Genomic DNA, 72,089 nt, shown 5'->3' with positions numbered 1-72,089 from the left:
TCTCTTGTTTTCCTGGATGGAGGCGACAGAGGGGCATGTATAGAAACTAGTACAAAAGCAAAATTTACATTAATTGCTCCTTACACTTTTGCCCCTGGCTCCATCCACTACTGGCATGTGTGGCCCCCAAAGGCTGTGTAGATGGGATTGCAGCACTCAGGCTGAAATAGGTTCTCCAGCCCTAGAGTAGAAACACCTGACTTTTGCATAGCTGGAGCTACACCCATTCCCCCACCCACCCACTTTTTCCTCTGCCCCCACCCACCACTTGCATGTGGCTCCTAGAAGGTTGCAGAAAAGGGAATACAGCCCTCAGCCAAGCCATGCCATGCCATGCATTCAGCATCCGTTACTCTGCCTATTGTTGCATCTGGCCCTGCCTAGCCCTGGCATGTGGTCCCTGCAAAGTTCCCTATGGGGGAATGTGTCCCTTGAGATGAAAACATTTTCCTCAGTCAGAGACCTCAATCCTTGCTCATGGGCCTGAACACTGCAGTCTTTCCTCATAGGGTAGTTGATCCATCTCCATCTGATCATTTCAAATACAGCTATTGAAATTCTCCTGGCTCCTGCTTCTTTGGATGTTTTCAAGTTCGAGTGCTAGGAGAGAAGGAGAAAACTTTTCTCCATACAGTGGTACCTCAGGTTACAGACGCTTCAGGTTACAGACGCTTCAGGTTACAGACTCCGCTAACCTAGAAGTAGTACCTCGGGTTAAGAACTTTGCTTCAGGATGAGAACAGAAATTAGGCAGCGGTGGCGTGGCGGCAGTGGGAGGCCCCATTAGCTAAAGTGGTACCTCAGGTTAAGAACAGTTTCAGGTTAAGAACGGACCTCCAGAACGAATTAAGTTCTTAATCCAAGGTACCACTGTACCATCATTTTATTCCACCACTTTCCCTCAACTTTTCTGAACTAAACAAGAGCTTTCAGGGGCAGGAAGGAGACTTGGAAAAGAGCCCTCCCCTTGCCCCAGACCATCATTTCATCCTCCCTTTCTTGACATGTCAGGACATCTGTTCGTGGCTTCCCTCCACACACCCTGCTTTCGCCTCTGGCTGCCTCCTTCCCTTGTTGTGAGAGTGAGTCAGATTTTCCGAGATATGGAGGCTGCTGCAGCTGCAAACTTTGCTCTCTATGCAAGTCATGAAAAAGTGTGACCAGGGCAGGGGTTGGCTGCGGGATGCTTCTGGGCTGACTCACACACGCAAACACAGGCTGCAAAAAACCTTGACTGGGCCGGGGAAAGCAGACATAAGAACATTTTACCTGGTCACTCAGGAGCCCAGGAAATGTAAAAATAACCTGGCTGATAGATCAAGCCACCAAAGGCTCACCAAGTACAGTCTCCAGTCTTCACAATGTCCAACCAGTTGCCCAAAAGGGATGCCCCAAAGCAGGATCAGAGTGCACCCTCCCCACTTGCAATTCCCAGCAACTGGTATTCAGAAGGATACTGCCTCCAACAGTGGAGGTAGAACATAAATTGAGCCCTGCTGGATTAGGCCAAAGGGGACCCATCTAGTCCAGTATCCAGTTCCCATGGTGGCCAGCCAGACTCCCTCCACTGTGGGAGGCAGGATGTCTCTGAATACCAGTGGCTGGGAATCACAGGTAGAGAGACTTGCTGCTGCACTCAGGTCTTCCTATAACAGGCATCTGCTTGGCCCCTGTGGGACCAGAGTGCTGGACTACATGGGCCCCCTTTGGCCTGATCCAGAAGCAAGGCCTGTTTGTCTGGAGGTCTATGGCAACAGTAGAATCTCCATGCTCAGGAGCAGTCTACCTCTGAATACCAGTTGTTGGGAAACCCAAGAATGGAGAGTTGCTGTTGCACTCAGGTCCTGCTTGTGGGCTTCGCATAATGAACATCTTGTTGGACACTATGAAAGCAGGATACTGGACTTGATGGATCCTTTGGCCTCATCCAAGAGCCATGCTTTTCTTATGTTCTAATGTTTACTTAGGACTAGATGTGGGTTAGATTACAGCTACAGTGTGATTTCAAGCGGACTGCGGCAGAAACTCAGGACTAACAGAGCCTTACCAAGAACAGTGACATATTTGCAGCGGAACAGCCAGAGACACTGTGCATGATGCACCCACTACTAGCATCTGCAGTGTGCATTCAGAAACACTCCCACCTGTCAACATGCTTTCATGAGAGGCTCTGCAACACACTGAAAGAAATAAGCTCCCACTGTAGATTAGGCCTCCTGGGGGGCACACACGGGACCCCTGGAACTTGCTGGAAATGCGGGTCCCTGCAGGGTTTCCTAAAGAGCCTTGTTCATGGGAGTCTGGGGGTAATTATATGCCAGGGGAGTGTGAGATCCAAACCCTTCCTGACCTGAGGCTGCAGAGTTCCATGGATCGATGGCAAAGAGGCTCTTTTATTTTCCTTCGGTGTTTCGCTGACGGATGGAAAAATCAATGCCCCACAGAAGAGAGAGGAGGGGGAAGGGGAGAAGGGGAGGGGAGAAGGAGGAAAAGTCAGGTGGGGGTGAAGAAAAAGAAAGAAGGCAAGGAAGACTGGGTTGAGAGAAGACGCTGCCACTGGGTTGGGCTGTCTTCAACTGGCCAGTTCAAACTTGTATAGCCATTTAGTTGGCTAAATGGTGATAATTTTAGGGTTTCTTATTGGTGTTGCTGATTATTAATTTTTCCTCCTGTCCTTCCTCCCACACAGGCAAGAAAGCCATGAATGTTTAAAGTGGTATTGTAGTGCTTTAAATGTATGGTGTGCGTGAAATAAGATGATAGATAGATAGATAGATAGATAGATAGATAGATAGATAGATAGATGAAAGATGATAGATAGATAGATAGATGATAGATAGATAGATAGATAGATAGATAGATAGATAGATAGATAGATAGATGATAGATAGATGATAGATAGATAGATAGATAGATAGAGAGAGAGAGAGAGAGATAGATGCAGGGCATGGTGAAAGTGGATAGAAAAAGGGTTTTCTCCCTCTCTTATCATAACACTGGAACTCACGGATGTCCAAAGAAGCTGAATGTTGGAAAAGTCAGGACAGATAATAGAAAGTACTTCTTCACACAGTACATAATTAAACTATGGAACTCACTCCCACAGGAGGCAGTGACAGTCACCAATTTGGATGGCTTTAAAAGAGAATTGGACATATTTGTAGAGAAGAAAAGGGTTTTCAATGGCTACTAGCCATGATGGCTATGCTCTGCCTTCATAGTCAGAGGCAGTAATGCTTCTGAATACAGGTTGCTGGAAACTACAGGAGGGCTGATCACTGCTGTTGTGCTCAGGTCCTGTTTGTGGGCTTCCCATAATAGACATTCCGGTCAGCCATTGTAAGAGGAACAGGATGCTGGACTAGAGGGTCATTGGCCTGATCCAGCAGCCGGACTCTTCTTATGTTCTTATGTTAGGTGATTGACAAGTGAGCAGTCCCATCCACCTGTCAAGATTGACCCAAGGGGTGGGGTGGGGGTGGGGAGAAAGGGATCTGGCAAAGGCAAAGAAGAGGAGAATTTGGGTGCCCTCCATAATGAAGGTCTGCTGGGAACATCTAGCCCAAGCACCATCACTATCCCCAAACCAGTATATTAGGAATCAGATGAATATAGAAAGCTGCCTAATACCAAGTCAGACCATTGGTCCATCTAGCTCAGTATTGTCTGCACTGATTGGCAGGCGCTCTCCAGGGTTATAAGCAGGGAGTCTTCCCTCAGCCCTGCTTGGAGATGCCATTGGATATTGAATCTGGGACCTTCTGCATGCAAAACAGATGCTTACCATGGAGCTATGTCCTCCAAAATAAAAATAAAGTAAGATTCTAGACCTTATGGTACACAGCTGGAGATAGTCATGCTTCTGAAACCTCAGGAGGGGAGAGTGCTCTTTCACTCGTACCTGCTTGTGGGTTTCCTATGATGCACACCTGGCTCGTCACCATGAGAACAGAATGCTGGACTAGATGGGCCTCCTTTCCCCCAATCCATCAGGGCTCTTTTATGTTCTTCACATTGGTCCATCTGGTTCAGTACTGTCTACACTGACTGGCAGCAGCAACTCTCCAGGATTTCAGGTAGGGGAATTCCCAGCCCTACCTGGAGATACCATTGGAGATTGAAGCTGGCGCCTTCTGCATGCAAACCAGAGGCTCTGCCACCAAGCTGCACCCCTCAGGAAGAGCTGGGTGCACTCACCCCAATGGGGGTCCAGTAGCACTATCAATGCCATCAGCTCTCAAAAATACCTGGAACTGGCTTTGATTCCACCTGCTGACAGAGAGGCAGATTTAATCTTCCTTTGGACACACAATGTCCTGAGATAGAGCGGAAATGTGCTGCTAATGTTGGCGCCTGGCACCAGCTCTCCAGAGTAATATCTACAGGCCCCAGTCTGACCCTGGCAAGTTGGCCAGGGTGTCAGCTGTCACACTCTGACTTTTTATAGCTCAGGCTGTGCAGACAACAGCTAAAAATAAATCTCAATTTCCATGGACCCCCGGACCCAGGCTTCGCAAGCAGAGCTCACGACACAAACACAGCCCGCACTTTCTGAGCATTTGAAAGAGAAACATTGTGCATAAGAACATAAGAGACTGCTGGGTGAGGTCCATCTAGCCCAGCATCCAGTTGTGGCCAAACAGATGCTCCAATCAGAAATCAGCAAGCAGGATTCAAGTACATAAGCCGTCTCTCCTCTTATGGTTTTCAGCAATTAGCATTCAGAAGCATTGCTGCCTCCAACTGCAGAGGCAGAGCATAGCCCTTAACAGCTTGAAGCCAGCTTACTCGCAAGACTGCCTTACCCCTTATACACCGACTAAACCACACTGATCTGTGGAACTGACCCTGTTATACAGGTGCCACATAACACCCACATTTGTAAGAAATATATATTTTAGTGTGGCAGCACCTACACCCTGAAACTCCCTACCTATTGACATCAAGCAAGCACCTTCACTGTAGTCTTTTCGGCACCTGCTAAAAATATTTTTGTTTAGATAAGCCTATCCAGATGTTTAGAATGTTATTGTTTTATTCTCTTTGTTAATTGTTTTGAGGTTTTGTTTCGTTTTTACAATCTAGGAGCATATAAATTTTATGAAATAAACAAACATATTCCTCTCCTCCATGAATTTGTCTAAAGCCGTCCAGGTTTGTGGCCTTCACAGCCTCCTGAGGGAGCAAGTTCCATCGCTTAACTGCACTGCATGAAGAAGGTCGTTCTATTGTCTGTCCTGAACCTTCTAAAATTCAGCTTCATTGGATTTCCATGAATTTTAATGTTAACACCAGGACATGCCCAATACATTTTGGCACCTGAGACAAACCACAATGTGCCGTGTGCATCCTAAGAGTGAAGATCTCCATGAGGAATGGGGGAGGGAATCAAATCAACTTTACCCAATGATTAAAGTGGGGATCAAAGGCTGTCATGGGTGGGAAACAGGCCTGCTCTGAATCATTCCCAGTAGGTGCAGAGCCCAGGAAACCCCAGAGGGCAGTCTCTGCCATTTCCTCCCTAGCGGTAGGAGGAGACCAGCAGTGCCTCCTGTTCACAGAGCGTCTGCTGTAGAAGCAGCAGAAAGAGTTGAAACTCCTGGTTTGACACAGAAGGTGTTTTATTCATTCATTCATTCATGAAATTTCTACCCTGCCTTCTTTCCAAAGGAACTGATGGCAGCAAACCTCCAAATATCCAAACAATACAATTAAAAATCAAAATATGAGTGAGGCACAATCTGGTCACAGATGGTTCAATGTGCCCCAAGCCTGAAAGAAGATGGTAAAAGAAAAATACACCCTGACTTACTGTAGTAGTAGTAATGCCGGTCAGTGCAGACAGTGCTGAACTGGATGGACCAATAGTATTACTCAGTATATTGCAGCTTCCTGTGGTCCTGTTTAACTGATCCATTTAGTCAACAACATCAACCCTACCACGTGGATATCCCTTGCAGACGATCACAGTGCATCCACAGCAGTGATCAGAGAATGAATGACAACTGAGAAGAGTGCAAAGAGAAGACACGCCATAGTGCATGTGCAGCAGCACAACTGGACATCTCCATCTGCCCCAGATGCAAGAAAACATTACTGTACTCTCCTGTATTGGTCTCTACAGCCACATCAGGCACTGAAACCTTCCAAAGGCACACTCCTCCATTGTCTCCCAAGACAGACAGATGCCAACCATTCAAAACTATTAGGACTAGAGCCTTATTTTCTTTTTAGAAGAAAGGCCATGTCTTAGGGTTACTGAGATGCTTTGCATGTTGATTGTCACTCCTTCAGTCTCCAGATAGGACTGAGAGAGACCACTGCCAGTCAGTGTCGACAGTACTGACCTAGGTGGACCAACAATCTGACTTCATTCAAAGGAACTTTATTTGGAGCTATGAGAATGAAGGTGCATACCTCAGTGGTTGAGAACATGCTGTTCATGCAGAAGATCTAATTCTCAATACCTGGCACCTCCAAATAGGGCTGGGGAAAAGGCCTTAAACTTTGGAGTTCTATTGACCATCAGTGTAGACAATACTGAGATAGAGGGACCAAATGACTCAGCAGAAGACCATTTTCTGTCCTTCCTGTGCTGCAGAAGATGCTGGTGATCAGCTCTCATCTTGCTTGCTGCTTTTTACTGGCCACCTCCCCTTCACGCATCCCCCCCACCAGCCTACAAAATACGACATCCCCAAGCAACCACTTAGATTGATGGTGCAGTTGAGCCAGGCTGTGTCAGTGGGGAGCAGCCCCTTCCACCCCTGCTGAAATAGCAGAGAACCAGGTACCCTTTTGATAACTCTGCAAGGATCCCACCTGACCCTTCATAAGCACCAGGATCTCACAGCCTCAGGCTACAGACTGGAAAGGAGGCTGTCAGAGCACTGATCATCTGTTAGGGGCAGGTGAAAATGAGCCCCCTGGCCATCTTTGCAGTGCCCTCTTGCCCCTACCTCCATTACATGCCAGGGCCATGCCAGGGCTAATTGTTAAAGAACTGTGATTAGAGGAGGTGCTGTCACCCGATTAAAGAAATCCGGAGTTGGCTTGTTGTTTGAGTCAGGCTGCAAGCCTGTGCATGCTTACGCAGGAGGGGGGATGGAGGAGAAACCCAATTCAGTTCACATTTAAAGGAGAACCTACCAACACATGGATCCTTTGCAATTCACAGATCTCCTGATTTTGCAAGCAATGTGCACAAAAATGCTTATATTATGGTAAAATGTGCATTAAAATGCATTTGTTTGTTTATTACAAAATAATTTTTATTGATATGCAAGTAAGCCAAAACTTAAGAAAAGTGATTGATTAATAGGTATAGATAGATAGATAGATAGATAGATAGATAGATAGATATAGATAGATAGATAGATAGATGATAGATAGATGATAGATGATAGATAAATATCCTCAAAGTAAAATAAATAAACACAAACACACACACGTGTGTGTGTGTGTGTGTGTGTGTGTGTGTGTGTGTGTGTTATTTACTGCATTTCTATCCCACCTATTTTTCTATGGAGCTCACATTTGGCTTATGTGATTCTCATCCATTTAATCCCCACAACCACCCTTTGAGGTAGGCTAGGCTAAGAGAGAGGAACTGGCGCAAAGTCACCCAGTTTCATGGCTGAGTGAGGATTATAACCCTGTTCTCCTAGATCCTAGTCTGACACTCTAACCACTATACCATTACTGACTCTAGGAATATAACAAAAAGAGTGGAGGTCATGGAAACATAGGATTGTAGAGTTGGAAGGGATCTGAAGGGTCATCTAATCCAACCCCCTGCAGGGCAGGAATCCAGCCCACAACTGTCTGTGGGTGGGCTTGAAGCACAACCTTCTATTTAAGTGATTTTTATTAAAGCTTGAATATAAACAAACAAATATATACAGAAAACAACATCAAATATCAAGCATCTTTTTTAACATAAATATTGAAACGAAATAAAGAAGAGAAAAGAAAAAGAAAAAACTTCTGATTCTCCATCTCTATCAGCTTTAAAAACTTAAAACAAAATTCTTACCTCATAATAATACCCAGCTCTTCTAATGTCCATAAACCAGCCGTTTTTCCGGTCTTTGAACCCAGATATCACAAGCTTATTTTCCTTATTGCTCAAAAAGTCCATAAGGGGTTTCTAATCATTAATAAATGTCAACAATGATTTTTCTATTATTAACCACATCAGCTTTGCCATCTCAGCCAAATCCATTAATTTCAATAACCATTCTTCCATATTAGGTAATAATAAGTCCTTCCATCTTTGTGCATATAACACTCTCGCCACCATGATCGTATATTGCAGTAATATTCCATATTCTTTTTCTAGTTGTATATCCATAAGTCCCAGCAGGAGAAGATCTGAACCACCAACCTTCTGGTTAACAGCCAGGTACACTGACACAGGTCATAACCCTATTGCACAGCATTCGTATTTGTCACAGGTGCCAACCCACCCCAGATAAATAATTGTGTCCCCAAAATATTTGCAAAATAAGAAACACATATCCAAAACATCCAATGAAGCAGGTGGCAAAGACGATTGTGATTGCTATGCAGTGTTGCAAATCTCTTACACGCCATGCTAATTTTTCTAGAAGAGCAATATTCCAAACAATATACACCAAAGAAGAAACATTGAGGTTTTACATTTTTGCACAACTGATTGTCATGCAGCCGTTTAAAAAAAATATCAGTACATTTGTGGATTTTTAAGAAAAGGTTGTTGGATCACAGCATGGTTCTAGTCCAGCATCCTGTTCTCACAGTGGCCAACCAGTCACCCCAATAGGAAACCAACAAACAGGAAACAGGTGCAAGAGTCCTCTCTCCTTCTGTGGTTTCCAGCAACAGCATTACAACCTCTGACCATGGAGGCAGAGCACAGCCATATTGGCAAGTAGCCATTGATTGCCTTCTTCTCTATGAATTTGTCCAGTCCTCTTTAAAGCCTTCTAGACTGGTGGCCATCACTGTCTCTTGTAGGAGTGAGTTCCATTGATTAACTATGTGTTGCATGAAGAAGGAAGAGAGATATTTTAGCGCGGCAGCGCTAACACTCTGGAACTCCCTGACAGTTGACATCAGGCAGGTACCTTCGATTGAGTCCTTTTGGCACCTGCTGAAAACATTTTTTGCTTGTATGAACCTTCCAAAAGTTGACAAATCTGTAATTTTAGCTTTATCTTCTGATTTGAATTTGATTTTTAAATAAAATAAAACTTGTATTTTACTATAGTTTTGGGGGGATAGATGTTTAATGTATATTTTATTTTTTAAAAAAACAGGAACTTATACTTAAAAGTTTTACTTACAGATAAGCAGTATACAAATTTGTTAAATAGATGACTAACTACATCATCCTAGTCATTTAGCTATCTGACAGTGGAACGAGCTTCCTTGGACCGGGGTAGACACTGCTTCATTGGAGACCATCTGTCAAGCATTCCTGCATTTCAGGGGGTTGAACTAGATGACCCTTTGTGTCCCTTCCAACTCTACAGCTCCATGAGTATGATTAAAATGCTGGTCAGTATAAACAATGCCAACCATACCAATCTTATTATGCCATCACAGATCCAATAAAGGTCATTAAAGTCAGGGTGTTGTTGTTTTGTTGCTGTTGTTGTTGTTTTGGCGCCCTGACCTATCCTGGTTTTTTATTACTGATTTCCCTGTTATTATTGTTTGTATGTTTTTATACTTCTGTTTAACTGATTCTATGTCATATTTTGGATGTCATGCTATTGTTTATCATTTTGATGCTGTATTATCACTTAGAGATCTTTAAATGTTCAGTGGTTTATAAATGCTTTTAAATAAAATAAACTGTTTTCTGAGGGGGGAAAAGACTGTTAGTTTTATTTCAAAGCATTTATAAACCACTGAACATTTAGTGCTATATGGCACCAGAATTTCGGCTCACTTAGTGTTGAAGGAAGCACAGTTCTTACCTCATAATGTTGCATGAAGGGGGCATTGGTCTGACAGAAAAGACAAAACCATCGCTTCCTTCAACAGTATAAACTGGATCCAGAGTTGGGCCTGATTTTATAAAACGGGCTTTATAAGGCATGGTGTTTCCTGATTGGCTTGGAGAGTCAGATGACCTCAATATGAACACTCAAAAGTCAGCTGACTCTCTTCAGGCTAGAACCTGCAGCCTTGAGGGCACCCTTTTCACAAAGGCAGGGTTATTTTAGTCCAAGAGCTACATGTCCTCATTGTAAACCTTCTAGGGGCCACATACCAAAGTGAGTAGGGGCAAAGTGTGGGGGGGGGGAGAGCCAACCCCCTCACACACAAACCTTTTCCTATTTTTAAATAAAAACAATCCTTATGAATCTGAGTTGAATTTAAACTGAAGTTCTAATTAATACCTATAATTAATTCCATTACATAAATGTCCATAATTAATTCAACTAAACTAAGGCCTCTAATGAATCAAACTGCATTTGTCAGAGGGCTGTTGTGTGGTGGCATTAAAAATTGGCTGGGAGGCCAGATCCTCCTATACCTACTATACTAAGGTCTAGTATCCCTGGTGTCCTGAGAGCCCAAAAAGCTTGTAATACAGAAAGTGAAGCACAGGTGATCAATGGAGCCCCTCGTTCAAGATGCTCCCCGCAAGAGAGGAGAACATGGAATGGGCATGAGCGGATGGCTGGTCCATTGTGGATCCTGGTCCAGAAAGGCAAGCTAGATAGGAGGATGTGCAGAATTATATTCAGTAGGGTACTGGCAAGTGGAGGGTCCCTTGAGTGTCATAGCCATGTCTGCTCACAGCTACAGCCACTCACAACCATGCCCCCTTCCACAATTCTGCAGCCTTCTAAGATGGAAGATGGAGCAGGCTTGTTTTCTGCTGCTCCATAGGGTAGGAAACATACCAATAGATTCAAATGATAAGAGAGGAGATTCCAACTAAACCTTAGAAAGAACTTTCTGACAATAAGAACTGTTTGACAGTGAAAAGGACTCCAGAAGGTGGTGGACTCTCCTTCACTGGAGGTTTTTAAGCAGAGGTTGGGTGGCCTTATGGTAGGGATTCTTTAGCTGTGATTCCTGCATTACAGGGAGTTGGAATAGATGACTCTTTGGTTCCCTTCCAGCTCTACAATTCTGATTCCAGGATTCTAAGATTATACAATAATCTTATAATTATACAATAATAACAACAATAATAAATAGTGATGCATTGCAATGATCAGTACAGATCTCCCTGAAAGGCTTCAGCTAGATCTATTATTTTTTTGTGCAATGATCTGGAGTGCTCCAATATCTTCATTCTGAGTGACTTGGGTTGGGTTTTCTTTGATGTTCCAATGGACATAACAGAATTTGCACCCCATTCTCTTGAAACTGAATCCCATTGTGCTGCCGGTGTTTCTAAGGGTTTAACTTTGGAGCAGACAGAACAACAAAATCTTGATGCCTTCCTGTGCCCCTTCTCCAGAAGGACCCTGGGAGACCATCCTCAGTGGCTGAGACATTATCCTTCAGTCTTATTGGCTCCAATCAGCGCAAAGAGTGAGAAGACCTCAGTGCCTACAAAGCTCCCCTTTCAGGCTGATTGGGTGGGCTCTTTTGACAGTGGAGACAGGGGCCCTGCTGCTGAAATAATAATGGGGCATGCACACACACTCCATAACTCTGGAGTACTGCATCTCTGAGTACACCTAGTTCAAGGTGGGTTACAGATAAACATAAGAAGAGACCTGCTGAATGGGACCCAAAAGGGCCCATCAAGTTCCAATAATGATTTGAAAGAGCCAGTCAAGTCCTTGGCTGTTGGCTTCTAGCATCAAAGGATGGTCTCCATGGCTGACTACGAATCTTACTGCTCTCCCTACATCCCTAGAGAAACGCTATGTGGAGATGAAGCCTCCACCAGGCGTTCTGTCTCTGTGACATCTGAGCCTTTCCAAGAGGGGGAATTCTAGCCAGGCAGGGAGAGAGCGAGACGGTTCCCCCAGATTACAGCTCCAAACTTCAAAGGAGCCAAAGAGCTGCAGCTCAGCATTTGCCACGGCTTAAAAGAGAACACCGTATATTATAAATTATTGCCTTTCCTCATCGGCACATCTGCTTCAGGGGCAGGCCTATGCCTTCACCGCCTTGGATGTTCCAAGGGGGAGAGAGGGAATCAGCAGAGGGGATGAAATTTTTCTTTTTAAGTACATTTGTTGGGAGAAAAGATGACATGGAGAGTAGAGAGAGAGAGAGAGAGAAATACTTATTCACACAGTGCATTGTTAAACTGTGGGACTCACTTACACAGGAGGCAGTCAACGCCAGCAACCTACAAGCCTTCGGAAGAGGACTGGATGAATCCATGGAGGAGGATAAGATTCTCAGTGGTTATTAGCCACAACAACTGCTTCAAATACCAGTTGCTGGAAGCCACACTCTCCTTCACTGGTGGTTTTTAAGCAAAAACCAGAGGTTGAATAGTCACCTGTCAGGGATGTTTTAGCTTTGATTCCTGCATTGTAGCGGGTTGGACTAGATGACCCTTGGGACACAGGTAAAGAGCAATGGCGGCCCTTTCTGAAATTCTCATCCAGATTTCCTTCTGGATTTGGGGGTTCCTTTTTTTTATAAAATATTTATTAGATTTTACAAAAAGCAGAAAATTACAGAATAAAAAGAAAACAAAAAAGAGAAAAATACAAAAAATACAAAAATACATAGAAAAAAGAAAATACAAAATACAGAAAAAATACATAAGAAAAATTAAAAACAAATCCATTTTTTTTCATATCTTGAAATTCGTTTGCTTATTTCCCTGACCTCCTCACACCTCCCTTTTTTGTATTCCCGTTCACATAATCAGTTCAGCAAATCCTTACCCACTTTCATTTATCTTAACTCTATATCTCGACATATTATAACTATATATTTTCATCCGTTATCAATCCATTTTTACATATTCTTATTAACCTTGTTGCTAATGCCGCTTAATTTCAATCCAGCATCATTTTAACATTCATTAATTTTACAATGTATCTACAGATAGTCTTTAAATTTCTTCCAATCTTCTTCCACCAACTCTTCTCCCTGGTCTCGGATTCTGCCAGTCATTTCCGCCAGTTCCATATAGTCCATAACCTTCATCTGCCACTCTTCCAGTGTGGGTAAATCTTGTGTCTTCCAATACTTTGCAATGAGTATTCTTGCTGCTGTTGTAGCATACATAAAGAAAGTTCTATCCTTCTTTGGCACCAATTGGCCGACTATGCCCAGAAGAAAGGCCTCTGGTTTCTTCAGGAAGGTATATTTAAATACCTTTTTCATTTTATTATAGATCATCTCCCAGAAAGCCTTAATCTTTGGGCACGTCCACCAAAGGTGAAAGAATGTACCTTCGCTTTTTTTACATTTCCAACATTTATTATCGGGCAAATGATAGATTTTTTGCAAGCTTGACTGGTGTCATGTACCACCTGTATATCATTTTCATAATATTCTCTCTTAGGGCATTACATGCCATAAATTTCATACCTGTGGTCCACAACTGTTCCCAGTCAGCAAACAAAATGTTATGTCCAACATCTTGTGCCCATTTAATCATAGCAGATTTAACCGTTTCATCCTGAGTGTTCCATTTTAACAGCAAGTTATACATTCTTGAAAGTATCTTTGTTTTGGGATCTAACAGTTCTGTTTCCAATTTTGATTTTTCCACCTGGAAACCATTTTTTTTGTCCAAATTGTAGGCCTCCCTTATTTGATAATAGGGAAGCCAGTCTTGCACTTTATCTTTTAATTTCTCAAAACTCTGCAATTTCAATTTGTCTTCTTGTTCCAAAATTTCCCAATATTTCGGCCATTTGGCCTCCATATTGAGCTTTTTCTGAGCCTTTGCTTCCATTGGTGACAACCACCTTGGGGTTTTATTTTCAAGTAGGTCTTTATATCTTATCCAGACATTAAACAATGCTTTCCTGACAATATGGTTTTTAAATGCTTTGTGTGCTTTGACCTTGTCATACCATAAATATGCATGCCACCCAAAAACATTATTAAAACCTTCCAAATCCAAAATGTCTGTGTTCTCAAGAAGCAGCCATTCTTTCAACCAGCAGAATGCTGCTGATTCATAATGAAGTTTAAAGTCTGGCAGAGCAAATCCACCTCTTTCCTTTGCATCAGTTAGTATTTTGAATTTTATTCTGGGCTTCTTGCCCTGCCAGACAAATCTAGAAATGTCTCTCTGCCACTTCTTGAAACAATCCATTTTGTCCAGAATTTGCAATGATTGAAACAAAAATAACATTCTTGGCAATACATTCATCTTTATAACAGCAATTCGACCCAACAAGGAAAGCTTCAAATTTGACCATATTTCTAGGTCCTTTTTCACTTCTGACCAACATTTCTCATAATTGTCTTTAAATAGGTTTAAGTTCTTAGCAGTCATATTAACCCCCAGGTATTTTACTTTCTTAACCAATGTTAAACCTGTCTCCTTCTGAAACCTCTCTTTCTCAAACGGTGTTAAGTTTTTCTCAAGAACTTTAGTTTTTAACTTGTTCAACTTAAATCCTGCCACATGACCAAATTCTTGAATCAGTTCTAATACTCTTTTAGTACTAGATTCTGGCTCCTGTAACGTCAGTACTAAGTCATCTGCAAAAGCTTTCAATTTATATTGTTTGGCTCCTTTAATCAGACGGTCCCTTCTAATCATATTTAGCAAAACCTCCAGGACCGAAATAAAAAGCAATGGGGAAATTGGACAGCCTTCTCGTGTACCTTTCTCTATCTTGAATTCCTCTGTCACCACATTGTTAACTATTAGTTTAGCCTTTTGTTCTGAGTAAATTGCACTTATACCATTTTCAAACCCTTGACCAACCCCCATCCCCTGAAGATTTTTCTTCATAAAACTCCAAGAAATATTATCAAAGGCTTTCTCCGCATCTACAAAAATTAAAACTGCTTTAGTATTAATGTTCACTTGCAACTTCTCCAAAATGTTAATTATATTCCTCGTGTTATCAGACAAGTGTCTACCTGGGAGAAAGCCAGCTTGGTCTTTATGTATCTCTTCCACTAATACTTTTTTTAATCTTTTAGCCAAAATATCAGCAAATATTTTGTAATCCACATTGAGCAGGGATATGGGGCGGTAGTTCTTAAGTTGTGTCTTTTCAGACTCAGTTTTCGGTATAAGCGTAATATAAGCTTCCTTCCATGACTCTGGCGCTTTTTTCCCCTCCAAAATTTTGTTACAGACCTCCTTTAGTGGTTGCATTATCCAATCCTTCAAGGATCTATAATATTTTGAGGTTAAGCCATCTGGCCCTGGAGATTTGCCCAACTGCATATTCTGGATGGCACCTTCCACCTCCTGATCTGTTATTTTATAGTTCAGCATTAACTTATTTTCTTGAGAGATTTTTTGTAGTCCATTTGTTTTTAAAAATTGGTCTATATCAAACTCTTTCTGTGGCCCTTGTGTATATAACTGTTTAAAGTACCTCTGGAAGCATTTTCTAATTTCCACTGGATTCTGAATGTTCTTTCCTTCCACTTCCAAATTGGTAATAGTATTGAGCTTTTGTCTTTTTTTCATTTGCCAGGCTAACAATTTTCCACATTTATTAGCCGATTCAAATGTCCTTTGTCTCATTTGTTTAATTTTCCATTCAATTTCCTGATTCATCATCTTCATATATTGCACTTGATATAACTTTATATCTCTCAAAATCTCTTGTGACTTTGGTTTTGCTCTCAGTTTCTTCTCACCCTCTTTTATTTTTTCCAAAATTTTATCTTTTTTCTCATTTTGGGCTCTCTTCTTTATTGCATTCTGTTGAATCAGAAACCCCCTCATAACTGCTTTGCTTGCGTCCCAGATTACTCTTTTTTCAATAGTGGTGTTCAGATTTATCTCAAAATAGTCTCTCAAGGTTTGGGGGGCCTTCTTAATAACCTCTTGATCTCTAAACAAGGTGTCATTAATCCTCCATCTGAAGGAACCGGTTAGTGTTAATTTCATCTCCATTTTCACAGCGTTATGGTCGGAGCAAGTTTTAGAGCAAATTTCCACTTTTCGAATCTTAGGTGCCAGTCCTCTAGTAATCCAGATTTGGTCAATTCTTGTCATGTCATTTTGGTTTCAGAGAGGGAACCTTCTTCTTCTTCTCTTCTCTGGATTTGGGGGTTCCTAAGTAACTTGCCCTTGTTTCTGAAGCTGAACCAAATAACTGGACCTCCCACATTGATTTGTTTTGTATTTCGCAATATTGTACATGAGAAATCAAACCTGGAGACAAAGTCAATCTAGCTGGATATCATCTCCACTGACTGGCAGCAGTGGCTCTCCAGGATTTGAGGCAGGGGTCTCTCCCAGTCCTAACTGACAATGCTAAGGACTGAACCTGGGGCATTTTGCATGCAAAGGAGGTGCTCTACCACTGAGATAGGGCTCCTTAAAATGCTATGCACGCCCAGTTTGCTGCAGCTCTCTACACCCTCCATCTCCTCCATACCTTCCCTGCACTCAACAATACCAATCCACACAGGCCTAGTGATGACAAAATGATTACAGCATTAGGGGCTTTTTCATTCATTCAGCGACGTCTACGCTGGCTTGGTCATTTCCACAGAAGGGAAGATGGCAGGATCCCCAAGGACACCCTCTGTGGGGAGCTGGCTTCAGGCACCAGGCCCATTGGCAGGCCAACTCTGTGTTACAAAGATGTCTGCAAATGTGACATGAAGGCTGACAACATCAACCCTACCATGTGGATTATCCCTTACAGACAACCACAGTGCCTGGAGACAGACAGTCAGGTCATGCATCAGTAGCAGTGACCAGACGAGGAATGACCACTGGGGGAAGTGTAGAAGAAACGCCATGGTGCATCTGCAGCAGCACAACCAGACGCATTAATCTGCCCCAGCTGCAACAAAACATGTCTCTTCCCTATCAGTCTCTACAGCCACAGCAGGCGCTGTAACTCTCCAACGATTTGACTTCATTCTTTCATTGTCTCCTGAGACAGATGGATGCCAACCAACCAGCAAACCGATAAAAGGCAACTAAGAGACAACATGATAGCAGTGAATAAAATGCTACATGCTGTGAAGATAGTGGACAGAGGCAATTTTTTCTCCCTGTCTCCTAACTCATGGGCATCCAATGAAACTGGATGTTTAAGGATTCAGGACAGATGAATCGAAGCATTTCTACAAGCAGCATATGGTTAAACTGTGGAATATGTTAGCATAGTATGTTGAGATGGCCATCAATTTGGATTGTTTTAAAGGAGGAGAGGGACGCGGGTGGCGCTGTGGGTTAAACCACAGAGCCTAGGACTTGCCGGTCAGAAGGTCGGCGGTTCAAATCCCCGCAACGGGGTGAGCTCCCATTGCTCGGTCCCTGCTCCTGCCAACCTAGCAGTTTGAAAGCACGTCAAAGTGCAAGTAGATAAATAGGTATCGCTCCAGCGGGAAGGTAAAAGGTGTTTCTGTGCACTGCTCTGGTTCGCCAGAAGCAGCTTAGTTATGCTGGCCACATGACCCGGAAGCTGTACACCGGCTCCCTCGGCCAATAAAGCGAGATGAGCGCCGCAACCCCAGAGTCGTTCGCAACTGGATCTAATGGTCAGAGGTCCCTTTACCTTTACCTAAAGGAGGAGAAGGCAAATTCATGTAGCGGCAGGCTATCAATGGTTGCTGGCTACTGGCACTCACAGTTGGAGGCAACAGTGTTTCTGAATATCAGTTGTTGGAAACAGCAGGAGGGGAAAGGGCTCTCATGCACAGATCCTGCTTGTGGGTTTCCCATAATGGTCATCTAGCTGCCCAAACAGAAAGCCTTGTGCTGCTGGAATGCTGTAAACTGGACGCAACCCAATGAACCAGTTACCCATGTCCACCCATTTCAACAGGTCAACTCTCAATGGAGCTAACACTGAATGCGGCCCATCATTTTTAATAATTATTTTGTTTGTTTGTTTGTTTGTTTGTTTGTTTGTTTATTGAGATGATTGCTAACACGTTCAGTTTAGAAAAATATGCCTGGCACAGGGTACAATGCAATAAACATTATGCATAAATGAAACCTAAGTTCTATGGAGGAAATAAAATTTTAAAACATAAGCAACAGCAAGGCGCATGGATCCAGTGGGGCAGGTATGCCCATATAAACCAATAACAACTAAAGGCCTAGGTTGCATTGTAGGTGGGGGGTCCTTTTAGCTATCTGCAATCAAAAATCCACCAGAGCCTTTATTTTCTCTTCAAATACACAGCTTTAAAAATGTATTCCACTAAAGTGGAAACTCAGGTTACATACCGTCCTCCTTACGAATGCTTCGGGTAACGAGCTCCATTAACCCGGAAGCAGATACCCCTAGTTGCAAACTTTGCCCTGGGATGCAAGTGGAAGTCGTGCGCCGGTGGCGCAGCAGCAGTGGGAGGCCCCATTAGTGAAAGCATGCTTCATGTTAAGAATGGTTTCGGCTTAAGAACGGACCTCCAGAATGAATTACGTTCGTAACCAGAAGTACCACTGTATGTCTTTTGACCCGCAAACTATGTCAGAACACTCAGGGGGGAGGAAATCCAGAAAGATAGCTAAGTTCCAGCCTGCAAATTTGTCCAGAGATTTTGGATCAGGTCCATTCATACTGGAATCTGCCGAACCCCCTAGACTTAATCTCCTTTATTGGGCTGGCAAGCAAGACAGAACACTGAGATTGGCTTTGCTAGTTAAAGGATTTAGGGCAACAAAGCTCAGTCTGTTATGTAACAGTTATGCAGGTGAATTTTCCCCAGGGCAGGTGAGCAGTGAGCTAAGAAGGAATGTTAGCAATAAGACAAAGGTAACATTGTAAGGGGTGAAGACAGAAGTAACATTGGGTTAAATGCAACTAAAGTACTGTATACTCAGAGTATACTGAAATTAATGGAGCTAAATTAGTCATGTTTATTATTTTGGTGGGTCTACTCTGAGTAGCACTAGCATCGGATACAACCCATTGTAAGGGTGAAGACAGACATTCTGAAATGCAGTGCTTTAGGTCATGGATATGTGTTCGAGTCAACTTCCATGACACTAAAGATAACATGTCTAAACCAGTGCATGCAGACAACATACCAAATTATATATTTTTTTCCTTCAGCAGATTTACTTGGTCATCTGGAATAACTAATTCTCCCTGCCACTGCCGCCTTGAATTCCAATTTGTTGTAAAGCAGGAATGGGGGACCTGTAGCTCTCCTAAAATTGCTGGACTAAAACTCCTATCAACCCTGACCACTGGCCATGTAGGCTGAGGTTGGTGGGAGATGGAGCTCCACAACATTTGGAGGGCCACAGGTTCTCCAGACCTTGTTGTAAAGGTTGGAGGGCCTATTAAGTATAAATGTGATGTGGAAATATATGTATATTCCTGCTGCTTAATTATCTCCCTCAACTCTGTTTCTTGCCCATATCTTATTTGTCATTGTAGTTTGCATTCTAAAATGTAGCTGTAATTAATCTTAATTGTAATTATAAATTATAATTGTAATTAATTATAATCAGATCATTTTTTGTAAAAACAAAACAAAGAAAGAAATCTGGTTGTTCAATGCTTAAATATGCTGGACAGCAAATGAAAAGAACTAGGAAGTAAAGTCTGATGGTGAAATCTGGCTCAAGCTCATAAAAATATGTAGGCTGTCAATTGCTCTGGCTATGATGACATGGCTTTACCTCCACAACTGGAGGCAGTAATGTTTCTGAATACCAGTTTCTGCAAACCAGTTGCTGGAGAGTGCTTCTGTTGTGCTCAGGTCCTGCTTCAAGACTTCCTGTTGAGGCACCTGGGTTCCTGCTCTTAGAACAGGATGCCATTGACCTGAGTACATGAGCCATTGACCTGATCCAGCAGAGCTCTTTTCCCATTTGTAAGACTAGATGGTCCCTTGGCCTGATCCAGCCAAGCTCTTCTTGTGTTTTTAGGGCTAGATGAGGCATTCGCCTGATCCAGCACCAGTTCTTCTTCTTATGTTCTTACATTTAAATTGGGTTGCATATTCTACTCATGTTTTGCATATACAATCGTTGGACTTGAAGAATTTTTTTTTATATGGGTTGAGGAAACAGTTCACAATTTTTCCAAAAGAAATTTAAATACATAAAAAAGGCAGAGCAACACTTCAGTGTTGTTAGAGGCACTGCAGGAGCTGAGAGCCCCCTCCACCAATGACTGAATGTGTGCAAAGACAATGCAATGCAGAGATAATAGTGTCTATCCAACACAGAATTGTAGAATTGCAGAATGGTAGAGTTAGGAGGAATCCTGGGGGACTTCTCTTGAACTAATTAATTAATGTGCTTTAAATGTTTAGTAAATAGCCTTATTTGGAATAATAATAATAATAATAATAATAATAATAATAATAATAATAATTATACTTTAAATGTATAGACCCTGAGGGTAATCTAGTCCAACCCCCTGAAATACAGAAATCTCAACTAAAACATTCATGACAGATTGTCATCCAATCTCTGCTTAAAAACCTCCAGTGAAAGAGAGTCGGCCACCTTTCCTGGGAGTCTGTTCCACCATCAAACAGCTCTTAGCAACAGAAAGTTCTTCCTGGTGTTTAGTCAATATCTCCTTTCTTGTAACTTGAAGCCATTGGTTTGGGTCCTATGCTCCAGAGTAGGAGAGCTTGTTCCCTCTTCCATGTGACAGCCCTTGAGATATTTTAAGATGGCTATCATATCTCCTCTCAGTCTCCTCTTTTCCAGGCTAAACATACCCAACTCCTTCAACCGTTCCTCATAAGGCTTTCTGGACCCTTGATTACCTGAGTTGCCCTCCTCTGCACACATTTCAGCTTCCATGTCTACACATGCTCCACACATGCTCACTGCATTCCAGGTTATTCATTTTCAGGGCAGCAAGCTCATGGTCATTACACTTAAAACATTACTTTTATCTTCTTTCAAACACTGGCTGTCCATGGAACTGCTGCAACAGTTCCAGATGGCAAAGTGGTTAAGAGTACTGGACTAGGGATCTGGAAAAGACCAGGTTTCTAATGCTCCAAGTCAGACACATGAAGCTCCCTGGATATTGCCACTGCCTCTTTCAGCTTAACCTACCTCACAGGGCTGATATGGGGGTTAAATGAAGATGGGAGAGCAAAGAACACTGTGTAGCACCTTGAGCTCCTTTGAAGACAAGGTGCGATGGAAATACAATAAATAAATAAATAAATAAATAAATAAATAAATAAATAAACAAACAAACAAACAAACACACACACACACACACACATCCAAAAAATCAGCTCAGACAATGGAAGGAGCCAACACTTCAGCTCCACCCCCCCTTTTAAAATGCCTTTCTTTTGGTGCCTGCGGTGAAAGCCAAGCATGCTGGAAAGGGGTGTATGGTGTTTGTGTGTGTGTGTGTGTGCCCCCCACCACCCAAAAAACCCCTGGCTGAGTGGCTTTTCTCTCCCCCATCTTTCTGATTTTCTTTTTTCTCGTTTTCCCAAGCAACTGTCCCCCAGAGTCCAGCCCCCTCCGGGAAAGCATTTCAGCAATCCAAGTTGGGGATTTAAGAGACAGAGAAGGAGAGCGCGCAGAGTTTGAGAAGAGGAATGGGAGGGAAAATGTAATAGTGTTGGGAGCCACGGAAAACAGCAGGGTGTGAAGAAGGAGGGGGGGAGAACTTTCGACTGCAGGGATGATGGTGGTGGGAGGGGTGAAATAACAGCAAAAAATGTGGAGGGGGGAGAGAGAGAGAACGGAAAAAAGAGAAAGTAGGTCTGTAAAGAAACAGCCCCTGCAGTGGAGGAACCAGCTCCCCAGCCTGAGCTTTTGCTGCTTCTCACACAACTCAACGCTGGCTCATTAATCACTCAGTACACAGCCAGGAGGACCAAAGGCCCAGGATGCTTGCGCCAATCAGGATGCTGTTGCCACAGCAACGGCCTTTACCCTTTGGAGGCTTCAAAGGCTCCCTCCTTCCCTCCCTCTCTCCTTCACTTGCTGTGTGGCAAGGCTCTGTGCGTGCCTGTGTGTGTGTGCGTGTGTGTGTTTTCCCTGGGAACGGTTGGCACTGTGCACTCATATCATGTGAAAAGAGAGTGGGGAGGAGGAAAGAGGGTAGGGGGGGAGAGAGAACAAGAAGTGAGAGAATAAGCAGAATCGTTAACAAAATGCCAAGGCGGCATGGGCTTTGGGGAGGGGGGAGGAAGGATACGGGATGTGCTTTGTGGTGTGGGGTGAGAGGGAGGAAGGAAGGAAGGAAGGAAGGAAGGAAGGAAGGAAGGAAGGAGAAGAAGATGATGATGATGATAGATAGACAGATAGATAGATAGATAGATAGATAGATAGATAGATAGATGATAGATAGATGATAGATAGATAGATGATAGATAGATAGATAGATAGATAGATAGATAGATAGATGATAGATAGATAGATAGATAGATAGATAGATAGATGATAGATAGATAGAGAGATAGATAGATAGATAGATGAGAGAGAGAGAGAATATGAGAGAGCAAGAGAGAAATAAAAGAGTAGGTAGGTAGGTAGGTAGGTAGGTAGGTAGGTAGGTAGGTAGGTACTATGAGAAACTATTATGATGGATGGATGGATGGATAATATGGGAGAGAAACAAATGATAGATGATAGATAGATGATAGATAGATAGATGATAGATGATAGATAGATAGATAGATAGATAGATAGATGATAGATAGATAGATAGATGATAGATAGATAGATAGATAGATAGATGATAGATATAGATAGATAGATAGATGATAGATAGATATAGATGATACAAATGAATGTGTGTGTGTGTGTGTGTGTGTGTGTGTGTGAGAGAGAGAGAGAGAGAGAGAGAGAGAGAGACTGCATAGGGAGGATGATACACACATACATAGCTACATAGATACAAAGGAATATGAACAAGAGAGAGAAACTAAGGATTATAATAGGCAGGCAGGCAGGCAGGCAGGCATATACCCACACGAAGGTCTTTTCAAGCCTCCTTTCCCATCTCGGTCATCATATATTATTCATTGTTGCCCTCCCCACCTCTCTCTCTCTCTCTCTCTCTCTCTCTCTCTCTCTCTCTCCTTCCAAAGGAGCTGTCTCACTCCTTTCTAGAAAAGGAGGTTTGACAGCTGGCGTTCAGTTATCCTGTTATTTATTTATCTATAATGGCACCTCCACAAGCCATCTCCATTCCTTGCCGCCGGAATCACGTGCCCAGCATTCACTTCCCGCCAAAGGTTGAATACGAAGAGGAAGGTTTTTGCATTAGGTATTTTGGGGTGGGGGTGGGGGGAAACAAACTGTTTCACATGGAGCACTCTGTGATGTCATTCACATCTGGGCACACATGTGCAAACCCTTGCTAATCTTAGCTTTCGTTATCTTGGGTTGTTGTTTTCAAAGGAACATTTCTAAAACATCATTGCCCAATCTGGCGCAACTTTGGACTACAGCTCCTATCACTTCCAGTCAATTTAACAATTAATCTGGGAATTGTAGCTCTGGGAGGGGAATAAGGGTCAGGCTGTTGATCCATCTGCTTCAGTATTGCCTGTACTGACTGGCAGCAGCTCTGCAGGGTCTCACTCAGGCAGGGGGCTTTCCCAGCTTTAACTAGGAATTGGACCTGAGACCTTCTGCATGCAAAGCAGATGCTCTCCCACAGAGCTACAGCCCACTCTGTAGAATCACGGAACTGTATAGTTGGAAGCAGGGCCTCCGAGAGGAATTTTATCATGGGGTACGAAGTTTCTTTGGAGCCCCTTCCCTTCTCCATTAGTCACGTCTGTTTTTATCTGCTAGTACAGTTTTTGTGCCATGAATGGTATGGAAGGTGAGAGAGGGCTGGATTGGAATGCTCTGTTAATTTTCTGCATTTAAGACCTTGTGCTCTTGCACTTCCTTCATGGAATATATAAATAAATATAAATACAATAAAAGAGGATCAGAGATAAGAAAGGACATTTGGAGCCAGTGCGGTATAGTGGTTAAGAGCAGTAGTCTCGTAATCTGGGGAACCAGGTTCACGTCTCCGCTCCTCCACATGCAGCTGCTGGGTGACCTTGGGCTAGTCACACTTTTCTGAAGTCTCTCAGCCCCACTCACCTCACAGAGTGTTTGTTGTGGGGGAGGAGGGGAAAGGAGATTGTTAGCCGCTTTGAGACTCCTTAAAGGGAGTGAAAGGCGGGATATCAAATCCAAACTCTTCTTCTTCATCATCATCCTATCTTTGTTTATGCTACAATACAGATTAGGAGAAATAATTCACTTTGAAATATCCTTTTGTATTAGAATGTAGATTTCAAAAAATAAAATAAAATAAAATAAAAGGAATGTAGATCAGCTCATCAGAAGTCATTAGTAATAATAATTTTTAAAAAGGTAGAGAATCATAGAGTTGGAGGGAACCTGAGGATCATCTAGTCCAACCCCCTGCAATGCAGGAACATGTAGTTGTCCCATACAGGGATTGAACGTGCAACCTTGGCATGATCAGCACCATGCTCTAACCAATTGAGCTATCCTGGCTGACAAAAAAAAACCTCTATTTACTTTTTAAAAGAGCTGGCCTTTTTTGTGGAAAAAAATTTGAATCACAATGTGAAAATTAATTGTTCCGGCAATGTTTGATTCAATACTTAGCCTGGCCAAATCCACAAGACATTCCTGAGATATTGTAGACCTTAAATAATTCTTAATTATTTTGCTAAATGACCTCGCTTCAGAAGCAATTGTTGCTAGAATTGTTAATAGTATTCTTAAACTAACACAAACTTTTGGGAAAAGGTCACTAAGTGAACTCTCTTAACAAGTTCAACAGATCTAAAAGCTTTAACTGTATTTAGAAAATTTGCTTTACATAGTGAGGATAAACTTTGCACTTGTTTTCTAAAATCATCATCATTAAGGTCAAGCAGGATATTGCTCTGATAAAGGTAAAGCTTTTCTCTTCACATCACTCTCGGACATGGTGGATATTTCCACAAGAAATCAATTTTTTCTGCCAACTGTTTCACAGTGTTGAACAGACAGTTAATCCTGCTGGAACATTGTCTACCAAAACATAAAAGATACACCTTCTGAAGTAGGCCTCTTCTGGAGTATAACCTGTGTAACTTTTCTTCCATGTTAGCATCAGGTGTGCTTTAATCATGTGGCCTTGCTCTCTTGCACCTAACTCCATCACATCTACAGGAGATCCCCCCCTCTTTGTTTAGGTTTGACACAACCAATCTGGCTTCATTCCACATGCATTTCCAGTTGTTTCAAAGTTTTGTCAGCTCTGTGAAGAGAGTTTCTATGATTGCTACTTCAACAACCAGTGTGGCAATTCTAGCTTAGATGACCTTGTTGCAAATATCTATGCCAGCTAATATTTTGTCTCACACAGCTGATATTGATACACAGGCAAAAGATATCTCATATAATAAAACTCCATGGAGTTCATTTCTTGTTTTGGCTGTCAAATTTAGTTCTAGGTCTTCCAGCGCTAATTTAATACCAAGCAAGTGAGATGCAAAAGCAACACATTCAACACAATCTGACCATCTTCTTTCAGACATACCTTAAAGAGAACAGGCAATATGGTTTTGTAGGATTTCCCACCTTTTAGGACAGGAACTGAACAGGTGGTGTGCAGTTTGAATTGTTCTGAAAAGGGTTATTGCTTCAGGTATGCCTTCAGCAGCAACATTTCCACATAAGTTGGGTGTGTGACAACCACAAGGTGGGGAAAAAATGCCGTTAAGTAGTGTTCATGTATTTTTGCATGTGTGCTGTTGTCTTTTCTGTCCATATTTGCCCCATTACCATAGGCTTCAGCTCTACAATCACCTGTCAGAATAGCATGTTCTTTCAATGTATCAGTTATCAATTTCTTCCCCACTTTTGTTGCAAACTTGAGAAATCTTTCTTGACTCTCATTTTGTGTTTCTTTTAAAAGTACATATCTCAAAAGAAATGTTGTTTGTTCAATATGGGAAGAATCCGGTGTGGAATCTGCTATTACTGCAAAGTACTTTGCAGATTGCCTCTCAAGTGAAATGTGCTGTTTCACAAGATTTGAGCATTCTGCAATAAATTCATTTTGTGAGTCAGGGGACAGATAATGAACTTGATGCCATTCATTCCTTTTCTGTGACTCTTAGCACATGTTCCTGAAGGATGGGGTCCCACCTGGAGAGCAATTCAGCGAGTCGAGTCCTTGAAAGTTTCAATTGTTTGAATCATCAAGTCAGTGGGATGATCCAGTAAATGCTAGACCACATTCTCCCAAGAAGAGTACAACATTGGTGATGCACTTTAAAAAGTTGTGCCATTTCACAGCTTCAGTTTTGATTGATGCTTCTAAGATGATGTCAACTCCTGTCCCAGATGGCAGGCACCTTTCTAGTTCTTGCCAAGCTGGGTAACATTCTCTATGACTATTACCATTTTTATGATTTGGGATCCTGTAGGAATGTTTCCGCTACTTCCCATTAGAATCCCAGCCTTCAGCAGATACCAGTGCAGGATTAGATCCAGAAGTGCTAGTCCAAAGCAATCTTGTGGTCTTGTGCTAAAACTTTGGTCTTGTGCCAAAACAATTGACATGGAAAGCCATATGAAGCTGGTTTCTGTAGAGTTTCAGTGTTATTTTTAAGCAATATTATAAATATAAGTAAAAATTGCAGCACATGCCAGTGCTTGCTTGATCAAAACAACAATGCAACAAGAGCTCCCATGCAAACTTTGCAGCCTGTTGCAAGTTAGCCAAAATAACCTGAGTTGTGCTCAATTGCAAAAAAGAATTTACAATTCCTTGTTCCTTATATCTGAGCAGCACTGTTTCTCAAGTTAACCTGCAATTCCAAATTAACAACACCTTTTGTCAGAAAACCTCCAGATTAAAATACACAGATGAAGATTTATCCAGTCTTCTATTCATAGTACAGTACTAATAAAGTAGAGCACCGTGAAATACGTTGGAGAGGGAATTGGTTGAGTGGGGGGGTTTTTGTTTTTGTTTTTATTATCCCTTTACAAATATAATTTGATTCAATGCAAATATTAACCATCTCCTGATTCTTAGGAGAGTTGTTTGGTAAAGATAATTTTACCAGATGTAGTCAGTTCTTCATCTGTTCATGATGATAATGGTGACCATGAGCTGCTTTGCCCTCTTCTCCTTGAAGGCAGGCTGCTGTCAGGACCAAACCCCTGCTGCCCTCCACCTGCAGATGGCAGTCCCTTCAGTAGGCGGAGCATGTCTCCCGCAGGGGAGGCAGGGCAAGCCCGCCTTCTCGCCTTGCCCACTCATACTATCTTTCACTGGGATTTCAGTGCTGCCCCTCTGGATTGCCTGGGAGAAGTAGACAGGGTCATGGGTGTGGGAAGAAATGTCATAGTATTTTATATAGGCTTACACAAAACGAGGGACGCAGATGGCGCTGTGGGTTAAACCACAGAGCCTAGGACTTGCCCGTCAGAAGGTCGGCGGTTCGAATCCCTGCGATGGGGTGAGCTCCCGTTGCTCGGTCCCTGCTCCTGCCAACCTAGCAGTTTGAAAGCACGTCAAAGTGCAAGTAGATAAATAGGTACCGCTCTGGTGGGAAGGTAAGCGGCGTTTCCGTGGGCAGCTCTGGTTCGCCAGAAGCGGCTTAGTCATGCTGGCCACATGACCCGGAAGCTGGACGCAGGCTCCCTCGGCCAGTAAATCGAAATGAGCGCCGCAACCCAGAGTCGGTCATGACTGGACCTAATGGTCAGGGGTCCTTTTACCTTTACACAAAATGTAAATGCTACTCTTCACACAATATCCTGAAAGGTTTTCTAACTTCCCAGGAAATTTCAGGCTCCCCTCCGGGAGCTCCTGAGCACCCCCGCTTTTTTTTTATCCTAGGCAGGATTACAATGTACTCCCTGTACATCTCCTGGGCCCTAGCTGGAAACTACAACAAGGGGTATTTTATACAATACCTGCAATACAAGAATCACAGCAAAAGAAGTCCTGATAGATAGCCACCCAACTTCTGCTTAATAACCTCCAAGGAGAGTCCACACTATCAAACCATTCTGTCATAAAGTTCTTCCTAATATTTAGCCAGAATCTCCTTATAATTTGAATCTGTTGGTTTGGGTCCTACCCTCCAAACTGAGCATATCCAGCTGCCTCAACCGTTCCTCATAAGGCTTGGCTTCCAGACCCTTGATCATCTTGCTCACCCTTCTGGCTTCTGACAAGCTTCTGGCTTGTCAATATCCCTTAAACTGTGGTGCCCAGAATTGGACCCAGGACTCCAGGTGGGATCTGAACAAGGCAGAATAGAACTCTTCTGCTACTGCTACTGCTACTACTACTGCTGCTACTACTGCTACTACTACTATGACTCCCTTTCATTTGGACGCTAGACATCTGTTAATGAATTCCATTAGCTTTGCTTGTTGCTGTATCACACTGTTGACTCATGTTAAGTTTGTAGTCTACTAAGACTCTTAAATCCTTTTTTTCATGGACTGCTATCAAGTCAGGTGCCCCCCCATCCCACATTTGTGCATCTAGTTATTCCTGCATAAGTGTAAAACCTTACATTTTTATTATTGAAATTAATTTTGTTAGTTTTGGTCCAGTTCTCCAATTTGTTGAAGTCATACTGAATCCTGATTCTGTTCTGCAGTGTTAGTTATTGCACTCCTTCGTGTTTGGTGTGTCTGCAAATCGGATGAGCATCTCCTCAATCGCCTTATCCAAGTCATTTATAAAGATGTCAAACAATCATGAGCACAGGTCAGCACCCTGTTGACTCATGTAAAACTTGTGGTCTACTAAGATTCCTGGATACTTTTCACATGTACCTGCAGAGTTTGGAAGTTTCTGGTTTAGAAAAGGTTTAGAAAAGTTGACCTGATAGAATTTTATAAAATAATGCATGACACATAGGAAGTGGATAGAGATTTAAAAAAACAACAACTCTCCCCCTCCCATAACACTATAACTTGTGGGCATCCAATGAAAATGGATGGTGGAAGACTCAGGACAGAAAAGGAAGGATTTCTTCATGCAAGGCATAAACTATTGAACTTGTTCCAACAGAAGGGAGTGATAGCCACCAACCTAGATGTGAGGGGGCTGGTGGGAGTTATAATCCAAAGTATCTTCAGCCCGCCCCTGCCCCCTGGACACTTCTGACTTTTTAGGAAGGAAAACACATGCATATGAAAAGTGCAAAAGAGACACAAGCCATTTTTGCAGGATTGTGTGGATATAAATTACTCTGGTGCAAATTACCCCCACCACTATCCCGTCTAGACAAGTTCTAAGTGGGTGAATGTAATAACCGTTGACAGTTACTTGAGGTTATTAATAGTGGGAAAGGAAATCATCTTGGGCAATAAAGAAGGCTAAATATTAGGTTGAGTTAAAAGTGCGGAGGGGAAAATTTAAGAAGAGGGGGAGCTGAAGAGCCTTGGGGATTACAGGCGATTAGTCTGTGGGAGTAGGGCGTGTTGAATTTTTCAACTTTCAGATTCCAAAAATGAGGGGAGCTAAAAAGTTTTAATATGACTTGGGAATTCAAAAGATATTTTGGTTATATTAATATGATTTAGTTTTGATTGGTAAATATCTACATTAAACATATTGACTTTTTACATTTTGGTGCAATTTCCAATAATTTCAAATTAATCTTATTTTTTAAAAAATGAGGGAAAATGTGTGCAAAATTGGATAAAAATTATTTAAAATGATTGCCAAGCACTTGCTGTTATGTTGTTGTTGTTGTTGTTGTTGTTGTTGTTGTTGTTGTTATTATTATTATTATTATTATTATTTATATATTATACCTATTTTTCATTAAATTGTGTATTGCAATTACACACACACATATAATTCACAAATGTTGTGCTGTAGCTATATTTGCTTCTTACACAGGCTGAAGAATCTTCATCCATGTGTTAAAAATTACTTGTCTATCAGTGCTGCTGCTACTACTACCATCCTAACCAATGCTTCTACAATGCACCTACAATTGCTTCTAAACAGAAAACAACACAAGTCATTCATGCATATGAGCAACCTCCCCAAATTTCAAAGATTTCAAGCTTGGTAGTGAACTGGGCTGGTTGGTTTGTGCCTTCCACACCAACAAGTTATACATGTGATACTTTATCACACCACTCAATGGGAAGACCTTATCTATCAACAAGTGAATAGGTAACATTGGCAAGATGCTAGACACTACTACAGAAATTAATCCTTCTTTCACCCAACTCTCAACTGGAGACCCTCTTGCTTCACTGTGTGGCAATGTCATAAAGGATCTATCTACTTATCAAGTGTATAGGTATTGATCACACAGGCCATAAGGACAGGAAAACTTCCCATGGATCTGGCCCTTCTTGAAATTGGTCCAGTGAGCCATTCAAGGTGGTCAACAAATAATAATAATAATAATAATAATAATAATAATAATAATAATAATTTTTATTTATACCCCGCCCTCCCCAGCCAAGGCTGGGCTCAGGGCAGCTAACAAGCAATAATAAAAACAAGTTGAATGAATACAACTTAAAAAACAAAATTAAAATACAACATTAAAATATTGAAACATAAGGCAAACTGACTTTGTTGCATAAGGGTTTCAAACCATGATCTTAAAAGCAAAACCCTCAGCAACTCAAGACTGATGGTAGAATACATCATCTATGTGTACTACCCCACCGGTTCAACATCAAAGTAAAAAACTCTTGGGTGGAAAGCCCACACCACATCTTGTTTCAGCTGTGGCAGGTTAGGCTGCAAAAGAAGGTTGTTGTGGATGCTGTTCTGCCAACCATCCAGCGCACAGCATGATATGCATTCAGGAAGATTATAATCCAAACACTTGTGCTCAGATGATAGTAAGGAAAGGAAAACTGGTGTCCAAAATACTGTTGACTTGATGGGTGGAGAGGATGACATTGGGAGATATTTCTGTACGTCCAAGGAAGACACTGTCCATCAACTTCAGGTCACCCAGTGAGCTTCATGGTTGAGTGTGGACATACATTAATCAAGTCTTTGGACACAACAGCTGAGCTGCACAAATCCACAAGCATTCATTCTTTCACACAAAGCCTTGTGCCTGTGTAGAACAGCTTCTACCTCTGTTCAGTGAACAAGCCTGGAAGGCAGTGTCTGAAGGTCAGGGCCCAAAATCTTGAAACTGAATCTGCCAGGTACCAACCCTTGATGAGTCTGGCTCCTGAAGATGCAGCCCATGTTCATCCTGTGCCCCACAGAAAGGCAGGTCATGTGTTGCTTGTGAATATGGGCAAGAGCTTGAAAGATGAGTGGTCTATAAACCGGTATAGCCACACCAGCTAACTCAGGGATGGGTAAACTTTCCCAGCCTAAGGGCTATTTTCCCTGCTAGGCAAACTCCCAGGGGGCACATGGAAGTGGTGGGCAGGGCCAGAGGCAACAGTGAGCAGAGCAGAAGGGCACAATTCATTTTTGCACACTGGGCTAGTTTCTACACACACACACACACACACACACACACCCTCTCTGTTCTCCATCCAGACTAGCAAGAAGATCAATCAGAATTGAAGGACACATCCCAGGCAGGCTAAGATATCTGGGGGTCAGGGAGGGATGTGGCCTTGGGAAGAGGGACCCAAGGTCCGCACAGAGAGACTTGAGGGCCGCATTCTGCCTTCAGATTGGAGGTTCCTCACCTTTGAACTAGCAGGCCACTTAACTAACTAACTCTTTGAGTTGATCCAGCAGAGTCTTCTCCCTGCATCCTGAGTAAGCCCTGGTGGCTGGTGCCCATTGGGACCAGTAGGGTGGAGACCAGGGAGGCCACCAGTAGGTGGATCCATAACCAATGAGAGACATAGCCATTCTAGTTTCTCTCTGCTGAGTTTTAAAATAACAACATGGAGACTAAGAAGGAGGAAGCTGGCAGGTAAGGAGTTAGGCAGGTGGGGACTGGCTGGAGGAAGACTGAGGTTGGTGGAGCGGCACCCTATTTGCCTGAATGGACCAGCTTCCAATGATAAGGCAGAAGGCTGGGGGATCAAAAGTAGGTAGAGCCAGAGCCAATGTCAGGTAAAGTCACACCCTTACTGGTTGTAATTAAGAATATAGGCAGGTGGAAGCTGGCTGAGGGCAGACCAGGATTGGTGGGGCAGCAGCCCACGTATTCCTGAATAAGCCAACTGCCACAGCCTGCATGTATTTCTTTTTTTAAAAAAACTGCTGTAGGAAACAATTAGTGCTGCCCAAAGTGGGGAGCCAGCAGACAACCCCAACTTTCAGGTAGAAACATTCCAGCTGTCCTATTTTCCTGCCCCCCTTTCTTTCCCCTCTTTCTCTCACTCTCTGCATTGCATACATTCCAGGCAAACCTCAAAGCCAGCAAACCATGGCCAAGAGAGCTGTGAGATTTTAACTCTTTCAAAACCCCAGCTGATCCATCAGAGACCATCAAAGATGGGGAGAATTCTACACTCTAGGTGTTTGGGTACCTAGGAGAAAAGGAGATTGGCATAGGGCAGGGGTTCAGAGCGGAATCATTAAAGGCTTTTGACATTTAATGAGGGGGGCTCCCATTTCCCTTCCATCCACCACAGCAACCCCATTTCCCAAAGACTCTCCCACATACACCCAGCAACTCTAACCTATCTCCCATAGAAACACAAGGTTACCCCACCACAGCACCTCAAAGAGGCCACAGGTCAAGTGGCATCAAAACATCATAAAACTTTTATGTTGAGAGGCTGGAGCAGCAAATCCAAACTCTTCTTCTTCAGGTGGGGAGAGTCTAGTTGTGCTCAGATCCTGCTCATGGGCTTTCCAGAAGAGTCATCTGGTTGGCCACTATGAGAACAGGATGCTGAATTAGATGGGTCTTTGGCCTCATGCAGAAGCTAGCCAGTTCTCACTCATAAAGAGTGTTGACCCCTGTAACAAGCAGTAGCATTATAGTTCCTCAGAGAAGGAGGAAGAGGAAGAGGAGAAAAAGAAGAGGAGGAGGAGGAGGAGTTTGGACTTGATATCCCGCCTTTCACTCCCCTTAAGGAGTCTCAAAGCGGCTAACAATCACCTTTCCCTTCCTCCTCCACAACAAACACTCTGTGAGGTGAGTGAGGCTGAGAGACTTCAGAGAAGTGTGACTGGCCCAAGGTCACCCAGCAGCTGCATGTGGAGGAGCAGGGAAGCGAACCCGGTTCACCAGATTATGAGTCCACCGTTCTTAACCACTACACCACGCTGGCTCTCCAGAAGAGCCTTCTGGATGGATTCCACCCACTCTGGTCATTGGTTCCTCCTAGGTAGGAAGGAATGTGAGAGGGTTTCCTGTCTTGGTGAAACTTTGAGCAACAAAGTCCTCCTGAGCTCCACCATGTCTTATGTTTCTGGTGTTTCTCTTTGGTCTTGACACATGGCTTGTTCTCCTGATTCTGCAGCCTGCTGTGACCTTGGTCCTGATTCACTTTGACCTGCTGGCCCTGGTACAGCTTTGAGTGCCATGAAGTGTCAGAAGCTGTAGGCAAAGCCACCAATTAGGACTGAAGAACAATTCAGGGGAGCCAAGGGTCAACCTTGGAGACAGGGTTGAGGAGCAACTGGAAATCAGGACCAAATGATGACCAATGATATAGGACCACACCAGGGTCCAGGAGGGTGAGTTGCTCAAGTCAGACTCAAGTGGAAGATGAAGCCCTCTGGAGAGCCAGCGTGGTGTAGTGGTTAAGAGCAGTAGACTCGTAATCTGATGAACCGGGTTCGCTTCCCCGCTCCTCCACATGCAGCTGCTGGGTGACCTTGGGCTAGTCACACTTCTCTGAAGTCTCTCAGCCCCACTCACCTCACAGAGTGTTTGTTGTGGGGGAGGAAGGGAAAGGAGAATGTTAGCCGCTTTGAGACTCCTTGGGGTAGTGATAAAGTGGGATATCAAATCCAAACTCTTCTTCTCTTCTTCTTCTTGTCCTGGAGGATCCAATGGCCAGCCTGGGTGGATGGAGTTGCTCCAAGGCCTGAAGGTACTTCACTGAGAAGGCTGCAGTTCAGTGGTGCACCGCAAGGTGAAAGCATCCACCAAGATCCAGCAGCTTCTAGCAAGAATGGTGGAGTGACTAACACTGCAGGTGTTGGGGATGGGAGCTTCCTTTGGGGATGTTGTTGTTGCAACTCCAAATGATTTGGGTCAGGTAGGATCTGGCTCTGTGGGAGACTGGTACTGCAGACAGCCAGAGTGGTGCTATGATTAATTGTCAGAATAGGACCTGGGAGACCAGGGTTCAAATTCCCTCACTCATCTTGAACCTCACTGGGTGCCCTTGGGTCACAGTCACTGCCTCTTTGCCTAACCTACCTCCCAAGGTTGTTCTGATTAAATGAGGACTAGGACCTGGAAGACCAGGGTTCAAATCCCCACTCAGCCATGAAGCTCACTGAGTGATATTGGGACTAGTCACCCACTGTCAGCCTAACCTACCTTGCAGGGTTGTTGTAAGGATAAAATGGAGAAGAGAAGAAGAATGATGTATGCCACCTTGAGCTCAATAGATGAGGAAAGGTGGGCTATGAATGCAATAAATAGACAGACAGACAGACAGACAGACAAATAACAGCACTAGATTCTCAAAGAGCTGGGATTCATTGAAAACACTCATCTGATCTTCTTCACCTCCTTCCCCCACCACTACAAAAACAAAAACTAGCCAGGTACAACCACACCTGGGCAGGTCTAGAAGCCATGCCCCCTCTCTGTCTCCTTCCAACTATCACCCACCCACGCCCCAAATAGGAAAAGAAATCCACCCAGCCGCTCTTTGTTGAAAGGCTAAAACTGCTCTCGCGGAGGGAGAGCGGTGCGGGTGCAGAAAACCCCCAAACAAAAAATTATGAGCTGCGTTGCAGAGATAAGTGACATCCACCGAAGGATGACACAATCTCAGCTCCTCTATTAATTTCAGCTAATTTCCTGCAAGCTCTTTTCCCCTTCATTTGGGGTTTGCTGCTGCTTCTCCTCCTCCACCCCGCCCCACAGCAGCAGCAGCCGATACAGGACTGAGAAAGGTTAAAGCGTAACCTTGTCTCCCCGCCTTGTGATTCGTTTCATGCAAATATCTACCTACAGCTCGGTAATTAGATGCATTTCCAGAGAGCCAATCAGCTGTCAGCCTGACAGATACTGATCTCCCCGTTTTATTTTTAGCTCTATGCTTCCCCCTCTAGATCCAAAAAAAATATTCTGTTTGTTCCATCTCTCTCCTCTTATTTTATTTTTCTCGTTTTCTTTTTTCCCCCACAGACAGCCTCTTTCTGTGCTGTCCTCCTTCCCGCAGTGTTCCTCGGCACAGGAGAGCCAGGCAGTGAGGCCCCGCATAGTGGGGAGTCCTTCCTGGCTCCCCACCACCAAGGTGGGAAAACTGCCCACTCCGCATCTCTCTCTCCCCGTGAAGGAGGGTGGGGTAAGGCAGCAGCTTCAAGCATGAGTGGCAAAAACGGAGGGCCCCAATGGTATCTGTTTAACTACAGCACATGCATGCACTTTTCCTATCGGAGACGAAGAGACAGGAGAAGAAGGAAGGAAGGAAGGAAAAGCATCATAGAGAGCCATACAATTGCAGATTTGGTAGGGACCCAAAGGATTGTCTAGTCCAACCCCCTGCAGTGCAGAAATCTCAGCTAATACTACTGCCAACTTACTGGAGAGCTTCGGAAAGGCAGAGATTTTTTTCAGCCCACATTCTGATCCAGGTTTTGGCAATCATACAGAGAGGTGACTTATGAGCCTTGCTAGACCTTCCCAAGTGCTGATATCAGCAGAGGAGGCCCTCTTTTTAGTTCCCCTGCCCTCAGAGGCTTGGGAGGGTGGTCCAGGAGATGGCCTTTTTGTGTGGTGGCCCCTAGGCTGTGGAACTCCCTCCCAACAGAGGTGTGTCTAGCACCTTCATTTTACAGCTTGTGGAGAATGCTGAAGGTATGCCTCTTTACCCTGGCCTTTTGACACTTGAGGTGTATGTTTTTAATACCCACCTTAAATTGTGTTAAATAGTGTGTTTTAATGTTGTAACCTGCCCTGGGGATCTTAAGGTGAAGAGTGGGAAATAAATAAGTAAATAACATAGGGATACTCTCAAAAGATTCCCCAAAGTGATGGGAGGGGGCTGCCTGGGGGATAAAAGAAATAGTTTTAGCCGAAGGGAACTGCTGGACTCCAAAACCAAAACATCAGGGATGGCTAGTTTGGGCACCATCCAGGATCCACCTCCAGATGCAAAAAGGAGGGGAGCATCTGCAGCAGTGAAACCTGAACAAGTGGAAGATCTCCAAGGTGGTCCTGTAAATCAACCTCTGCTTATGTATGAGGAATATGCCTAAGAAATTCTGTGCAGGTGGCAGTATACAGCTCCCGCGCATGACATTAAACGCCTACAGGATCATTGGTGTAGCAGGGGGTAACAGGGGGACATCTTTCCACTTGGGACAGCAATGCCCTCCAGCATCCAAATTTTGGATCAATGTCTTTGAAGAAACATAAGAAAACAGTTAAATGCTCCATCTGAGCCTCCCCACAGCTTTTGCTTTTAAACTCATGGGAAGATCAAACAGCAACTTTCAGCTCTAAGGCACTTCTTCCTTGGACCACAGTGAGAACCTCTTTTGCCCAGGAATGAAAGGTGCTGCAGGACTTAATCCTCTAAATATTTTTATGTATTGCTTATTTATGACATTTATATCCCACCTTTTCTTTCTCCAGGGTTGTGTACTGGTTCTTCTTCTCCTTCTGGCCAAGGGAGGATTTGAACCCTGGTCTCCCAGATCCCAGTCCAGCACTCTAACCACTACACTACACTGGCTCAGCTCACTGTGATATGAGATTATGTGGACTCTAGCTGCTGCTGAAGAATTAACTTGCAAATTACACATTTCTAAGGGTAAGGAGGACCTAGAACATTTCTATGCCATTTGGTGGGATTTCATTTCTGACGTGTGAAACTAAGTCTCTCTCCCCCTCCCTCCAATCAAGATGATTTCAAGATGCGTTTTGCTGCTTCTATTTTTCTACATTATCTGCTCTCTGTTCATTTGGAAAATGCAACTTCTGTACTGCTCCTATGTGTTGTAGTTTTGGTTATGGCATGCGTGTGTGTGTGATTTTACATTAATTAATTTTTATTACATTTTTTTTTTTAGCTCCAAAAAGAAAATCACCCAGGCTACAACCCTGCTCTGCATCCCAGAGAGTTAGGGCTTCACTCTGTGGCCGATTGCCTCACCCTGAATTCTGCTCCAGAACTCTCAGGATCATAGAGTTCAACTGCCAAGGAAAGAAGAGTAGCTATCTAGGTCAGCCTCCTGCAGGAAGAGTGGTGCACCCAGGCCAGCTAATCAAGACTGAGGAATTGCATGGGGAGGCGGGGAAGAAACCTGCAGGCGAAACTGGTGCCAGGAGCAATTACCATCATCTGCTGCCTCTGTGGTCGTTTCGTTTGCCTTCTCACTGCCTCTACTCACTGCCTCACTGGGAGACAGCAGAGGCAGGAAGAAGGACAGCCGCAGCAGCCTGGACGTGCCTGACTGGGGCATTTCGGGGATCCTCCTCAGCACCAGACAGGTGATCAGGACCTAGGACAGGGGTGCTCCAGTGTCCTGTCCTCCGTAAGGAGAGGGGGTATTCTCACGGAGAGAGTCCTGAAAGATGTGGTGGGCTTGAGGCTTGAGGTTAGCCCTTAAGCCTGAGCTGCCACACTCCTAGTGAAAATGTACAGTCATACCTCGGGTTAAAGTAGCTTTGAGTTGAGTGTTTTTGGGTTGCGCTCTGCAGCAACCTGGAAGTAATGGAACACGTTACTTCCAGGTTTCACCGCTCACGCATGCGCAGATGCTCAAAATGATGTCACGCGCATGTGCGGCGAATCGTGACCTGCGCATGCTCATACGTGGGTTGCGTTCGCTTCAGGATGCAAACAGGGCTCTGGAACGGATCCCGTTCGCATCCAGAGGTACCACTGTATAACCATGCTTATGAATACCAGTTGCTGCAAGTCACAGAAGGGAAGAGTTATATTGTGCTCAAATCCTGCTTTAGGGTTTCCCACAGACATCTGGTTGGCCACTCTGAGAACAGGGGGCTAGGCTAGATGGGCCTTTGGCATGATGTGGCAGGCTGTTCTAATGTTCTTACATTCTTAACTACAGAGATCTCATGTAGCTGGTATCCAGAAGCATTACTGTCTTCAACTGTGGAGGCAAAGCATAGCCATCATGGCTAGGAACCCTTGATAGCCCTCTCCTCCTCCATGTCAAATCCCCTTTTAAAACCATCCAAGTTGGTGGCCATCACTGTGTCCTGTAGGAGTGAGTTCCGTGATTTAAGTTTGTGCTGTGTGAAGAAGGATTTTGTTTTATCTGTCCTGAATTTTCCGACATTTAGCTTCATTGGATGTCCATGAATTTTAGTGTTTGGAGAGGAGAAAATATTTACTCTATCCCCTTCTCCATGCCATGCATCATTTTATGAACTATCAGGTTGCCTTTTACTCACCTTTTCTCTGAACTAAAAAGTCCAGTGGCCCATCTAGTCTAGTATCCTGTTCTCACAGTGACAAACCAGATTCTTGTGGGGAACATGCAAGAGGGGCCCAAGCACAAGAGCCCTCTTCTCTCCTGAGGTTTTCAGCAACTGGGATTCAGAAGCATTACAGCCTCTGACCATGGAGGCAGAGCATAGCCATGGTGGTTGGTTGGTAGCCATTGATAGCCCTATCCTCCTCCATGTCAAATCCCCTTTTAAAGCTATCCAAGTTGGTGGCCATCACTGCCGTCTGTGGGAGTTTAACTACGTGCTGTGTGAAGAAGTACTTCAGTCTATTCTGAATCTTCCTGTGTGTGTTTTAAGGAGGCGGGAATTCTCATAAGCCCTTCTAGATATCTTAGCAGGCACCTGGTAGTAGGTGGACAGTGCAAAGCTACATGCCAACATAGCATTCAGCGGAGGGAGATATGGTGGCTCCTATTAGGAACTGCCAATCACTCCATCTACCCAACCCCAAGAAACTTTCCAATAGAGCAAAACCAGTCACCAGCGGCCAAATGTGGAGGTCTTGTCACGACACCATATAAAGCCCATGGGAAAAGAAAGCAGTTCAGCACCATGGACAGCTCCTAGTGAGCCTCATGCTCCAACAAGGTTGGAAATAAATGTGGGGGCACAGGAAGGAGCCTTATACCAAATCAAACCATTGGCCCACCTAGCACAGTGTTGTCCACACTGGCTGGCAGCTCTCCACTGTTTCAGAGAGGCAATACATCTACAGCCCTCCCTGGAGACCACCTGTGTCCCAAGGCCTTCTGTTTCCTGCCCAGAGTCTCATAGTCCCTTGCTGTGTGTGTGGCAGTACTGTGTGTGGCAGTACTGTTTGTACCCACACGAATCAGAAGGAAGGGGTTGTGGTTAGTGGGCTTTATAAGACGTGGCAACTTCTCTGTCACATTGTGAATCTTCGTACCTGGAAGACAGGAGGTGACATCCTGTTACCTCCACACACTGCTCTCACTCGGTAGAGTCATGTACTACCAACTATACATCTCTTCCTTCTCTGGGGAGTTGCAGGACTCATTCTGTTCACCATATGTTTTACAGCAACCTCAATGTATTCTGAGGTCTGCAACTTCTGTCATTCTCCTCTGGCCCAGACTCAGTGTCCAAGGTGAAGGCATGGAATCTATTTTGCACTGACGTTGACAGCATGGCTCCTGACAGTCCTGCTTCTTTGTGTCCTGTTCCTCCAGGGGTTCATCTCCTGCAATGGGTGATCTTCCTCCTCCCTAGGGGCACCCCACCTGCTGTTCCAGGACTGTCCACTCCACTCTATCGAGAAATTCCTCATCTTACCTTGCATCTTGAAGTGTGGATAGGCAGGCTTCAAGTTTCTGTACCTTCTCTTCCAGTAAGTAAGGCAACCAGCTTGCACTTGCTGCAGGTGTATTTTAGCACATTCTGAGACAGGAAGACAAACATGGCACAGGTGTTACAGGTTACTGCTGCAGCTCCCTCGCTGTATAAGTTGTGGGCCCACTGGATCCTATTTTCAACAGAATATGCATTTTCATTTACCCCAGTACAGTATGTGCATTTTTGAACCCATTTCTCACCCAAAGAACATCTTTGGGAACTATGGTGATAAGTGTGAATTGTGGAGGGTAGCTGCATTTTGATTCATGCATTGGTGCAAATAGGGCAAATTAGGCAGATTCCATTGAAAATATCTCCCTTACCCCACCACCACCACTACCTCCCCTACCAGACAACACTAGAACTCATGGACTTCCAATGTAACTGGATGTTGGAAGATTCAGGACAGATAAAATAAAGTCCTTCATGCAGCGCACTCAAACTGTGGAACTCCCTCCCCTGGGATGCAGTGGTGGCCACTCACTTGGATGGTTTTATAATAGAATCGGACAAATTCACAGAGGAGAAGGCTTGCCAATGGTTACTGGCCACAATGGCTGTGCTCTGCCTCCGCAGTTGGAGCCAGCAATACTTCTGAATACCAGATGCTGGAAACCACAGGAGGGGAGAGGGCTGCTCTTGTGCTCAGGTCCTGCTTGTGGGCTGGCCACTGTGAGAACAGTATACCGGACTAGACTGGACCTCCTGTGGTTTGATCCAGGAGGGCTCTTCTCATGTTCTCCTTCCATTGCTGGAAGCAGCAATGTTTCTGAATGCCTGTTTGTGGAAAGTAAAGAGTAGGGGAGTTGCTACTGTGCTCAGGTACTGCTTGTGGGCGGCATGTGATTTGTCACAGTGAGAACAGGATGATGGACTAGATGGGCTCTTTTTGTGTTGTCACCCCTAGCATCATCCTGGAGCAGCTTGTAGAGAGCGTGTGAGTCAGAGGATTGAGCCCCAAGAGGTTCCTCTTGCGTGATATGCTTATTTCTCTCTACCTTCCTTTCTTGGCTTTTCCAACGAAGTCTTTATATATATATATATATACAGTATTCCCAACTCCCATATTTCTCTGAGTCACCGACTTGGCATTTCACTTTGCTGGGGCTTGTAATTCTGCAGAGCTGCCTCTTGCTCCCTCCCCTCCCTCCCCTCTTCTCCTCTTGGGGCGGATGAATGGGAGACAGGAAGAGGGCGGGTGGAGCCGGCAATCAAAGACAAGCCCCAGCAGACAATCTGGAAGCTGGATAGGCTTTTGCACCTGAGACACCTGGTCTATCTTGTGGATTAGCCATTTAGCTCGCTCCAAGGACTGGTGAGGGGGGTGGCAGTGCTGATGCTGCTCATGGGGAGAGATCAGCTTTGCTGGCTTTGTGGCAGCTGCTCTGTTGCTTTTTTCAGGCCAAATGGAATTGCCCTGGGTCTTTGCAAAGAGGAGGAGGGGGCCTGGGAAACTGAGTTGTGGTTTCCAGGAGACACCCCCCCAGAAAAACTATCCAGCCAGAACAGGTGCAGGAAGGAGGCATTATCACCTTAGAACAGGTGAAAGAGTTCACCTATCCCCGTGTGTGTGTGTGTGTGTGTGTGTGTGTGTGTGTGTGTGTGTTTGCACCACTGTTCTAGGCTAAGCGATGCAGTTTTAATTCTGCTCAGAAATATGTCAGAGGCAAGCTGTCTCTAGATCATACCAGTTGCTGAAAATCACAAATGGGGAGAGTGTTGCCACTGCATGCAGATCTTGCTTCGAGGCCTCCCTTTAGGGCACCTGGCTGGCCACTGTGAGAACAGGATGCTGGACTAGATGGGCCATTGGCCTGATCCAGCAGCCAGGCTCTCCTTATAGTCTCAGCATTTTTCACAGCAAAGGTCCCTTGTCCAGTTCAGGTGAAAAAGATAGGACAAGAAGTGATTGGGGATAGATCTCTCTTTGCTTGAGACCAGAGCTGAATAACATTTTACAGTATGAGGGCCAAATTCCATCATAGACAATCTTCTGGGGGCCACATGCCAATAGTGGGAGGAGCCACAGGCAAAAGTGGGTGAAGCAATGAATGCAATCTTAGCTTTGTACACTGGGCTAGTTTGCACATACATTCACACATCCTTCTCCATCTAGGTGTGACTTTTTAACATTGTGCAGTAAAAATAAGAGGGATGTAAAAGTAAAGGGACCCCTGACCATTAGGTCCAGTTGTTACTGATTCTGGGGTTGCGGCGCTTATCTCGCTTTATTGGCTGAGGGAGCCGGCGTTTGTCCGCAGACAGCTTCCGGGTCATGTGGCCAGCATGACTAAGCTGCTTCTGGCGAACCAGAGCAGTGCACATAAAAGCCGTTTACCTTCCCGCCGGAGGTACCTATTTATCTACTTGCACTTTGTGCTTTTGAACTGCTAGGTTGGCAGGAGCAGGGACCGAGCAATAGGAGCTCACCCCGTCACGGGGATTCGAACCGCTGACCATCTGATTGGCAAGTCCCAGGCTCTGTGGTTCAACCCACAGCGCCACCCACAAAGAGGGATGTACCTATATGCATACCCAACACACCCATCTCTCTTTCTCTCTTCCACCTGGGCAAGGAGAGGCATAACACATCCACTTGCAAGAGCACATGCCAGCCAGGCAAAAGCACTCATGGAAGGTGAGAAGCAGGACCGGTGAGTGGGTATGGCTTGAAAAGTGGAATTTGCTGCCAAGGAGTGTGGTGGAGTCTCCTTCTTTGGAGGTCTTTAAGCAGAGGCTTGACAACCATATGTCAGGAGTGCTCTGATGGTGTTTCTTGCTTGGCAGGGGGTTGGACTCGATGGCCCTTGTGGTCTCTTCCAACTCTATGATTCTATGATTCTATGAAAAAAAGTCATGAGGGCTGGATACCTGTAGAGAAGCGGGGGGGGGGGGAGATTCAGTTCCTGAGACTGAGATTTCCCACCTCCTCCTGAGACCCTAGAGAGCTGTTTCCCATCCTTGTAAACCAGTAATCTTCAACCTTAGGTCCTCATGTGTTGTTTGTCTACAACTCCTTTCATCCTTGATCACGGGCTAAGCTGGCTGTGGATGATGGGAGTTGTAGCCCAACATCTTATGAGGACCCAAAGTTGAAGAACAATGGCATAGATGATACAAGACTAGAAGGTCTCACAGACCAACATGGCCATCAACACAATTGCATTTAGGAAGCTGCCTTGTATGTGGGAGCAGGCAGGCAGCAGGCCAGGCATCAACAAGGGGTGTCCTTGGGCCCCAATGAACCTGATGGGGCTGATCACCGCATCTTTTGTGGGTCCCCAGTTACATTACCTCCCACTTGGATGCTTCAGTTTCTCACATTGCAGATGAAGCAGATGGGCCTTTTGGCCTGATCTGACAGGGCTCCTCTTGAGTCTGTGAACGCAGCATTGATTACCTAGGCAGCGAACAGTGGATACTTTTCAGGCTACCTGCTTCCTTGAAATAATAAGAAATAAATGCAAAATATTCCTTCTGTGTTTCTTCTTGATCTTGCTGAGAGGGGGGAAATGCAGAGTCTCCTCCTAGAGGGGAGGGGATTTTCTCCCCCCCCCCTCCTGCCTGTTCTCTTTGCTTCCTCTCTTGATGGCTAGATAGGAAATGGAGCGGTGATTTGGGTGTACAATGACACCTGGTGTTATTAGACATCGCAGGACATCTGGAAAGAATGGATCTCTTCTCTCTCTCTGTCTGCTGCTGTGTTACCCATTTCTGCTGGCAGCTTCAAAAAAAAAAATATCTCTTGCAGAGTCTGAGAACCTGCATAAACAGATGTTCTCTGCATCCTTGTAAGTGACGGCTCAGGAACACAACACTTCAATAACTGACTCTCCTCATATGAACCTACCTGTACCCTGTGGGCATCATCATAGGCCCTTCTTCATGTGCCTCCTCCACAAGAGGTCAGAGGGTGGCAAGTTGAGATCGGGCCTTTTCTGCAGTGGCTCCCTGTTTGTGGAATGCTCTTCCCGGGGAGGCTCACCTGGAGCCTTCATTATATACTTTCAGGTGTCAGGTGAAAATGTTCCTCTTCAACCAGGCCTTAGGCTGATTAACATCCCATATATCTTATATAAACAGGATATCGCAGGAGGTATGCAAAGATTCACAATGTGACAGAGAAGTTGCCATGTCTTAAAAAGCCCACTGACCACAGCCCCTTCCTTCTGATTCAATACTGCCACGCACAACCTTCAACATATAGCAAAGGGACTATGAGAAGGTCTTGGAACACAGGTGGTCTTTTTGTCACTCCCTCCTATTAAAGGTCATGGCTCAGGAAGAGAGAGGAAAATACTGGAAGTAAACCACTGGCTGCACAGGTGGTATCAGGGGTGCCAACTTGAATAAAATATTGGGGGAGCCCAGGTAAGCACTGCCCTGCATAATTGATCACTTGACATGGTACATGCACACCATTTGAATGGCAATACCTATCAACTGAGGGGGGGCTGGCCCCCTCAAATATTTTATGGGGGCAAAGCCCCCTCAGCCCCTAGGAGTTGGTTCTTATAGGTAGTGTCAGTAACAAATTGGATAACAAATTGGAGAACTGGGCCAAAACTAACAACATGAACTTCTAAGGTTTTACACTTAGCCAGGAAGAACCAGCTGTACAAATATAAAGTGGGGAACATGTGAAAGGGATCCAGGGGTCTTAGTAGACCACAAGCTTATTATGAGTCAATAGTGTGATACAGGGGGGGGGGAGAGAAACCTAGGGGGATTCTAGGCTTCATCAACAGATGTGTACTGTCCAGATGAAAGGCAGTAATAGTACTGCTCTATTCTGCCTTGGTCAGGCCACACCTGGAGTCCTGTGTCCAGTTCTGGGCACCACAATTTAAGAAGGATATTGATAAGCTGCAGCCAAGATGATAAAGGGTGTGGAAACCAAGCCTTATGAGGAACAGTTGATGGAGTTGGCTATGTTTAGCCTGGAGAAGAGAAGATTGAGAGGAGATATGACAGGCACCTTCAAATCCCTAAAGGGCTGTCACATGGAAGATGGGGCAAGCTTCTTTTTCCTGCCTAACTTCTTTAAGTGAATTCAAATCTTCAGGACCTAATAAGCTGCATCGAAGGGTAGTAAAGGATGCAATCTCACAGGGCCTCTGTCTATAATTTTTGAGAATTATTGGAGAACAGGTGAGATCCCTGCAGACTTTGTTGGGCGAATGTAGTCCCCATCTTCAAAAGGGAGGAGGAGAAAACCCAGGTAACTACCAACCGGTTAGTTCGATGTTTCTAAGCAGAGGTTGGAGGGCCATCTATGATGGATGCATTAGTTGAGATTCCTGCATTGCATGAGGTTGGATTAGATGACCCTCAAGGTCCCTTCCAACTCTACAATTCTGTGATTCTATATAAATGGGGAATGGGGAAAATGTGCTACTCTGCATTTATATTTAGCCTATCTGCAGGCCCTGTCAGTTTTCCTTGATTACTGGGCTCTGGGAAGGAGGTGCAGGAGCTCAGACAGAACCCAGGGGCCAGTAAGGAAGGCAATGTCACAAGAGGGTTCTGGGAGTGTTCAAGGGCCCTCCTGCAACCTTCCCTGCTCCTCACTGGGAGGTGGCAGTTCTGGGGGGATCCTGACTTTGCATGATTTTGCCTTTGTGTGCAGACCCCTAAAACTGAATCCTTGTGTAAATAGCACACCAACTATACATGCATTGTATCAGAGGAAATGGCTTTGCGAAGTAAATGTGCATGTTAGGCAAAATTGCACAACGAAGACTTTATGAGAAGTTTGCACTAAAATGCTGGTGAGTTTCCATGAGGACTTTTTTATTTAAAAAAAAAATGCAGGCTAATGTGAAAGTGTGGGGAACTGAATTTAAGACTCGGGAAATGAGTAACCAATCTCTGTTGCCTGTGGACTGCTTACGCTAAATTGACAGATTCACCCCAAACTGATGGATTCACCTGAAATAGATAGATTTGCCCATCCCTGCTGCCTCTGGGGTGCTTCAGACACAATACTAACTGCTAGGGCCCTCAAGCTGATGTTTTCATTATCTCTCCATTTTATTTAAGCTAGGGGTGTCCAGTGTCTGTTGTCTCAGGGGAACAATTTCCTCTCCAGACTGCAGGCCAAGACCTTGGGCAGGAGCAGTCAGATCCATACCAAACACTGGCAAAGCTCAGCAGTATGAACTTTGCCGTAATGATACCTACCACCAGGTGTTCACCATTCCACGATGCATTTTTTAAAAAAAGAAGCCTGTAAAAATATGACAGAGCCAATAAAATTTGAAGACAGATTTAAAACAGGCATACATGATTACAAAGTTGGGGGATTGGCAGTATCTTCATTATAGGAGTGAAAAGTCTCAGTGGGACCTAGGTTTCTTCAGCATGCAAAGCAGATGATCTGCTACTGAACAAGGCTAGGGCCAGTTATCTCCCATGAACTGTGTGAACTCAGACCCCCCAGACAGAGAAGGGATTGGAAATATGCAGCATCACATGCAGGAGCAAGTTCTTCAGTGCTGCATGAAGAAGAACTTCCTATTATTTGTCTTGAGTCTTTCAACATTCAACTTCATTAGATGCCCACCAGTTCCAGAGAGAAGTAGAAAAACTTTCTCCTATCCATTTTCTCCATGCCGTGTATCATTGCATAAGCTTCTATCATGTTGCCTTTTACTCACCTCTTTTCTAAACTAAGAAGTCCCAAGCACTGCAACCTTTCCTTATAGTGGAGCCATTCCATCCCCTTGATGGTTTTGGTTGCCCTTTTCCACCTTTACAATATTCTTTTGGAGGTGACATGGTCAGAACTGGACATAGAACTCCAAATGCAGTCGCATCATAGGTTTGTAGAACTGGTATTGTGATATTGGCTGATTCATTTGCAATCCCTTTCCTAAGGTTCCTGATGAAGGAAAGTCATGAAACAGAGATGAAGACACAGCAGATCTGCTGGTGCATTGGCTTTGGGCTGCGCAACAGAGTTTTCCCTCCTGCCCCTCATATGCCCCTCACATCTCCCAACCCTCAGAGCCAATTTGAGGAGTGTGTCGGGGGCTTGTGGGGTGAGGAGGGGGAGGAGGGCACTATCATACAAACTGAAACCCTAGCACTAGTACATCGACTTGTCTGGGTACCACCTGTACTTGTACCACACTGCTGAGAGCTGGGTGGGTGCGTATGTGTGTGCTATAACATTCCTGATCTGGAAAGACAGGGAAACTAATCCTTATGAAAATTCAGCAGCATTTTTGTGATTTTCTTCAGATGTGCATCATTGTAGACAATTTTGCCTATTGTGCACATTTTTGCAAAACAATTTCCCCTCACACAATGCATTCTAATACTATTTTCACTAATGTGTTCATTTTTAATGCACACCTTCACCCCAGTATATGCATTTTTGTACACATTACTCGGCTGGAGAACTGCATTGCAAAATTCGGAGAAGCATGAATTTTGATGGATGACTGGGTTTGGGTTTGTGCGTTGTTTTGGAAAGTGTAAATCCCTACCCCACACCATATCCCTACATCCCACAAACATAATAAAACATTTTGTTTTTGAGTTTGAGTTTTAAATCTATTTCAGACATTGGCTGGAACAAGCTAGCTGATGAGCAAAACAGGCCAATAAGCCCTGATGGCGTCTGCTGAACAAGCAGCTGTGTGTCTCTGAGTATTCTGAATATACAGTGTTTCTTATAACTGTAAGAAATCCCAGGGGCCACAGAATGGCACAAGGCTTGTGCATCAGCTGTTCAAGCTTCTGATTTGCTATCCAGAATAGGACCTTGAGCATCACCCTGTAGAGATATCTGTTGCTGGACACCCTAGTCCATGGGTAGCCAACATAGTGCCCTCCAGATGTTTGTTTCTAAAAAAAAGTTTTTTTAAAAAACAACAAAGCAGTTAGCAACAATGATATATAAAAATTCACCATGAAATTTAAAATCAGAAATCAGCTAGCTGCCATGGAAATATGTCTTCTTAATTGCCTGCACAGACCAAGAGGAATATAAAAGTTTTCAGTGGGAGTTGGCACAGAAGGGACTTGCTGGATCTCTATCTGCAAAGGATTCCACAGGACTGGGCCAATGACACAAAAGGCTCGGCTTCTTGTTGTCAAATGAGCCTTGCCCAATTGGGGAATGACCAGTGATGTTCCTGCAAATGATCTCAGTGACTGAGCTGGACATAAGAGTTTATGACATCCCTGAGGTACCCTGGACCTAAGTTGCTCAGAGCTTTATGTAGACCAGTACAGTGCTGCTGTGCCACAACTCCCATAATTCCTGAGTACTGGCTATGCTAGTTGGGGTTGGTGGGAGTTCAACATCTGGAAGGCACCTGGTTGGCTACTCAAACTATAATCAGATATCTTGCATCTTGGTATAGGTGAGATGCAGAGGCCCCTCTTCGACACCTCCCTTTCCATGGAGGCGCAGATTGCAGCTATAACAAAGGCGGCATTTTTTCATCTCCGCCAAGCTAAGCAGTTGGCTCCTTACCTCTCTCGCCCTGACCTAGCCACTGTGATCCACGCGACGGTCACCTCCAGACTGGATTATTGTAACTCACTCTACGTGGGGCTGCCCTTGAGACTGACCCAGAAACTGCAGCGGGTGCAGAATGCCACGGCGAGAGTCCTTACGGGGTCCTCGCTGCGAGATCACATTCACCCGGTGCTATACCAGCTGCACTGGCTCCTGGTGGAGTACAGGATCAGGTTTAAGGTGCTGGTTTTAACCTTTAAAGCCCTATACGGCCTAGGACCCTCATACCTACGGGACCACCTCTCCTGGTATGTCCCACAGAGGAACTTATGGTCTTCAAATAAAAACATCTTGAAGATCCCAGGCCACAGAGAGGTTAGGCTGGCATCAACTAGAGCCCGGGCTTTTTCGGCTGTGGCTCCGATCTGGTGAAATGCTCTGTCACAAGAGACTAGGGCGCTGTGGGACTTGACATCTTTCTGCAAGGCCTGCAAGACAGAGCTGTTCCACCAGGCCTTTGGTCAGGGCACAGCCTGACTCCCTCCTTTGGCAGTCTTCACAGAATCTCTAGCCCAATGGTTGCCATCAATTTGATTTGAATTAATTTTAAAATGAATGATTTTAGAATGTTGTACTATTTTATTGTTGTTAGTCGCCCTGAGCCCGGCTTCGGCAGGGGAGGGCGGGATATACATAAAATTTATTATTATTATTATTATTATTATTATTATTATTATTATTATTCCCAACAATGAGTCAACATCCCATGACCTTGTCACCCCTTACATCTCCTTTGGATGCTTCTGTTTCATGTAAAGCTGGGACTGAAAAGCTACTGTCCTCCTCCAACAACTCCCAACATCTTTTAGCACTGTGTGAAGAAGTCCTTTCTTTTATCTGCCCTGCATTGCAGAGGGTTGGACTAGATGACCCTCAGGATCCTTTCCAACTCTACAATTCTATCATTCCAACCTTCAGCTTCATTGGATGGCCACGAGCTCTAGTGTTTGGGAAGAAAACTTTTTCCTTTTTCCACTTTCTCCATGCCATGCATGGAGCTTTATAAGTGTCTATCATGTCGCCTCTCACTCAGTTCAGAGATGCTGCAACCTTTCCACACAGGTGAGTAGCACCCCAGGGTCTTGATGTGGTTGAGGTTTCTCCACCTGCAGAAACCAGCCGCACAATTTCTCTCATCTAGTTTGGCCTTAGTCGCACACTGGTCTCTCCTCAAATTTTGGCCTTAAGAAGCAGAACCCTGGAGCAGCAAGCTAAGCAGCTGTGTAAGAGCAGACTTGCTTCCAAATCACATTATTGCATCTCTCTCCCATCTTTCCCTCTAAAGCAGGGGTCGGCAACCTAAGGCCCTGGGCCATAAGCGGCCCACTTGGGTCATTTTTAACCGGCCCACAAGTTGCCCCCAAACCGAGCCGCCCACTCGGCGAGTCTCCACACGCTGTGCTAAACTGGCGTTAAACCGGCGCAGGGCTGGGACTCACTTCTGCTGCACTGGAAATTGCGTCTGCGCATGCGCAGATGCCGAAAATTGCATCCTCGCAGGCGCAGGTGCTGGAAATCACGTCTGTGCAGACGCGAAAATCTGGCCCACAGAGGGATCTCCGCTGGAGTGAACTGGCCCAAGCAAGGTAAACCTTGCCAACACCTGCTCTAAAGAGCTCAAGGTAATGGACATGGTCCTTCTTCTCCAAGATTATTGGGGCCAGGGGACTCCCTGCCCCTGGTGCATCCTGGAATAACATCCCCTGCCCCAAGGACTAACATTCATTCCTACACCACAAGGTAAAATTCTCATGGGTAGAACTATTGCAAGGAAAGCAGATCTTTCTCTCTTGGCCCCTGTGATACGTAGACCCACACCAACATGGAGAGCCTGTGTGGTGTAGTGGTTAGAGTGTCAGACGAGGAACTGGGAGATCAGGGTTCAAATCCCCCAACTCAGTCATAAAGCTCACTGGGAAAACTTGGGCCAGTTGTTGCCTCTCAGCCTGTAACCTACCTCACAGAGTTGCTGTGGGGATTAAAGGAGGAGAGGGGAAACTCATGGACACCACCTTGAGCTCCTTAGAAGAAAAGGTGGGCTATAAATGCAATAATAAATAATGGTTTGGGGGTACAGGAGAGTATAATTAGGATTGGGATTGGACATATCCCCAAAGAAGATCCATATAATAGGAAGAGGGGAGAAATCCGTTCTGCAAAACTCAGCTGCACTTCCAAAACCAATACACAAACTGTAATAATAATATTAAAAACAGCAACCATTTACTTGCCTTTCATTCCAAGGTCCCAAAGCAAGGTACAACATTAAAACCCAAATGCATCCACCCCACAGAATTCAGTTTTCACTGTTTTGATTTAGCTCACCAACCCAAAAATGCATGTCACTCCCTGCAAAAAGCAGCATATATCTAGGAAAATTTCATATAAATATGTACACATTAGTGAAAATACAATGAAAAGCATTGTATCAAGGGAAATTTCTTGCAAAACCATGGAGGGTAATTTTTTTCTATGTTTCACTCAGATGAGACCCACTGAAATTAACAGACCTGAGTTAGCCACACCTATTCGTTTCAACAGCTCTGCTATGAGTGTCAGGAACACTGGATACATTAATGCTGCAGCACTAAAACTGCTAGCACATTTAGAAAGCAAAGCAGGGTCTGTACGGTTTCTAATTGGATGGGGAACGTCAAGTTGAGATTCCTACATTGTAGGGGGTTGGACTAGATGACCCTTGGGATCCCTTCCTGCTATATAATTATAAGATTCCATGAAAAATGTGTGGATGAAGAGAATGGCGCATGAAAATTCATACGAAGCTTCCTGCAAAAAAAATATACATAAAACTGCAATGTTTTATGTGTTCAGTGTTTATTTTCTTTCAGTTTTAAAGACTTCACTGGGTGGTCAGAACATTTTACAAACAGCTAAACAAATAACCAAGTGGTAACTTGCAGTTACAGATCTGTAATCCCTGGTTAGAGATTACTTTGGAGCATCAAAAAAGGTGCAATCCGAGATCAGTCAAGGAAATATGAATATCATTTTTGCAGCAGCAAATGTGGGGTGGATTTAGGATTGTAAAAAAGAGCAAAAATTGACATACCCAGCTATCCTTGACATGCATCCTTAACCAGTGGCGTAGCGTGGGTTGTCAGCACCCGGGGCAAGGCAAGTAATTTGCGCCCCCTAACCCGTGGATTTGCACCCCCTAACCCGTGGATTTGCGCCCCCTAACCCTAACCCCCAGATGTTGCGCCCGGTGCGGCCGGCCCCCCCTGCACCCTCCACGCTACGCCACTGTCCTTAACACACCCCTTTGATTTTTTTTTAATATTACTATTATTTTTAATTATCCTCTTCCCTATGATTTATTTTATATTTCTTTCCAGGTGCTCAAAATAGCAAGCACTCTCCCTGCCCCGACCCACCTCCCCATCCTGCAACTGCTGGTCTCTTTCTCTCGCTCTTTCTCTCTCTCCCTCTCTCTCCCTTCATATATATAAACACACATATGTGATCTGGATTTCCTTAAAAAGCTTGTTCAGAAGATAACCTGTTGGGGGCAACCCTGGTACCCGATGCACGCACTGGGTCTTCCTTCTCTCCTTCCCTTCTCCTTACCCTCTCCTTTGTCTCATGCCCTGTCACTCTCAAATCCACCCTGCCAGCCGCGGCCCCTCCGCTGTCAAGTTCCTGCGCCATCCGGAGGGACTCGAATTTCTGGTTGCTCAAAGATGCCAGCTCCTACTATTCAACTTTGCCACCCCTCCCTACACACACACACACAGCGCAAAGAGCTCCGGTAACCATAGAAACAGACACCAATCGAAGGGATTCCTTTGCAAAAAAGAAAAATAAAACAAATTAGAAGGTGTTGCAGCGAATAAAAACGTAGACAGACTCAAAGACAGGTAAGGAAGGGGGGGACTTCTTTATTTTGGCCATTCAACAGCTCTCCCCCCCCAACACACAAAATGTAAAGGTAAACAAACAAAGGAACTTTCTTCCCCCCACCCAGGGACACAGAGCAGAAAGATGGAACCAGGATTACATCCTGGTACATAAATGTCTACTTTTGAGCAAGCACCAGACTAGGACCTGGAAGAGACCAGGGTTTGAATCCCCACACAGCTCTGAGGCTCACTCAGTGTGTTCTTGGACCAAGCAAGGTCTCAGCCTAGCCTACTTCACAGGGTGGTTGTGAGGATAACATGAAGAGTGGGAGAAGTAATGTACTGTATATCAGCCTGGACCTTTTTGTAGAAAAATGTGGGAAATAAATGCAACAAATAATTTGTGGGGAGGAGAATCAGGGGTGCCCAGTGAGGTTCATATGAGGTTCATGGGGTGAGTTGAACCAGGTTCTTCTCAGTCCTAGTCCAGCACTCTAACCACTGCCCATTACTGTGTTTTGACTAACATTAAACCTGAAGAAGAGATCGGCCAAACTCAAAAGGCTTCTCAATACTTTGTGACATTTTGGGAGGTCCCCAAAAGGTATGTTTCTGTCTATGAAATATATAAAGCCCTTCAGATCTTGGGACCAGTTTACCTGTGAGATATCACCTATCCCCATCCACGCCTACTTGACTGATCTGTGGAACTGTCACAATCACAGGTGCCATATCAATACTCATTCCACATTTGTAAGAAGTCAATCATTTAGTGTGGCAGAACACTCACACTTTGGAACTCCCTGCCTAGTGACACCAGGCAGGCCCCTTCATTGTACTCTCTTTGGTGCATGCTAAAAGCATTTTTGTTTAGGCAACCCTATCCAGATACATGGAATGTTGATATTTAATCTGGTGTTTATTTTAATTGTTTTTTGACAATAGGGGCCCCATCTAGTCCAGCATCCTGTTATCACAGTGGTCAACCAGATGTCATTTATGGGAAGCACACAAGCAGGATCTGAGTTCAACAGCACTCTAGTTGTGTTTCCCACCAGGGTCGGCCTCCCCATGAGGCGGACTGAGGCTGCTGCCTGAGGAAGTGGAATCTCACAGGGCAGCGCCTACTGTATCAATTACATTTCTATGGTCTGAGTCTGCCTTTCAGCAAATACAGCTCTATGGTCTTAACCCATTTCATATGTTAACTTACACTGTTCTTGGAAGTTATGTTTTATCTGCTAAATCTCCCCGCTGATCTTGTTGGAAGCCAACACAGCTGCACAACCCCAATAAGCAAGCCTTTGATGGAGGAGAGGCTGTACCTTCCTGTTTTGCCTCAGGTGGCAAAATGGGACTTGTCACCCCTGTTTACCACCATCTGGTATTTAGAGGTAGACTCCCCTTGGGTATGGAGGTTCTACTGTCACAGTAGATCTCCATATGGAGAACCCTGTTGGGATGGACCAAAGGCCCATCAAGTCCAGCACCGTGTTATCCCAGTGGTCAATGAGATGCCCCATTGGGAAGATCTTAGCCCAAAGCCCTAAACAGCTATGGAGCATGTTACCTGAAATATGGGGCTTTTGATGATGCGCCTCTTTACACAGGTATTCCCTGGATCTCTTCACCTAAATATCCTGCTTTAATTGCTGTGGGATTTTAATGAGGTTGTTTCATAGTCTATTTTAATTATGCATACATTTATTTTAATGATTGAATGGAATTGTTGTATTATGAGCGTGTATAAGTTAACATTCTTCACTTTCTAAATCTTTCTTGCCCCAAGGGCAGGGCCGTCTTTGCCCGGGGGTGCAAGGTGTGCAGGGCATCTGGGCGCTGAATTCTGGGGTGCCAGGTGCCCACCGCTGAAGCCGCCTAATCTTTTAACTATCTACCTGTTATGAAATAATAAATAATTTTGATCAAGCTAGAAAAACAAAATACATATATACCTAGGTATTACCAAAATGTATACCTACTGTCTCACTAAAGAACTTTTGACTTTGTGCGCTCATTTACCAAAGACGCACCGTCCCAGTGGCGGCACTTGTCATTCACAATGGCGGCGTTTGTCAGACTCAACGACGACGCTTGTCATTCACAACAGCGCCATGCACACGAAATTAACTCTTACATCAAAATATTATGTGTAAGTGTGGTGTCTGACATAAGCATAATAAAAGTTAATTTGTGGGCTAAACTAAATTGGGGGGGCGCTGGGCAGATCTTTGCACCCTGGCAGCGCATATGCTAAAGACAGCACTGCCCAAGGGCCATATTCCATTCTCAACCAGAATCCAGAGGCCACATGATAGTAGTGGGTGAGGCCAGAGGCAAAAGCAGGCAGACCAATGGATATAAGTTTCACCTTTGCACAGCAAACTATTTTTTTGCACTTGCTCATGTGGCCCTCTCCATCTAAACTAGGAAGAGGCATGATCAGAGTTCAAGGGCACATTTATTTAATTATTGCATTTATAGATGATACACATGGTTTGCACCCCATCCTCATTTAATCCCTAGAACAACCCTGTGAGGTAGGTTAGGCTGAGAGGCAGTGACTGGCCCAAGGTCACCTCCTAGGGAGAGCTTCATAGCCAAGCAGGGATTTGAAACGGGTCTCTCCCTGGTCCTACTCTGCTGTTCTCACCACTACACCACATCAAGCCAGGCCAAAACATTTTGCATAAAAAGGAGACCCAGCTCAACTTGTGGTGTAGTGGTACAAGTGCATGACTAGGACATGGGAGACTAGGGTTCAAATCCCCCGCTTGGCCATGAAGCTAACGGTGCGAGCTTGGGCCAGTCTCAGCCTAACCTAACTCACAAGATTGCTGTGATGATTAATTGTGGGGGAGAACCATTAATACCACCTTGAGCTCCTTGGATAAAAAAGTGGGATGGAAATACAATAAACAAACATTTAAAAACAAGATTTTCAAGGCAGAAGTAGATATCCCTGACCCTGCTTTAGAAAACAGGTGAAGGCTGAGATGGGTTTCCAGTGATCCAGAGATACTTCCTTTCCTGTGAGTGAGCCTCATCCCTCAAACCAGGAGCGAACAGAACCCTCCCTTGGCTGAACACCAGCACCACTCCCCTTGCTATGATGACAACCAAACCAAGCTGTTTTCTACCAAACAGCCAGGAGCCGCTGTGTTGCCGCTCCAGAAGGACATGGGCAGGCAGCTTATGTCCCAAACAGCCTGCATGGAGGATAAAAACAGATCTTCAAATATTTGCTCCTCCTGACAAACTTCCCCCAGGGCTTGGGGGGGCGGGGTGTCACAGCTGCTGCTTTGACCACACACAAGAAGCTTTTCCCCTGCCAATACTTTTTAGTAGCTTGCTTGCAAGGCCTGGGGTGGGACATGGGTCTGTATACAGGCCAGTTTCAGAGGAAGCAAACACCTCTCTCTCTCTCTCTCTCTCTCTCTCTCTCTCTCTCTCTCTCTCTCTTGCTTTCTTCCTACCTAAACTAAAATGTAAAAATACAGGGAATGATCTTAGGGAAATGGCTGTAGCTCAGTAGTAGACTATCTGCCTTGCATGCAGAAGGTCCCAGGTTCAATTCCCAATAATGGCTCCACATAGAAGTGAGGGGAAATCCTGCCTGAAATCTCAGAGAGCTAGATGGATCAGTGTTCTGAACCAGTACAAGGTAGATCCCTGTGTTTCTGTTTAATTCAGTCTTTTATTCTGAACTAGGGTCACAAAGAGTTGGACATGACTAAACAACAACAAATGAGGACAGAATCTTACTTTGTTTTTATGGGCCATAGCTCACTTGCAGAATATTTGCCTTGCACACAGAAGGTCCCCGGTTCTTTCACCACGTCTCCAGATAGGGCTGAGAAAAATTTCTGCCTGAAACCCTAGACAGCCACTGCCAGTCCATGTAGACAGTACTGAGCTAGATGGGGCAGTGGTCTGAATCAGTACAAGGCATCTTCCTATAGGTTACCATATTTTTCGGTCTATAGGACGCACCCAACCATAGGACACACCTTGTTTTAGAGTGGGGAGAACAAGAAAAAAAATATCTCCCCCTCTCTGCGCAGTGCCCCTTCAGTGAAGCAGCAGGAGAAACGGAACCCCTTCCATTTCTCCTCCTGCTTAGCTGAAGGGGCGCTGCGCTTTAGCTGAAGGGGCACCTACCCTTCAGCGAAAGGAACCCGAAACCTCCGGAGCGCAGTGGGAGCTCCCGCTGCGCTCCGGAGGCTTCAGGTGGCTATCTTTGAAGTCTGGAGAGCGAGAGGGGTTGGTGCGCACTGACCCCTCTCGCTCTCCAGGCTTCAGTGAAGGCAACCCGAAACCTCCGGAGCACGGCGGGAGTTCCCGCCGTGCTCCAGAGGCTTCGGGTTCCTTTCGCTGAAGCCAAGGAGCCTGCATTCGCTCCATAAGACGCACACACATTTCCCCTTAATTTTTGGAGGAGAAAATGTGCGTCTTATAGAGCGAAAAATACGGTATCTCCAATGCTAGCCCTGCTCAGAGCAAACTCATGGAAATGAATGGCTACAACTCAGTTATGTCCATTGTCAGCTTATTTTTACTATATTTATTTGCTGCTGTTTTCCAACAAAAACAAAACCCACAGCGACTTACCAATAAATGAATATTAAGAACAAGAATAAAACAGTATAAAATGCACGACAAATATATTTAAAAACAGATCCAACTCCTGCTAAAAGTAAAATCCACAGGGCTGGGTAATAACATTTTTAGCTAGCACCTCTTGGACCAATTAAAGTTTCAGAGTCAACTCCAAGGGCAGCCCTATGAGGAATGCATTGCAGTTGTCCAGGTGCCCTACAATGCCAATGAATTTTTGTGCAGATTTTAAAAAAAATGCAAGTCAGTGCAGAACTGTGGCAGACCAAACTGGAGACTGGAAAAGCGAGAAATTGGATGAAACGGAAATCACCCGCCCATCTTTATACTGGATTCTGGTTGAGGCAGCATGACCATGAACTTCTGCAGCAATGGTCAAAGACATGAATGTGCTGTCTCTCTCTATCTCTCTCTATCCGGAGCAAAGTAATAGTTGCCTGTCGTCATTGCTCTGATTGTGGTCTGCCTTGATGCAGCTGCACCATCTGGAAGGTCTCTTCCTCTTGGTGGCTGTGGGGAAGGGGAGGGTTGTGCTGAGACAGCTTGTTTCTTGCCTGGGGGGGTGAGGAAGGTTACCTGCACTGCAGCAGCCCCCTAGTCACCAGAGGAGGAAGTTTCCCTCCACCTCACCCCAGAAACTGGTCCCACATGGATGCAGCAGACCGAGAAACAACTGCGACCCAAAACTGGGAGAAAAAACCACAAACCCCCTTCCTTTTTACCCTGGGGTAAAGGCCGGGATTCTTACACAACACCCTGTGCCTTCCAAAGCAGAACAGAGAAGGCTGCCCATATATGGAGTTGGACCACTGATCCAACTGGCCCTATATATCACCAACACTGACTGGCAACAGCTCTCTGTGGTTTGAGTCTTTGCCTTGGCTTTACCCAGGGGAGCCAGGGATGGAACCTGGGACTTTCTGCATTTGGGGAGCGTGTGCTCAAAGTATGCCCCTTCCCCCCTAAAAATATAGCAAGATTCAAGTCCTCTTGGGTCTGAAGAAAGGTATGGATTAAATAGTAACACAGGAAGAAGCCTCAGAGTTTTATTTCTTTTTAAAAAATGTTTAGGAGTACTCTCATTTTCCTACTCATATTGAAATACTGCCCCACAATGAGGCCAAACTTAGATGCACAAAATGTACCCCTGCATACCCCACCCCCACCCCCGAAAAAAGCACTCAGAAGCCTTATACTAAGTCAGGCCATTGGCCCATCTAGCTCAGAAATCTGCATTTTGACTGTGGTATCATGTGGAAAATGTGGCTGTTTTGAGCAGGGATTTGAAGGACCTGAGAAGCAAAGTGACCCATCTGAATTCAGGGATTGAGTGCCAAGCAAAGGAGACACACAAGGGTCATACAGATCTCCACCCCCACCCCCCACCCCAGAAGGTTATGGGCCCAGGAAATGAATAGATCCCAGAATGTAAAAAATCTTTTGCAGAAATTTTTATTTTACTTTCTAAGTAATTTTTGAATTGAGTTTTGTTTGTTTCTTTGCTTGTTTGTTTCCTGGTAGCCACGAGATGCCTTGCTTTGTTCTATTTTGAGAGGATTACCGTAACTCCCCAATCTTTCCTCTACCCCTTCCAATGCAACTAGACAGCAACTAGGCAAAAGAGCTTTATTTTCTTGTCGAGATTTTTGGGGCTTTTTTCGTTTTATTTTTGACACTTTTTCCTGCCATCATTTTTTTTCTTTGGCAGATTTCCCCCCCCCCCATTTTTCATTTTTAAAATGAATAGCCAGAATTCCATAGCTGAACGAACTCCTGGACTGCCTAGTTTCACTCAGAGCAATTTCATTCTGTGGAAAAAGTGTTTGGAAGCCAGACTGAGAGTGAGAGGAATTTTAGAAGCAAAACCCAGAGAAGATGGCAACAGCAGAATGATCTAGTACTGTCTAGTATTCAGGATAGTATTTCAGATACTCATACAGTTCACACTAACAGATGTGATACAGCTGCTCAGATAACTGAGAATTTACAAAAGGCTTTTGGATTTACAAGTAATGTTCTCATTGAGCATGGAGGAAAGATATATTTAAATCAAAGCTTGAATCCAAGAAGGACTGTAACAATCAAGTGATAGAGTTCCTAGCCATTATTGAGAAGCTAGAACTTTCAGATTTCAAACTGGATGATTAACTGAAAGTTTGCTATTTCCTTGGGGTCACTAGGAAGAAAATTTGAAACTTTTGGCCACTCTCATGGTTGACAAACCAAGGTTAACGCTAACTGGTGTGATTGTGCACTTGAGAGAGGAGTGTGTGGAGTCCAGCCAGGAATGGAAAACTCACTGAATCAAAGTATGTGTCCCAGTTTCAGAGGACAGCCAAGGCTCCATCCAAAAGAGGTGTGTTTCATATGTAACAAAGAGAGACACATATATAAATTTTGTGAAGCCCCCAAACCAGCAAAATCCCCTTCATTTAAGCAACCAAGTCAAAATAAGAGGAGCATATATATAAAGGAAGCAGTTTTCTGTAGCATGAGAAGAATCTAGCTGCAAACAGTTGTGATGTGAAATCTGGATGTTCTTCACAAATAAGTTATGACGAAGATACCTGTGTTCTCTTTGCTGCTGCATGGAATAACCCTGTGTCAGAACTGTGGATTTTGTAAGTAAAGCTTATTAAACTTACTGAACAGTGTAGGCTATTCATTGTGAGGGGGGGTAGAAATGGGAAAGCTCTGTAAGCAAACTAAACAAGATAGTTCTAACAGCCTATTCTTCCATGCTGTGCTGCTACTTAACTTGCTGCCCCTTGCCATGGGGTTAGATTAATCCATCATGCCTGGACATTGTGATGCACATGATGTGAAAAGCACAATGGGTTGTGTCTGTTTTCAGAAGCTCCATGTCCACCATGATTTTTAGTTTAGAGAAAAGAGGTACAAGATGTGATGCACTACAAGTTTGTAAAATGAAGCCTGCCATGGAGAGACTGGGCAGAGAACCCCTCCTCCCCCTTCTCTCTTAACACTAGAAGTCATGAACACCCAACGAAGCTGAATGTTGGAGATGCAGGACGGAGAAAAGAAAGTCCTTCACACAGTTAAACTATGGAACTCACTCCTACAGAATGACCACCAAACTCAATGGCTTTAAAAGAGGATTGGGTGATGTCTATACTCTGCTTCTGAATACCAGTTACTAGAAACCACAGGAGGCATTTTAGGAAACGTTAATAAGGTCCAGCTTTTTGTGTGGCTGTTCCCTTCTTTACTGTGTTGAGTGGGCTCTAAACGCAACTGGGATAATGAATCACCCCACTCTGGGTCTAAATGCCAAGCCATTCCTCTCGCTTCCTGCTCCTCATACCTCTGTGTCAGCAGATATGGGGGAGAGGGTTTCAGGTGTGTTTTTTTGGGGGGGGTGATTATGCAGCAGCAGACATGCTATGATGAGTAGAAAGGTTTATGACAGTGTCTCATGCATGTTCCGAACTGATCAATTAGCACAGCTAATTCAAGCCCATCTTTCAAAGCCAGGATGCACTGGAAAAAGAGTACTTTATGACTACCTGGGCTTGGTCATGGAGTGGGTGGTAGACAATAAACTACCAGTCAATCCAGACATGGTGAGGGCACTCTTGGTAGCTGGTTGGCCTTCCCAGTTAGAAGGTGTTCAACATGCCCTGAATGGGGTTCTACTCATTCTCCTTAAAGGAACAGGCTCCTCTCCTGGTGGTCCTCTGAGACCAGGAATAGGGAAACTCAGAATGTGCACACACACATAACGATGCAGCCCTTCGTCAGTTCTGCACAATATCATAGAATTATAAAATAGAATAGTAGAGTTGGAAGGGACCCTGAGGATCATCTAGTCCAACTCCCTGAAATGCAGGAATCTCAACTAAAGCATCCATGACAGATGGCCATCCAACCTCTGGTTATAAACCTCAATGGAAGGAGAGTCCACCACCTCCCAATGGAGTCCATTCCACTGTTGAACAGCTCTTACCATCACAAAGTTATTCCTGATGTTTAGCTAAGATCTCCTTTCTCGTAACTTGAAGGCATTGGTCCCACCCTCCAGAGCAGGAGAAGGCAAGCATGCTCCATCTTCCATGTGACAACCCTTTAGATATTTGAAAATGGATATCATATCACCTCTCAATCTCCTCTTTCCCACCCTAAATATACCCAACTCCCTCAACTGTTCCTCATAAGGCTTGGTTTCCACACCCTTTATCACCTTGGCTGCAGCTTGTCAATATCTTTCTTAAATTGTGGTGCCCAGAACTGGTGTGGTGCCCACAGGTGTGGCCTGAATAGGCAGAATAGAACACTACTATTACTAACCTTTCATATGCACACTATACATCTGTTGATGAAGCCTAGAATCCCATTAGTTGGTTTGTTTTTTTACTGCTGTATCACACTGTTGACTCATGTTAAGCTTGTGGTCTACTAAGACCACTAGATCCTTTTCACGTGTACTATTTGCAAGTCAGGTGCCCCCCATCTTATATTTATGCTGCTGGTTATTCCTGGAAAGCGTAGAACTATACATTTCTCCCTTTTGAAATTCATTCTATTAGTTTGGGCCCAGTTCTTCAATCTGTTAAGGGCATCTTGAATCCTGATTCTGTCTTCTGCAGCATTAGCTACCCCTCCCAGTTTAGTGTCAATATGGTATTGGACCTTTAGTGTGGTGGCATCTTAATCTGGGCATGCCTCCTGGTGAGGAGGCAGCAAGCCCAAAAGCAGTCACTGAGATTCCTCAGGCAGCCTCCTCTGAATCTGCCATCAGCCATAACTGGGAGTGATTGAAAGATCTGAGGATATATGATGCTGATATATGGCAGATTGTCCATCCTTGGCAGAAGCTGTCTAGGAAGAGGACAAGCCCAGAGCAGAGACTCATGCAAAGACACAACTTGGAAGCCTCCCCTGGGTATTTATGCTGCATCTTTGTACTGGGAGTGCCTGTGTGATCCAATGGCACCTGGTGCAGAGGCCCACAACACAACTACCTGCCCACCCCAGCAGAAACTGACTGGAAGATGGGAAACGCATAAGCAACATCACCTCGTGCAGAGATGCATTTCAGCTTCCTCTGGCAATAAGCAATCCTGTCACTCTCAGAACTGAATACTCCAGCAACAGTAGAGTTGTGGATTGAGAGGGTAAATATAAACCCAGAGCTGTTACTCATGCAGAGACACAATTAGGCTGTTGGCATCTATGTGTCTCGGGAGACAATGGAGGAGTGTGCCTTTGGGGGTGAGGTCAAGCTCTTGGAAGGTTGCAGTGCCTGCTGTGGCTGTAGGTCAATATGGGAGAGACATATTTTGTTGCAGCTGGGGCAGATGAATTTGTCCGGTTGTGCATATGCAGATACACCATGGCATTTCTTCTCTCAGCAGTCATTTCTCATCTGGCCACTGCTATGGATACACAGCTTGACTGCCTCTCCCCAGGCACTGCGGTCGTCTGAAAGGGATTCCAACATGGCAGGGTTGAGGTTAGTGATGCAGAGACACAACTAGGCACACTTATCTAAAACTAACATTTTTAATACGTGTACTTATTTCTTGTGGCAAAATTGGCCATTCTTCAACATCACTTTAGCCTTCCTTGGCCTGGCACACAGTTTTGGAAGAGCAGCTCTCCCCTGTTGTGTGATCCCTGCAATGACAAGAAACGCAGCAATCAGGGTCCCTGGTCCACCTGGAGACTTTCAACATAGCCTATTTAGCATAAGATGCAATCCTTTAGGAACGTTTGCAGAGAACATCGCATGAGTCAGGTCTGATGCAACAATTTTTCCAAACCTTTATCTTTCCTCTCCCATAAGCAACATACCGTATTTCGCCATTTATTCTGGTTTGGCTAAGAGTTCATTCCTCCTTTCCTCTGCTATTATTTGTTCATCTTCCTGCTGCTGCTTCTCTCCCCCTCTCCCCCTTTCTCTCCCTCTCTTTCTCTCCCTGTGCCTGGCGGCTTATGAGACACTACGGCATGAAAAGATATTCGCTCAAATAAAGTTGGATTGAACTATATTATTGAAAAAGTGACCTCCAGTGGTCACTGGGACATTCACCCATCAGCTGCAGGCAAGTGAAAAAAAGCTATTGCCGGGGACTTTTTCAGCCTAAGGGGGGACAGTGCCACGGATGACCGCAATGTCCTCCCCAGTCAACACCCCCCCATATATATTAATACTTAAAACACACACACACACCAGAATTTTTAGTCTTGCAAAGGTGTATTTCGCACAGGCAGCACTCAAGTCCCCAGCGGCACATGGGTCACGATTGTAAGGTGTCATTCAAAAGGATCACAGCACCTTTTATTCCACACACTCTTCCCCTCCCCACCTCACAACCCCCCACTGAAGCCCCATTCAGAAATCTATCCTTCTGGATAAGTGGCTGGTGGCTTATAGGAAACTCTAAAAAGGTAGTTTCAGAGGAACTGACTTGGTTCACGCCATGGGATCCACAGAAATCAGGGACGTGTCTCCTGCAAGGGGAAACATACTGACCAGCATTGTGGATGCTCAAATGCCCGGGAGTCTGTGCTCTCAGAAATGAAATGTTTGCTATTTCCCTTCCAGAAGCAGCCATGATCCCATGCAGCGAGCCTCCCATTTGTTCAGATACAGTGGTACCTCGGGTTAAGTACTTAATTCGTTCCGGAGGTCCATTCTTAACCTGAAACTGTTCTTAACCTGAAGCACCACTTTAGCTAATGGGGCCTCCTGCTGCTGCTGCGCCACCGGAGCACGATTTCCGTTCTCATCCTGAAGCAAAGTTCTTAACCTGAAGCACTATTTCTGGGTTAGCGGAGTCTGTAACCTGAAGCGTATGTAACCTGAAGCGTATGTAACCTGAGGTACCACTGTAGTTCAGATCATATTCTGCTAGATTGCCTTTGGAATTTACACAGCAACCTTGTAAAGTAGGACACAGCAGTGCCTGGAATGAACTGTAGATCAGTTTAACAAAGTTCACCAAATTAGTTTGAAAATCTCTGAATGATACCTGAAACCAATTCCAATAATTACGGAGTGACTGGGACATGAATTAAGTTTGTTTTGGGGAGGAGCTCTGAACAATTTCCAGTTCATCTTCAAGTTAATTATTTTACATAGGTTTTTTAGTCCTTTTAGCTTTAAGGTCATAATTGTTGCGGGAAATAATTGAAAACATGCACATTCCACTCTTCGTGTGTTTTGACATTTTCTTAGGATGCTTTCAAACAACACTTTATTCCGTCTTCCACATCTTAAGTGATCTTTCACATGGCATAAGACCACTTCTGGTTTGGAAGGTTCCATGAACCAGGGGCCATAAAAAGAAAAAAAGTTTGATTCAAATTTTTCCCCGTTACTTTGAAAACCACTGTTATGTGTTTGTAGGGTGCCGTACACCATGAATCCCTGGATTCAATAAAAATAGAATTTATCAAGGTTTGGGAAGTTAAACTGTGCCAAATTCTGAAGCCCCAGATACAGCTAGGCAAGCCTGGTGATAGGTTGTTGGTCCTTAGGAGAACAAAGCCTAGTAATGGTCTGGGATGTTAAACCAGAATATTAACATCCAAAGAATGTGCTAGTCAGTAAATGGGTGAAGCCCCGTCTTGAGATGAGAGGCAGTTAGCATAACAAAATATGTATTTTATCAAAGTAATTGTTGAACTGAAATACAATTAAGAAGTAGTAAATTGGGGGGGGGGCAAGAGAGAGGGGACCTAAGCTGTAGCTTGTTTAGCTTATATGTAAGTCCAGCATCCTATTCTCACAGTGGCCAACCCTCAAACAGGATCCAAGCACAAGAGCCCTCTCCACTCCTGCTTTTTCTAGCAACTGCTATCCAGAAGCATTACTGCCTCTCTCCACTGTGGGAAGAGCATAGCCATTATGGCTAGTAGCCCTAAATAGCCTTTTTCTCTATGATTTTTTCCAATACTCTTTTAAAACCGTCCAAGTTGTAGGCCATTACTGCCCTCTGAGGGAGTGGGTTGCACAGTTTAACTCTGCATTGCGTGAAAAATGACTTCCCACCCCCCTCTGTCCTGAATCTTCCAACACTCAGCTTCATTGGCTGTCCATGAGTTCTAGTGTTATAAGAGAGGGAGAAAAGTTTTGTTGGCCACTATGAAAACAGGAGGTTGGACTAGATGGACCACAGGCCTGATCCAGCAGGGCTCTTATGTTCCTATTATTTCCATTGCTCACAAATTATTTAACTAAATTTTTTATTTGTATAGCTTTATACACTGTTTAAAATATCTACGTGAAATGGTATAAAATGCTCATTTAAATACAGCAAAAAGCAGAATTTAAAAACAATAGACACCATAAAATTATGAAAATACAGATAAATTCAATATATTTTTAAAAACCAATGTGCACAATAGAATTACACATCTGGCTGGACTTGCCTGAACAAATGTGTTTTTAGAAGGCATCGAAATCAACAGTACAATAATATCAATATGGAGGGAGTTCCTAGGCATGGCCACACATGCAAGAATAGGTGCTACAGAGAGTAAGTGATGCTAAATCGTAGCTCTGTGTTGTTGGTATAATTTGGGAAATTGGGTGGAAGTGCTTGGTCCGTGTCTTGAGCAGCCCATCCCCTTAAGAAACTAGGAACCATCTTGAACTCCTTTTTTTAAAAAAAAAGTTTTTCTGACTATGGAATCTCACCCAGTAGCTCCTTAAGCTTTTTGAAATCAGCCTTCTTAAAGTCAAGAGAGCATGTTTGACTACTCAGTTTTCCCTTGTCTCTGTAATCATGAAACCCAGGAACTCAAGATCACATCCTCCCAAGTTTCCCAGTTCAGTCAATCAGTTCTTCCCTGTTGGTGAGGACCAGGTCCAAGATACGATTATCCCCTTCTGGGAAATGAAATTTTCAGCAAGGGATTGGAGGAATTTGTTGGACCTTACAGTTCCAGCAGATACCGCGGCAGTTGAAGTCGCCCATCTCTACTGTAGCTCTCCTTTTTGAATGTTTAGTAATCTGCTCTAGGAAAGCATCAGAAAGCATCACCCAAGTCTTCAGTCTGGCTTGGTGGTCTTTAGCAGACACCCACAGTAAGGTCACTGCTGTTTCTCCCCTATGATTTTTACCCACATACTCTCAATCTGCCTTCCGTGCTCCAAGTCATGGATCTCTTCACAAGTGCACACACATCCTTGAACAATGAAAGGCAGCTCCCCTTAGTATATTTAAGGAGTTTAGTGAGTTTAATTGCATATTCCCATAGAACAATCATGACCAATACAAAGAAGTTCACAGAATAAAAGTTCACTCCTGACTTACCTGCTAGTGTTCTCTATTCCTGGGCTCTTTATCAACAGCTCATTATTGGGAAAATCCAGAGCAAAATGGCAGTGATGTGGGTTCTAATAGGATTCAGAGCACATGCAAGAGCTGGGGGGTGGAGTTCCTGTCAAGAGCAATCAGATATTTGCTCCTTTTGGGGTGTCGTCCATGTCTACACCCAGCTGAGACTCCTGGAGCAAACCACCACACTGTATTACACAGCAGGAAAGGCTGTCAGAAGGGTGTGTGTGTGTATGTTGTTAGTTTTTTGTGAGAGCACGAGACCAGAATCCAGGAAACCAGGGGCGGAAATCATATGATAAGCTACATTACAGGGGTCATTTCAGCAGCAGCAACGAATTTTATTCTATGATCAAATAGGAATGGGTGCAGAATTCGGATCCGTTCACATCTGAAAGTGAACTAACTTCATTCACAATTGCCCAAACTCAGGGGTTGAGCACCGATAGCTATGGAAGAGAAATGGAGCCAAGAAAAGATAAAATGGAGATATTTATTAGCAGACTGTGAGGAAACCAAATTATTTTTATGCTGTATAACTAAGGGGACCAAAAACAACAACAATAATCCATGCTCAGTGGCCACAGAATGCGGACTGACAAAGGGTGGGGGTAACAACAATGCAATGGAGTATCCTGGGAGAGGGTGGCTGGCTGACCTGAACACCTGAATAACACTCCACGCTGCAAAATTTTGTTGCAGCTCTCACTTTTTGTTGCTCTAACTGCCTTATAAAATTGAGGGCACGGGAAGGAAAACACAGCTTTTCTGTTAATGAAAGAGCCTGTTTTGAAAACAAGAACCTAAGAAGAGCCCTGCTGGGTCAGGACAAAGGAGGCCCATCTAGTCCAGCCTCCTGTTTTCACAGTGGCCAACCAGGTGCCCAAATGGGAAGCCCACAAGTAGGACCTGAGCACAACAGCCCTCTCCCCTCCTGTGGTTTCCAGCAACTGGTATTCACAAACATTAAAAGGTAAAGGTAACAGGACCCCTGACCGTTAGGTCCAGTCGTGGCCAACTCTGGGGTTGCGGCACTCATCTCGCTTTATTGACCGAGGGAGCCGGCATACAGCTTCCGGGTCATGTGACCAGATTGACTAAGCCACTTCTGGTGAAACCAGCGCAGCACACGGAAACGCCGTTTACCTTCCCACTGGAGCAGTACCTATTTATCTACTTGCACTTTTTGGCGTGCTTTCGAACATTACTGCCTCCAAAAACAAGGTCTAAAAATGTTTCTATTCCAGATTCAATGTTATGCTTTTAATTTTAATTTTTTTAAAAAAAAATCTTTGTCACTAGTTCCCTTGGTACTTGTCCCAATTACCCCCACCCCAAATTTATTTAGCTGATTAAAAAAACATATATCTGAACTTTTGAGACTCAAAAGTTTCCTCCACAAACATCCCAGTTGCACTGGGGTGGTACAAAGTCAAAAATTTCCAATGCTAAGAGATGAAAGAATGAATGATGCATTCATTCATCTCTTAAGACTGATAACTCTTGAAATAAAAGGGATAGAGAAATTATACTGATTTATGCAGCTTATATTATTACATAGACTGGACATTCAGACACAATTACATCTGAACAAATTGACCAACAAAATGCCTACTTTCAATTTTGTAAACAACTAGATAAAAAAGAAAAGGCTAGCTCATGTTATGACACATATACTTGGAAACATTTTATTCCTATCTTTAAAAAAATGCAGGTGATTTTTTTTTTATTTGGTTAGTTTGCTTTTTTGTTTGCTTTTTGCTTTTTATTTGCTATTTGTATGTGTTTCTGATTTTTTGATTTTTTGATTTCTTGATTTTTGAAATAAAAAAATCACAAATCACAAAAATCAGAAATCAGAAAAATTGGAAAATCGGGAAAAATCAAAAATCAGGAAAAAAAATCAATCAATAATTTTTTGTTTTATTTATTTAGTTTGCTTTTTGCTTTTTATTTGCTTTTGTATGTGTGTTTTTGATTTTATGATTTTTTGAATTTTGAAATAAAAAAATCAGAAATAAGAAAAATAAAAAATCAGGAATAAATAAAGCAAGTGAAGTCACTTATTTAAGAAAAGAATATTGTGAAGCAGAGGGAATGCTAGATTGATTAAGGTTGCAACTCTTCCTACTGGCAACAAGCAAACAGAACCAATGTAGATTTCTGGACCCACTCTACATTTGTGGTGCCTAAGACTATACATAACTGGCAAGCACCCTTTCAAAATCAGTTGTTTCATTTCAGCTATACTTGGGCAATGAGCTGAAATCCTTTGTGGGGACGGGGGGGGATTGGAGCTGCCATTCTTTTAATTTGGGGGCATTCAAAAAAAATATGTACCTGTACAGGAACTTTATTTTTATTCTTATTACTACTAAACCCCTTGCCTCCAGGGCACACATCTCCAGTTGCTTTCAGCTGGTAACCCACACAGACACATACCCTGGTCCACTCCATGAACTCCTGCTAGAAGCCCTTGCAAAGTCTACCAACATTTTGTTATGTTCTACACAGTGATCTGTGTCAGAGGTTCTAGCCCACATCTTTGAAAAAGGCAGCGACTGGGTACCGCCAGGCAGCCCTTTGGGAGAGGGATGTCAAAATAAAAATCTCATCCTGTCTCCCCAATTATAAGCTGTTTGACAATGGAAGGGACTCCCTCGGAAGAAGGCGCAGGCTCGTTCTCTGCTGTTCTGGAGGGTAGGAACCAAACCAAGGGATTCAAATGACAAGGAAATGAGATTCCAACTAAGCTTTAGCAAGAACTTTCTAAACGTCAAGAGCTGTTCAACAGGGGAACGGACTCCCTTAGATGGTGGTGGAGACTCCTTTCTGGGAGGTTTTAAGTTGGATGGCCATCTATCCGGGATTCTTTAGTTGTGATTCTTGCATTGCATGGGCTGGACTCAATGGCCTTGGAGTACCTTCGAACTCTAAAATCCTATGGTTTCCTTCCAGCTTCAGGTATGCAAAAATGAATCTTTCAAAGTTTTGATAACTCAGGGACAGGGGACTTTTGTCAGCCTTATGAGGGCCACATGTCAACAAGGGTGGGCCAAGTCACTGCAAGGCCAGCTCCAATCAAGCAACTCGCTCCAGCAGCTCCTGCTTGCAGGCTTCTCATAACAGAAATCTGGTTGGCCACAGTGAGAACAGGATGCTGGACAAGATGGGCCACTGGCTTGATCCAGGATTCCTCTTATTCCCAAGCAAGAACCAGCTTGCAATATGCTTTTAAAAGCATCATCGCTGCACAGAGGTTGAATACACGCACCTCCCTGGGAGGAAATGTATTTCATATAATCATAGAATTGTAGAATGGGAAGGGACCCCAAGAGGCATCTAGTCCAACCCCCTACAAAGCAGGAATCACAGCTAAAGAACCCCTGACAGATGGCCGTCTGCTTAAAAACAGCGTAGGATTGGCTTTCGTTCTTAGTTCCTGGAGTGCTTTCATCCCCGGAGCCTGCAGTGCAATAGAGCTGAAACTGAGCAGCCAGCTAGGGCCTCTGCATGCCAGCAGGGCACACACTGCGTGGGATGGGCCTGCTTTTGGAATAATAATAGGGGATGCTCTGAGCACACCTCTAAGGCTCTTCCAGGTAAAGAAGAAGGGGCGTGGAGGATAAAACAAGCAGGCCTTGCTCTTTGATCAGGGTAAGGATGCAGCTCAGCAGCAGGCCACTGGCTTTGCACGCAGAGGTTCCCAGGTTCGATCCCCAAGGGCATCTCCAAGCAGAGCTGGGAAAGACTATGAGTGCATGTGGTAGTGAGCAAGATGCAGGGGAAGGCAGCTTCCTGTGTTCAACATTCGGAACCATGAGGACTAGAATCTTGCTTTATTTTTAGGGAATGGGCAGCAGCTCAGTGGTACGGCATCTACTTTGCACACAGAAGCCCCAATGCCAGGGACTGAGTTGGCAACCTTCTGCATGCAGAGCTGGTACCCTACCTTCCACGGAGCCAGGCTGTTGTTCCATTTAGCCCAGTCCTGTCGCACTGACCAGAAGTAACTCTCCAGAGTTTCAGGAAGTTTTTCGCCTGCCTCCCTTGGAATGCCGGAGGGGGGCTGGACCTGGGAACTTCTGCATGCAAAGCAGGTGCTCTACCACTAAGCCAAAGCACCTCCCCGGAACAGAGGGGGCTGCTTTTTACCAAGTCAGACCACTGGTCCAGCTACTTCAGAATCCTCGCTACTAACTAGGGGACCTTCTGCATGCAAAGCAGCTATTCTGTGGGGGGTGGGGGGAGAGATCCCAAAGTCCGATCCCTCCTTGCATCTCTTTCCAAAGCTTCTTCCTCCTGGCCGGATCTCTTGCAGTTTTTTCCGTGGGCGAAGGCAGGCAGGCAGGCGGTTACGGCAGCCTCCCGGAGGCTCATTGATCGCCCAAGGGCAGAACCAACCAAACCAAAAAAGGGGGGGGGATTTATTAATTTGGGTTCTTTCTTTCTTTTTTTCTTTCTTTTTTCACAGCTCACATTTCTTGCTCTGAAAAGCGTCTTCGGCTGACGCGGAGGCTTCTCTAAGGCCCAAAGTGCAAAGCCCAGCCCGGCTGGCTTCCTCCTCCCCCGCGGCGGCTCCTGCCCATTCCCGCCGGATCCCCCCACGCTCCAGATGTAAAAAGGGAGGCGCCGAGAACGGGCAGAGACTCCCCGCGGGCAGTCGCGAGGAAAGGGGTGGGGGCGAAGGAACTGCAATTCCCAGCATGCCTTGCTGCTCGCTTGCTATGGCAAGCCCGGAGGAGAAAGACCCCCCTCGCTGGGGATTGTAGTTTTTTATTGATGAGGGTGATTTTGCTGGGAATTGTAGTCTTTTATTAATGTTGATTATGATGGGAATTGTAGTCTAGTTATTATTATTAATAATAATAATTGTAGTTTATTATTATTTTGCTGCCAATTGTAATCTATTCTATGATTCTGCTTTTATTACGGTGTTGGGAATTGTAGTCTGTTATTATTATTTTGCTGGCAAGTGTATATTATCATTTTGCTGGCAATTGCAGCCTATTGCTAATTAATATCAATTTGCTGAGAATTGTCGTCTGTCATTTATTATTATTTATATTATCATGGCAATTGTAGTCTCTTATTTATCATTATTATTATTTTGCTTGCAGTTGTGGTCGCCGTCATTATTAGTATTATTTACACGTGTGCGTGCGTGAGCGCGCGTTTTCAAAGTTCACCCCTAGAGGGGAGCGCCTCCTTTGGGGGCGGGGGGCGTCGGAGAAGGGGCGCCGAGAGGGCTCATGCGTTGCAACGCCGTGCAATTTAATTGCACCCCTTCCTCCCCCCCCCCCCCGCGGCTCATCATTATCTCCAGCAGGATCGAAATTAGAAGACGGGGTGGGGAGAAAGAGAGGAGGAGAAACAGCTGCATTTCCCATTAAAAAGGGAAGGAGCGAGACAGGCAGGCTTTTTAACCCTTCTTCTCCCGCGATTTTTAACACCCCATGGGCTGGTTTGGGTAGGTATATTTGTGCTGTTAAGGCTGTGATCCCTTCTGCAGACTTAAGCCACACTGAATTATCCGTGGATCTTTCTTTTTTCACACCGGGTTGCATGCCTACGATCTTCTTCATATTTACTTCGGAGTAAACATCCGAAGTAAGCTTACTCTGGAGGTAAACATGCCTGAGACCAGACTGCAGACCACCATTCATTTTCATTACTATATGGTTTATACCCCACTTTTCCTCCAACCAGCTCTGTGGTGGCTCTTCTCCTCCCCTCCATTTTATCATTGCCACAGCCCCTTGAGGAAGGCTAGGCTGAGAGGAAGTGGCTCAAGGTCAA

The 72,089-nt window shown here is 44.5% G+C and overlaps 3 long non-coding RNA genes across 3 annotated transcripts in view; all 3 read right to left on the bottom strand.

The window, feature by feature from the left end:
- LOC128406695 (uncharacterized) overlaps positions 1-10,042 on the bottom strand; it is an 11,905-nt gene extending 1,863 nt beyond the window's left edge. Inside the window, exons 1-2 of the long non-coding RNA XR_008328582.1 lie at positions 9,966-10,042; positions 8,036-8,149 (exon numbers count right to left, since the gene is read on the bottom strand). This is a non-coding gene — a long non-coding RNA (uncharacterized LOC128406695). The remainder of the gene's footprint in view (positions 1-8,035; positions 8,150-9,965) is intronic.
- Positions 10,043-46,224: 36,182 nt separating this feature from the next.
- Positions 46,225-52,222, bottom strand: LOC128406797 (uncharacterized). Its single transcript, XR_008328632.1, has 2 exons — positions 52,094-52,222; positions 46,225-46,855 (listed from the first exon to the last, which is right to left on the bottom strand). It is a non-coding gene; the product is annotated as an uncharacterized LOC128406797 (long non-coding RNA).
- Positions 52,223-62,497: 10,275 nt separating this feature from the next.
- LOC128406789 (uncharacterized) lies at positions 62,498-67,264 on the bottom strand. Its single transcript, XR_008328628.1, has 2 exons — positions 66,267-67,264; positions 62,498-62,619 (listed from the first exon to the last, which is right to left on the bottom strand). It is a non-coding gene; the product is annotated as an uncharacterized LOC128406789 (long non-coding RNA).
- Between the last annotated feature and the right edge of the window lie 4,825 nt (positions 67,265-72,089).

The sequence above is a fragment of the Podarcis raffonei genome, chromosome Z (assembly GCF_027172205.1).
Source record: "Podarcis raffonei isolate rPodRaf1 chromosome Z, rPodRaf1.pri, whole genome shotgun sequence".
Taxonomy (NCBI): Eukaryota; Metazoa; Chordata; class Lepidosauria; order Squamata; family Lacertidae; genus Podarcis; species Podarcis raffonei.
The sequence above is the reverse complement of the archived record's forward strand: the minus strand, read 5'-3'. Positions and strand labels throughout refer to the sequence as shown.